The 68,129-nt window shown below is 43.8% G+C and overlaps 1 protein-coding gene across 1 annotated transcript; it reads right to left on the bottom strand.

Annotated features, from left to right (window-relative positions):
* Positions 1–8,044: 8,044 nt before the first annotated feature.
* emilin3b (elastin microfibril interfacer 3b) lies at positions 8,045–21,877 on the bottom strand. Its single transcript, XM_071534035.1, has 6 exons — positions 21,693–21,877; positions 12,920–13,042; positions 11,314–11,636; positions 10,741–11,087; positions 10,214–10,564; positions 8,045–9,724 (listed from the first exon to the last, which is right to left on the bottom strand). The coding sequence occupies exons 1-6, from the start codon at positions 21,875–21,877 to the stop codon at positions 8,579–8,581; spliced, it is 2,475 nt and encodes an 824-aa protein (XP_071390136.1). The 3' UTR covers positions 8,045–8,578.
* Between the last annotated feature and the right edge of the window lie 46,252 nt (positions 21,878–68,129).

The raw sequence follows: 68,129 nt of genomic DNA, 5'->3' as shown, positions 1-68,129 counted from the left end.
TTTATCTTAATTTTAGAGTATATTAGTACCTTAACCGACTCTTAACAACTATATTTTGTCCTGTATGCATACCATTTTAAAACGGCTGTGATGCTTGTGTTGCATAGTTGTATTGGATGTTCTGGCTGCTTGGGAATGGCTGTATGTTGGAGAGCAACACTCATAACATTAGCAATAAGCTGTAATATCAGACAGCAGAACTTAGACACGACTTCCTCACTATACAGATGCAGTAGCATGGGTGCTAGCATACCCTGATTGGAGTGCGGAGAAGGAGTGACTTTAGTAAGTGTTGCTCTGTATGCAAACCTCACAATCGACACACCTTTGCCTAAGCAAACATGCCACCCAGTCAGAAACTATGTGCGTGTCTGTGTCTGTGTGTATACAAGTGAGGGAGAGCTATGCAAATGGCCATGTAGGTATCCTGTTGTCAGTGCTGGGTCTTCAAGGTGACCGCCCGGAGACTTCACCCCTGAAACTGTGACAGACTGACTTTAGACCTCACCTTGTGTTTGATATGTAAGTCTAAGGCCAGAGAGAGATAAACATTTGTCCGTTTTTTTTTTGTTTTTTTTTATATATTTTGGATCCCACATCCTACATTAATGTTTACTTACCTTCATTTTTATGAGAGAGAATCGGAGGTAGAGAATACTTATTTGCTATCACTGTCATTGGTGTTTACAGCAGCTTTTGCGATGTTATTTTCAGATCGACAAGTGTTTGTGCTACCGCTTGCCAGCCCTCCCTCTATGCAGCTGCTGTGAAAACATTATCTCTTCAACAACTGATCTAAGGCTGCCTTTATGTTTAACTGACACTTTCATGTCTAGACTTGGATAGGGGAAAACAGATCTGAATGCATCTCTAAGAGGTCATATAATAAGCCACTGTTTTGCTTAGTTAGCATGTGGCCATGCTTTGGCCAGTGAGCACTGTAGGTGATTCAGAGGTGCTGCTTTGTGGTGTCAGTCTCACTAGTGCTTTTGTTAGGTGGGGTGATCTAACACTGCACATTGAAACAGGCTGGCAGCACACTGGCAGTACACAGCAGTTGCTAAAATTTCCCTCTCTTATTTGTGTGTTTGACAGTGTTGATTTTGAGTGATATGTCCCATTACTGTAAATCTAGTCGCTCTTAGAAACATTTATACATACACGCTCACCTCACTATGTCTGCCCTCTAGTCATACAGCTACTTCATTTCACACAAATCGCCTTGTATGCATTTCTTAAGATGTATCTCTTGGGGGGAAAATGTGGATGGTTGACTAACTGTTGTGTTCCTGCGATGAAATACGAAGTTAAGAGGCTGGACCTCATTTTATTTATTTGATCTTTTATTTTCTGTGATTGTTTTAGTTTTTATTTTTCTTGCGGTTGATGTGATGATTTAGTAGGTGACATAAGACAGACTGTGTTAGATGCACTGAAACTTGTAGTTATGTATATTTGTGTGGGATTGCGAGGTTCAGGCCTGTGTGAACAGGGGCCGCTCCATTTCATTCAGTCACAAAGTGATTTCTTCGTTAGAAGTTACAATTGAATAACTGGTCTTATGAAATGGAATGGGACCCACAGCCTGGTGTGTATTAATCTGCTGAACAGACACTGTCGGAGGGGAGCCATTTTGTTTGACAACCACAGGAAAAGAGAGACACCTAATCAGGAAGTGCTGGTAGTCACTGCCTTTCACTAAGCACCTCCCATATCCTAATTGATAATCAATGGTGCTGACCTTCCAGAGCTCCCTTTGATGGAGTCGCTCACTACGTGCTTACTGGAACCAATCCCAACATCATAAAGGCTACTATGGATCGGTAAAACATCCCTCTACTTTCATACAGCACTTTCATTTAACTGCAACCTGCGTACAAAGCGGGTCACATTTTTTATTTTTATGCATCCAGTTGTAAACCCGCTGCCTTTCCATCCTGCCAGGTGAAACTAATCAGTGTGCTTGTTGTACTGGTTCATGATCACAACCAGAAGCACGTGTTTACCTCCTAGCCAATCACTCTGGAGGTGTCTAGTGGAAGTCATGAACAACAGCAGCATGTGTGTTCATACGTTTTCTTTTCCAAGTGTGTTTGAGTGAAATGGCTGAACCTGTCAGTGCAGACGTCTATTGTCCTCCATACACATTTGAGTTTTTTTGTTGTTTTTTTTCCTTTGTTTTCCAGCACTGATAAGAGATTCATTTATAGTGACCTGGTTGAGAAGAACTTGCAGGTTCTTTTCTAACTCTTGACACTCATATGATACACTGTATATTACCTTTTTTTGTTTTTCATTGCTTGAAATTAAAAGCTAGGTGGACATGTAGTAAAAGCCAAATGAGTTTAGTTTGAGTATTGAATTGAAGAAGCAAGAATCTGACACCGAGGTGACCTTTGAGGAGGCCCTCTGGATGTCATAGCTATACTTAGTCAGTATTGGGCTCTGTACTCCACAATGTAGAACCAGTGGCTTGGCGAGCAAACACATTCAAAACGATGGGTTTTTCATGTCCACTAGATAACTTTAGTAACGGGGGTAAACAAGTCTGCATTCCCATGCTTTTATCTGAAACAGGAAATGGGGCTATGTTTTCAATTGGTGATAAGAGCCGCAGTAGCTGGCAAGTCTCAGTCCGTTACGTGCATGGCCTCAACCCAGACCCAGGCCTGCTGCTCCCTATATAGGCTCCATCCCACCATAATCTCACCTATTCTGATCCATTGTGCCAGTCTAAATGATGGGACCACTCCATGGACACCTGACAAGACTGGCAGCCTTAAAGCTTGTTAATTTATTGCAGTGTTTTTCACTCGAGTTTTTATTTTTTTTATAAGCAAAATCTATTTAAATTGAAAAAAGTGCATATCAAGATAATTACCATTGTAAATATTGTTGTGTGTAGTGTTTTAGAAATTCTATAAGGTCTTAAATCACTACAGATGCTAGCGTAATGAACAAGGCTTTGGAGTGGTTTGGCTGGGGATCTACCTGGTGCCATTTAAGTGCTAGTGAAGCTCACACAGCTACATCAATGTTTTTACATCACTGCTTCCCAGCACAGCCTTTTTTTATTAGGAACATCCTCATATTAGTCCATCAATTTTAGATTCCTCTCGCAATCTGAAGTGTTCTGCATTCCAGAAGCTTCCCCCGTACTTCATATGCTGTAGCGATTGTGGAGACATTTTGCGGGAGACGTGGGCATCGATCTTCAGATGAAATTGAACGGCCTCGTTTCTGTGTGCGATGTCTCTTTGATAGTGACAGCTGTTGGGGGAAGGTGTAGGTCAAAGTAAAGCACTGTAGGATATAGAGAGCAAAATGTTAGCCAAAAAACACCATATGCTTATAATGCTTAGAATGAAACACGGGCACCCAAACCAGCGACACAATCCACTCCAAAATCTACACTGAGTTTTTTTGTATGAAAGCTAACTTAAAAAAAAATAGGTAAATTAAAATTTAAAATATATCTTCTCTGATTGTAAGGAGGAACATTCTCCTTGAACTGAAGCCATTTGAAGCCACTTGTCAAAACTTGATGTCAGCCTTATGTGTATCCGTTTGTGTATCGGCATATTATCTTTTGATTATCGAAATTTGTATGATGGAGATTTTCTTTTATACCATCATTGTTATTGTCAAAGTACACCAATAAAATGAAACTTGAAAAGATACATATTTTTGCCTGTACGGTTTGTTCTTTGTCCCAGCTACAGCCCCACCTGCCTTTGATGTGGTCGGTGTCTCTATTTGAAATGTTCAGAGGAAAAAAACGGTTTACAGAATACTGCCGCTGTGTAATGCTGTGTGTGTAAACATACGCACACTTCCTCTTAAGAGAGTTTTAGTTTAGACTTCATTACAGTGACAAAACGCAGAGCACAAACTGGCCACAGTCACTGAGCTGCTAGTGAAACAGCTCCACTGGGAGTATTATAATTCCTAATGATTAATGCTCACAGAAGCTCACTGCTGTCGGAGCTTTATCCTGCACGGACTCTCAGAAGTGGTGATAAAAGGTGGAGTCTGGAGATGCACAATTGTCTTTGAGAGAGTCCCAGAGAGACCTCAGCACAAACGCAAAATAATATTAGTGTTTACTAGTTATGCAATGACAGAATCTATTTGTTTGAGGTTCCTTGGAAAAATGCCCTTCTACGAGGGGGTCCTTGGCTAAATATCCTGCTAATCTCAAGTCCTTGACACAGCAAAAATTAAGAAGCCCTGCAATACAATACAGTAGATACCTCTGCTGCAGACTGAAGGCCTGCTTGAGCACTGAGGAGTACAACAGAAATTGGCTCCATCTGCACTGTAAGCGGGGATATAGATAGCATCACGTCCCCTCTTAAACACTCTCTCCCTAACAGAGCGTTCTTGTCTGTGTTTTTGGCTCGGACGCAATGGTCTATGGCTCTTGTGATCCACAGATAGTAACAAAATCCCATCGTCTCGGGACCAGAGCCTTCCTTTTTACCAGACTTCTTTTTATAATCCCCCATGCCATTCTGTCATGCAGACTGCTCAGTTGACAGCTGAGTATTGTGGGTATGAATGTGTGTGAGCATGTACACATCCTGAGCCCGGGACAAAGATGCTGCTTGTTGGGATGTCCAGCCACTGACATCCAGAGAGGCAGCATGGAAAATGGGGAGCAGAATGAGATGCTTTGACGAGAGGTCACTTAAGATGCAATGAATCAGAGCAGCTCCAGCCCTGTGGCATTTAGCACATTAACAGCGCATCTTTGCTAGTTAACAGGACTGACAGCTGATAATTTAATTATGGGCTTGAAGAAGCAAATGTTAAGTGGCAGCGATGGGACATCTAGCTGTGAGTTCATACGCATTGCAAGGAATTTGTGGAAACAAAGTGTATATAGTTTTCTATGTTTCCCTCCGCAGTAAATGAGGAAAAAAAGCAATGACTATTTAACTTTCACAGATGCATTATTAATACGATGTACTGCAATTATATATAAAATGTGTAAAAACATCCATTTATCCTCACCACAAATGCTCCAGCTTCTCTTCTGCATTGTAACAGTAGTTGCAGTGTGTGTGTGTGAGTGTGTGTGTGAGATGCTTGGCAGAGGCATAGAGTAAAAGCCCGGCTGGAGTAGCCACATCTTAATGGAGTCTGTGAAACACAAGGCTTTGGTATGCTAACACCACTGTCACTTAGCTGTCAGACACACACAGAGGGCAGCTCTTAAGATCTTAAGAGTAGTCCTGGCACGCATGTACAGCACACACCAACACACACACAGTGTTCTTGTGCACATCCTTTATTAATTCATCCACATCCACACCCTCGTCCTGCCACTCAAAGGCTTTGATGCCAGCATCAGTGGCGCCTTTGCTTCTGTGTACTGTTTGTGTGTGTATCAGTGTGTGTGCGTGTGTGTGTGTGTCTTTGTTTCAGTGCCTCGCTCCAGCTGAGAGTGTCTTAATCTGGAATCTGTCACAAAATAGTTGATTCCCTGAATGTGGCCTTCAGTGGTGCAGAATGGTATCACACTCTTCATTCGCACTTCCTATGTGTGCCTTTGTGTGTGTGTGTGTGTGTGTGTGCGTGTGTGTGTGCATGGGTGTATATGTATGTGTGTGTAGGCTGCACTGTCAGCCATGACCCCCTCCAAACACAGTATCCGCACTGAGAGACAATCAGAGACATGCCCTTTAGCTTTACACAATTTTTAGCTTTGTGTGTATGTTCTATATGCTGTATATATGTTGACATTGTTTGTTAAAGGGTCCATGCTATCATGTCTGGTTAAGTCAGATGTTTGAGTAATGGAGAACAACAGTGCCTTACGGGATACTATGTGTGTATGTGTGTGCACGTCATGCATGTGTGAAAGAAAGAGAGAGAGAAAGAGAGGAACGGTACCCACGTGTGGATGTCATATGAATTCATGCTTGTAATATCACTATTACATAACCGCTTGTCATGGTCTTAGGTGTGAGTATTACCCAGCATTACAGCATTACTCAACCTGCTCCCTCTGTCTCGCTCATGCTATTTTCTGTCCGCATGCGTCCTCCCACTCCCATATCCTCCCCCTGTGTGCTGTGTTTCCTCCAGGTCGCCGATGGGACGGCCCTCTGTGTCTTGCAGCCTCCCCAGGGAGGGTGAGGGTAAAGTGGGATGGGAGAGGGTACCCAGCTGCTGCCTCCCTGCCCCTGGGGTTTAAACTCACGCTGCCGCTGTTTGCCCATTTGTACTGTTTGTGTGTTAGTGTGCTTGTGCGTGTGTGTGTGTGTGTGTATGTATACGTGTGTGTGTATTTTCCCTTGCTAAGACCTCCAAGAGCCTTGTTGTGACTCCTGCCTGCTCTCCTGCCAGGGAGACGAGTGACGCAACCGAGGGACGAGCAGAGCGCCAACCGATCTGCTCCTCATCCCTCCGCTTCCTCCTCTTCTCGCTTTCTTGTTCTTCATTGACACTATCGCTCCCTCCATCTGACTGTCCATCTTCTGCTCTCCTACCCTCGTCATATCCCCCTCCATCAGCTTGAGGTTTCTTCCTCAGCAAGCCGCGCTCGTCCTCTCAGCTCCCCTCCTCCCTCATCTGACTGTCACCGCCATCCATTGCCTCTCCTCATCTTTTTCTCTTTGATACCATCTCACCATAGTTTTTCATCTCTCATTACATCCATTCTGCTCTATCCGTTTCCCGTCTCTCGTGCTCACGATTATCTCACCATCGTTGCTCCCATTCCCTCCTCCTCCTCTCCAAGCCTGTCCTGTCTTCCCATATATCCATCCTCCCTTTTCCTGTGACCTCCACCCTCTCCATCCGCTCCGTACATATAGCTCCTCCAGCATTTTTATTTTTATATCTAACCTCTGCTTTTCATTACGCTGTGATCGCTTCATCCTGTTCTGGTTAGTGAGAGATGTTGTCTTTAAAAGGCATGTGCTGATGCGGTACAGAGGACCTGCTGACGGTGCTTCAGTGGTGGGAGGTCAACCAATTTTCGCAGCTCATTTCACTCTGCCCCATTCATTATCTCCGAGCCTCACCTAACCTCTGACTCGACACACACTTTAATATCCGGTGCACTTTCACCTCATGACCCTTGGACACTTGACCTCACCCCAACAACTTGACCGCCACCTCCACCTCCTCCTCCATGTGACCACCATGTCTTGTTGCTACAGATGTGTTATTGGCACTAGTTCTTATGAGATGAAAAAGAAACTCAAGGTGATGTGGTTTGCAAGCGTAAAAAGATGTGCTCATTTGCCATTTCAGTGAAGTTGATATCAAATGAGCACTGTTTACTCTATGTATCAATTTGGTGATGTCAGGGTTTTTGAACAAAAACTTATTCCTCTTCAAAAACTGCTTACTCTGTGCAGTCACACCTCAAATTCCTCCAGCCAATATGCTGTAAGCAGCATGGAATAATGATACATTTCTGGTCCCCATTACAAGCTGTCAGCCAGCTTTAATCAATGAGGGATGTTGCTGTCCTAAACTATGTGCTGATGCTCTGTGAAACCTGCAGACGGTGCAACCTGACTATAGGCTTAGTCATAACTCAAAAGCTGTTTACTGCCTTGATTCTGGATGGCAAAACAGCCCTCATGATAACAAATATGAGGGAAATAAATGTGACATGCCTTTAACTTCTTTCAGTAGTTCAGCATTTTAAGGTCAACTGTGTGATGTCATTTGTCATGTGGACATCAAGAGCAAAACCTTGTAGTTTTGAACCTTCAACCATTTAGCCTTCAATTTTCTTATTTATAATATGACTGCTCCTGTGTGTTTTGAAAAAGGACTAGCCTACATTAAACAACTGCTGAAAATACTGTCATTCTAAGCAAAGCATTGGAGCATTTTGGATTTTATTGCTCTTCCATCTACCCTGCCATTTAATGTATTTTTACTGTCCCCTGATGGTGAATTGTGGAACTTCGCTGAAACTAGAGCAACGCAGCAGGAAATGAACACAACACTCAATGGAGAAATACATTTCATTTTTACACTTATGTAAAACAAAAGTTTACAAAAACGTATAGCACCAAGTTGACGTACAGTATTTTTAAAGGATCAGACAAGAGTCCACACAGAGGTTGTTGAGTGTGCTTGTCAGTAGAAACCCGTAGCAGCGTATTAGTCCCATATCATTCACTTTGTTTTGTTATCGTTTTTTACACAAACACCTCTAATACAAACAGCTTAACATCATAACAATGCAGTCACTTCATATAAGTTAAAAAAGTTAAAATGTGAAAACAAAACAATCATGATCGAGAAAAAAACAAATGCCCTATAGAATAAAATCTCAAGGGAAAATATTGCCCAGCTATACAACCATAGGTGTGTCTCACTACTCTAATGTTTGTGTCTGCATCTCCTCTACTCACTTCACTGAGCTGAAAACCCAGGACAGCTGGAGGCTCTAGGCTGGGGGCTTATGGGAAATTGCTTTCACTGGTTCAGTTAATTTGCATGTGCGCAGATGGGGGGTTGAAAGAGAGAGGAGAGAAGCAGAGGAAGTCACTTGAGCCTAATGAGATGCACACACAAGTTTCATTTTTGTTCTGTAGCTCAGATGCTACTGGTCTCCATTCTGGTTGGTTGCTCCCTTGGCCACACAGTCTTTGATCTCTCCCTTCAGCTCAGCTAGCTGGTTTGAATGGTTGGCCAGCGTGCCGTTCACCTGGGCCAGGTAGGAGTCTGAGTGTCTCTCCAGCTCGGCCCTGATGCTCTCCAGGTGCTCCGCCAGCTCCCCCAGGCTGCTGCACTGGCCCTCCACCTGGCTCACCCTGCTGTCCACCTCCTTCACCTCCTTCTGTACTCCCAGCGCCGTGCTCCGGCAGCCCTGGAGCTCCCCGGACAGCCTCCTCTTTAAGGCCACTAGCTCTCCCTTCAGCTGGGCCAGCCGCCTGTCCCCGGCGCCCAGGAGGGAGGCTTGGTGGCCCACTAGCTTGGTGATGCCATGCACCTGGCTGGCTAGCTGGTTCTCTCTCTGCTCCCAGCTGGCGTTAGCATGGCCCACTTCCTTAGCGATGAAGCTAACAGAGTCCCTCAGGCCCTTCAGGGTCCGGTTCACGGAGTTGATGTTGACCTTGAGCAGGGTGATCTCTCCCTGGACGGCGCCCTCTGATTCCTCCTGGGCGATACGGAAAAGCAGGTTCTGCAGGGTGCTGTTGAGACGGTCCAGCTGGTCAGCGTGGGTGTCCAGGCGGCCAGTCATCTTCTTCTCCATCCCCACACACTCTTCTTCCACTTCGGCTACACTCACACCCCCTGCTGGTGGGGTGGAGGGCGAGCAAGAGGAGGTGCAGAGGAGCTCCAGGTCGATTAGCTGTTTCTGGATGCCGTCCAGGTCTCCCTCCACTCTCCTTCTCACCGACTCAATCTCTGTCTCCAAGGCCGGGACCACCTGGCCCTCCAGGAGCGCCGGGGCGGTGGCGTTGCTCAGCTCCTCCACGGCCACAAACACTCTCTCCTCCAGGGTTTTCAGCTTGTCCTCCAGCATGGTCTTGAAGCCATCCAGACCGCCAGGGAGCCCCGGCGCTCCGTCCAGCCCTCCCTCGGTGGCGTTGAGACGGCCCTCCATGTCCACCAGGCGGGTCTCAATCAGTGTCTCCACGTGGATGCTCTGGTCAGTGAGGGCCGTCTGGAGCTGTCTCTGAGACTCTGTCAGACCTTTGACTGACTCCTCCAGCAACAGCACCCGCTGGGACAGGCTGTTCACCTGTAATAGTCAGGAAATTGTTAGTTCATTAGTAATACAATGAAAATGTCAATCATATGAAAATCAAAGGTTTAATCATAGTCAAAACGCTGGCATGTCATTTTATACTTCAAGTCATTAATGATTACAGTGTAGTGATGTAGCCCACTCAGCTGTTTAAAGAAACAGTCTGAAATGTACTTAGCTAAATGTTTTGTTTAAAGTTTGAGTATATTCACACTGTGTTCTTAAAGAGTTTGCCTTTTCAGCTTATCAATATGTTACCCTAATTGTTAAAAACATTACAAATACATGTAAAACTCATGTTTAGTTGCCACATAAAGTCCGCCCTTACATCAAAGGCCTAAGCAATAAATTAAATTGAGCATTGTGTGTTTCAGTAGAATTGACAATTTGAGTGCATTGTCATGAGTTTTTACTGCATCCTGATTGTATTACAGTACAGTAATGCCTAGTGTAGTTTCACATGCATGTGAGTGTTATAGCTACCTGTCCACAGCAGCTCTCAGTGAGAGTGAGGCCCTGGATCTGAGCCTGTAGAGAGCCCAACTCCTCCCTGATCCCGGTCTCTCTTCCATCCAGAGACTGCTGCATCTGCTCCTGGCCATCCATGTGCTCCCTGTGGCACTGCCTCTGCACCTCCCCGATCCTCTCCTCACAGTGGCTCTCTAGGCCTGTCAGACGGCGCTCGAACCCATCCAGGATCTCAGCCCGCACCCCGGCCAGCTTGGCATCCAGGAGTTCCTCCAGGAGAGTAGTGGGGCTGGAGCCAGGAATGGGCCTGCCACTGGCTGCTTCTATTAGCCTCTTCAGCTGGCCATCATGACCCAGGACCATTCCCTAGAGAGAGGGAAACAGAAACACAGATGAAGAGGAGGAGGAAAAAGTAGCAAGTAAGAAAAAGAGACAGAGAGAGAAAGAGATAAAGGTAAATCAGGCCTGATTTGCTCAAGCTCAACACGATCAAGCTACCATTTAATTCAGTTGATCTCAGTATAAGCAGTGTAGCACAGTACCTGAATCTCCTCCAACATGTGAGTCTTGGCCCGCAGCTCATCCTTCACTTCTGTTACCCTTCCTGCTAAGTCTCCAAAGCCAGTGAAGCCCTCTCCTCCCTCCAGCCCATCAGGCGTCCCGTCTGGGATCACCCCAAAGCCCACCGTGGAGTCAACCAGTCGGGGAGCGCTGGGGAGCAGGGAGCCCAGGATCTTGTTGGTATCCTCGCGGAGGGAGGTGCGCAGACGCTCCTCCAGGCCGGCCACCACCCCGTTCAGAGTGTCTAGACCCTGAGTGAGGCGACGCAGGTCCTCCTCCATACGGTCCAAACGCTCGCCAGTCACTCCTGAAACCCCAAACTTATTTCCTGCACAAGAATCATACAGAGAGTAGATAATATGGATAAATAGTGGAATATATAAAGATGTAGCCATTGTAAGCTTTCAAGAGGATTTTTTGGGATAGATACAGTACTACAGTACTGGATGCAGTACTAAACCAATGTTAGGTTGAAAGGAGAGATGAGGAGAGATAATGTATGACTTTCTATACTTTCTAGTCATTATTATAAAACCATTGGGATCTGTTCTCACCATAATTGGGTTTGCCACTCCCAGCAGGCAGCTGTCCAGTGGGAATGGGTCTATGGTCAGGCAGGCTGGGGAAGGGCTTGCCTGGCTCCAGGTGGCCTGTTCCGGGCTTGTGGTCCAGGGGGGGTCTGGGGCCATGGGGGAAGCCCTTCATCCCTGGGCGGTGGGGCAGACCTCCACCCTTGAAAGGGGGCATCATGATGTCAGGCAGGGAGGTGGGTCCGTCGTAGCAGTTCTCTCCAGAGTAGCCGGGACAACACTTCCACTCCAGCTCCGTCACTGTCTTAAAGCCCATCTTGTACCTGGGCTTGTAGAAGGTCCTGTACCTGGAGGTAACATTATAGAAAGCATGGGTGCGATCAGAGGTGAAGAGTGCTTTACAATTGTCATAGTGACATCATATCAGATCCTATCAGATGTGCTGCATTTGTGTGTACGAATTAGGGGCATGGAGCCAAGACATAGCATAGGAAGATGGGAGGTGCAATAAAGAGATAAAGGGATAAAGTTGTTCTCTATGGGATTAAGCATGGATTATAGAGAGATTAGGAGATTAAGATAAAGTGTAGTGTAAATGATGTGGCATCAGAGGACTGGGCTGGGGTCAGCACTGCACTTCAGAGTGTTATCTTGTTTGAGCTGAATTTCCTTTTGATTTAGAATCAAAGTATAACTCTCCCTTTTCCTCTCCCTCGCTTCTCTCTCTCTCTCTCTCTCCCTCTCTCTCTCTCTCTCACACACACACACACACACACACACACACACACACACACACACACACAGTGACTCATCTGTCTTTTTTGAAGTGAAAATCCACTCTCCTTTAATTTCCCCTGTGTGGCATGTTACTCTGGGAGGCTTTTGAAAGGCATATCACAGAGAATCTCAAAATCACATATCTTCAAGAGCATGTCTGCATGCATATACAGTATGTACACATGCACACACATGCACTCATGCACATGCACGCTTGCACCTGTGCACACATATAAGGCCTGAGTATTGCTTGAGAAATCAATTTTTTTTTATCATGATACAGAAACAATGCTACTATTCTGATAATTTGGTTTTGATTGAATTTTATAATTTCAGACCTTGAGGACAAGAATCAGTAAACAAGCAAATGTGACCACATCTCTAAACAAGAATAATCATTCAATTCCTGAAGCTTTGAAGCATTTTGAATGTGTAGAGAGTCAGAAACAGTACACACAGTAGCTAATATCCTTCGTCCATACGTTATTCAGTTAGAGAAACAATCCAATTATTATCAAAACTGGGAACATTAACACCATTCTCCCCCAGCGGCTTCTCTCTGCAGAGAATCACTGACTACAAACACAGATGTGCACGCAGCTGTGGACACACAGATGAACAGTACATTATATGAACACTAGAGGGCAGCACCGATACATACTCTACTTTATGTACTCCACACTTCAGTTTTTGAATGGAAAGTGATGATAACAAATTATTGATTACAGATTTTGCAAATTCAGAGCCAAACTACTGAGTAGTCAAACTGTAATGTACTAGGCCTGAGGCGGAACTTTAACCTTATCTAACCTTTTGTTATAAGAGCTGTTGTTGTGGTTGTCTGAAAACTTACATAACAACGGGACACTTCTGGCCCCAGATGCACTTGGTGGTGTACTCAGCCTTCACATAGGTAGCCACTCCATCCTGCATCGTACATGTAATATTCTTCTGGACCACATAGGCGCAGTGGTTTCTGTGGGAACAAGAGAGGGAGATCAGAGTTAAATACCTTTTTCCACCAGTGATATATCAATACTACTTGTATTGAATTAGAATGAGTTAGAATGTGAAAAAATGAATAGAGAAAACAGCACTTGTTTTGCTACATTCCCATCAAACTCAATGTCTTGAAAACGTGTCTGTCCAGGTAAAATGAACTGCACTCTCTTAACCAAACGCACAGCTGCTCAGCTGAGTGACAAGAACTCAGATAACACTCCGTCCCATTCAGTGAAATTTCTCTTTAAAGCACTGGTGCTACACCACCTCCTGCTGGGTGATGGCAAAATCTGAGACACCTATTCCTTCCTGAAAAGAATTTGATTCGAATATGAAACCTTACCTCGGCTCAGTCTGTTTCAGTGGAAAATGTGAACGGTTTCCTTATCTGAACTGAAGCAAGTCTAGAATGGTGATAAAATGGTGATAGAGGCGATGATAGGAAAGGGATGGTATAGTTTTGACAATGTTCTGACCTGATCAAAACCTTAATCACTCAGTTCTGCAACAACAGATTAGTTCATACAGGCCTTGAACAATATAGATTGAGGTTTAAGCTTCTAAAGGATGTTGAATTTGTTGTTTTTGTTTGCCAGCCTCCAAGAGATGTTTATTTGGGCATGTTGACACTCTTTAATGATAATCTTTGTGCTCAATGAATCTTGCTACAAACAAGATGTTTTCCATGATAATGGATGCCTCTGGAGATGTATTAATTTTAAACTGCATTTTTCGGTTTGCAACCTAGAAAGCAGATCTTGGAGGCTTTGGAGGGCTTTTCACAGAGGAGCTTAATATATTGCTAAATAATGAGGGACGTTTCAATACTTCCACTACTTATAAACCACAACTTTAGGTTCACCATTGTGGCTCAGGATGATGACAGAGGGTATTCACTCTGCCGCAAGACCAATTTCTAGTTGAGGTTGCTTTCTGATTCCTCTTTTTTTTCCCTCGTTTTTTGCAGCCTCCTATTTAAATACTTCAACACCTGCACCACCAACTGAAAACAACTTGAAGAAACGCCTTGTTGATAAGCTCAGTGCTACAGAATTATGTACATTGAGCAAGAATAATATATGATATGACATGCAATAAGGAAAGAGACAATAAATATCACTGAGACATGGCCAACGTTGCTTTGAAGCCTGGAAGTGTTATGTGTCCAGATTCCAACACATAATAACTTCACTATAAAATCTCTGAACAGTTGTTGCATCATGCTGGACTTTCTCTCTCTCTCTCTCTCTCTCTCTATCTCTCCCTCTCTCTTCATTGCCAATGCAGCTATAGCAACTACTAAATGTTCCCTGGCCCCTGCACAACACAGGAAACGATGATCTGTGCTCTTTAGACTCACACGTGAAGCATTTCTCCCGTTCAGAGGGGAGCATTCAGTAACACATGCAATACTTAACGGTGCTCCGCAGCTGTTTCAGGACAAATAGAAGTGTTTTGGGGGAGCAGGGAGGGAGACGGGGGCTGAGCAGTGTCTATATGCCAAGTTAACAGGTTCAGAGGGTTAACAGAGAGGACAGCCTGTCACAATCTGTGAGAAACCACTACACCATAACACCGCTGGTTTCTGCAACTGCTGACTGTGTCGACAGAGTGTGTGTGTGTGTGTGTGTGTGTGTGTCATCACCCTCCCCGTGTTGACATATGTTAATAGTGGTGGAAGGAAAAGGGCAGGAGTTAGAATGACAGAGCTCCTTTCATACCAGCCTGACAACCTATTGCCAGGTCATGCGTTGTTAAGGAAGTGGTTAGCCACGGTATGACCTGACCTGATGTGGTATTATGGGACGTCTTTAAGCACTTGCAACTCACATAGCCGCTGTACTGAATCACTACAGATGAACTTCAGTAAAAAAAAAAAACACTTAGGAAATTGGTTTGGCAAGATTGTTATTATTCATCAGATGTGCTGAGATATATATATTCATTATTTCTGTTCATATTATGACCAAATTCACATGACAATGGAGCGTAGTAATGGAGTGAAGCAAAGGTAGTTTTACCCAGATAATCTCTGTTAAAGTAGAGGCACTATAGTGAGTGGTTTAAGAATTATACTGTAAAATCTAAATGGGATTTAACGGTTATAGTTTCCTCCTCATAAATGGCAGATTTATTGACAGCGAAAAGATACTTTATCACTTGTTGTCTGTGTACTGAGCGAGAGTGGGAAAAACCTGCTATATGCATACAGGGATGTCTGACAGCTGATGGAGAGCAGACTGTCTGTGTGTGTATGTGTGTGTGTGTGCGCGCGCATGCAGTAACTGTGTGACCCTTCTCACGTTACGCACAGGGCTGATCAGAGGAGTGAAAACTGACCACGCTCCCCGATTTGTTTGTCAGGTGCACATCTGGGGCGAGCCAGCGACCTTCAGACTCACACACAACGGCCGTAAGCGCAGGAATCCAGATGCACACAAGGAAAAAAGAAAGAAAAACTCTCCTCTCTTTCTCTGTCTCTCCAGTCCAGTCTTTACCTATTTTCACGGGTCTGTCAATGTCATTTGGGCCTGTGTGTGATATTTTATCCTAGCAGGTGTCTCTCAGACAGAGGAGTTGTGGCTTTGTGAGAATCAAAGCAGAGTGCTCAGATAAAGCCTCTCCCTCTGCGCTGCAGTGTTGGCTCAGATCAACAGCGGGTCACCTCCTCCACTGTGGACCGCTGTGTGTATCGGGTAAATGAGAAACAGACAAACGGATTTTTATTGGAGGTATGTTGAGTTTCAACCTGAGAGATAGTGACGCACACACACACACATGCATACATATTATATGTTCACACAGGAGAGGAATGGCGCTCTTGGTCCTTTTATCTCACGTCCAGGGAGACCACACAGCTCGGGGGTAGAGGGATTACATGAGCTTTATAGCCAGAAATACAAGCCCATGGTGTGGATGTGTTTAAGTGGTCACATGTGAGAAAGAGAGAAGGGGGTGGAGATATGGATAACGTGAAGATAAAGTGTCTGTTTTCTGTGTGTGTGTGTGTGTGTTATTGTCTCAGCCGGGCTCAGCTGCTGTAGCGTATAGGTGAGAAGTTTGTTTGCGCTGGTTGTGTGTGGGAGGCTCTCCAGCCCGGAAAAAGGCAGCGCTAATCTCGACACTGGGGAAAAAGGATGAGAAGGCCTGATCCAGTATGATCTGAGATCAGAGGAAGGAGTAGAGAGAGGCAGGAGAACAGAAACTCCACTCTGAGCTATTTTCACACCTCGCCTCTCAACCGCTGTGGCACAAGGGGACCCGGGTTAAATAGTGTTTGCAAATAGTTTTTGTGGTTTGTTTTAGCATTCTTGGGTGACAGATGGGTGGGGTTGGCCACATAGGACGATGCAGTGAGTGCCAGAAAGTTCAGACGATCACAATTCAATTATCAATTTACTATGCTTTTCAACCAACCATTTCGGTATTTCATGCAGTTTAAAACAAAATTAGGCTTATTTGACAATAGAATTATTTGCTATTTATACTATTTGACCCAGGCCTGGTCAACTTGTCTATCCTTTCCTCCTTATTCCAATAAACCCTGTAGTGCCTAGAAGACAGACTCTTTTAGACTACCCATCCATGTTTTTTCTGAGCCAAAAATGCAAATTGTCTTCCCAAGCGTTGCTATACAACCATTGGAAACTCTATTTTAGAAATGTCTGATATTTTAGATATTTCTGTCCCATGTGCCATGTGTGAAAATAACACAGAGCTTTCTTTGTGTCACACTTACAAGTTGTCCCACTGTAAACAAGAAAAGTCCCAAAGTGTGAAAAATAAATGTCTCCAGTTGATCCATACCCTTAATGAACCTCCCAACTCAGATTTACTCTATGCACAAAGCTGATTCAAAGTAATCAGTGTAAAAAAAAACCCTAACCTGACCTTACTCTCTTCATCCCCAATTAATATCAAAACACTGTCTTCACCTCCTTTAGCCTTGACAGAAAAGCAACATTTCTCCATTTCTCCTGCCTCACTTGTCCCTCTGTCTCCCCCCACACACTTTTCCCTCTTAACGTCAAAATTTTGTCTTTTTTCTGTCATTGGAGCATGTCATTTTTTGACTGCCAGTCTGGTCCCACTGTAAATATTTCCAGTATAGCATTACAGTTCTTAAATCCCCTCACAGCCTCCCTGGGGGAAAGCAGAATTCCCATCTCAGATTCTCATGTGGAGCGCTTTGGCAAATATTATTGCTGCTAGACCTCCACCCTCTGCTGGGCCCAAAACAACTCACCTTTCTATCCCTTTTTCTCATGCACTTACTTTCTTTTTCACTTTTTCTTCTGCCGTAGCTGTAATCTTCCAGCAATCTTTGTTTAATTATCTAAGCAGTGCCAGTCATGCTCTCCTCTATATTCCTCATATCATCCTTTTTCTCCACCACATTTTCTCACGAAGCCCCTCTGTGTTGCCCCCTGACATCTCTGGCCTTCTAACCGGCCACTCTCTCCTCCACTGCCTTGGTTGTTTTGACACTGTGGGACTAAAGGGCTGACCCTCCTTATTACTAACCAGCATCTCACCTGCAGGGTTCCTGACTGTTTGAACCCAGACCAATACTCCTGCCTCTGACAGATTTATGATTGGGGTGGGCCAGATAGAGAACCATGCAATCTTTAATAGGACCTTTAACAACCGTTTCTATGGGGTAACAAATCTCCTCCAGGACCCATCTCTTCCCTCTATATGCTCTTAATGAAACCTATTTCTGGCCAACTGGCAGGTCTTGAAGGCCCCATGGTGCAGGGTTGATTGACGCTGCTCTTGTGGCTGCTGATTAGGGTTAAAGGGAGGCAGTGATACTCCCAGCTCTAAGACCAAGGGGATCACTCCGTCATTCATAGACAAGGTCAGCTCCAAGCCAGCTCTAGTTATTATGCCTTAAAGGCAGAGCATTACTTTTACATATGTTCAATTTTTGGCTATTAGCCTCTAATCCTTGCTACAAATTGGATATGGAAATTGTTTTAAAATTCAATTTGTTATAATTTTTGTGGTTAAAATATGACAAATTAAACCCTTTTCCACGCATAACTTTCCATAAGTTGCTTCATTCAACACAGTCATATCTCTGTTGCTGTGTTTTCTTTTGGAAGCAGAGTAAGAGGCTCAAAGACCGGTAGTGCAAAACTATACAACAACTTTGCTTATCCTCTGGCATTTCCCAAAGCACATAATCTCCTTTGGTTAACAAATGGTCTCCGTATGTTTTTTATTTTTGTGTGTGTGTGTGTGTGTGTTTTTAAACAGAATAGCTTCATATTATAGTTCAACTGTATATACATTGGGAGTGAAATCCATGCCAATGTGATGCTTCACTTGGATGTGGCGGCTGTTGAATAAACCAAGAGAATACAGTTCTAGACAGGTAACATTATCAGGTATATCATTGCAAAATGAGTGCTAAAAAGCTAGAAAGCTTGAAACTCTATTATGATTATATATCAGGGATGTAGAGTCAGTACTAGTGTGTCAGGATGCCAAAATCCAGGTTCAAGCTTCACCATGTGTCTACATAAGAATCCCAAACATCTCAGCGGAAAGGTCAGTGAAGGCAGTAGGTTAGATGGATATGCATTGGTAGGGAGCTTGGGAGTTTACTGCCCAGCCTCTCTGACCCTTAGCAGGAGACTGGCTCCATTCTTGTCCTCCACTGGACACTCAACACAAACTTACAACACAAACTCATGAACCCTGACCTCTACCAACTCAGTGACCTTTCCCCCCCTGACCTCTGTCCAATACATCATCAAAAACCCTTCAGATATCTCTAATCTGATCAGTGAAGTCATGTGGCATCTGCTCGGATCCTAATTGATTTATACAAATGCCTGATGAAGGGGATTTGAACCTATGAATACCTTTCACCTGTTATTAGTGTGACAGGGTGACAGATGTTTGTGAGATGCTGGCTATGACTTAAGGTTTGCACTGCTCCATGGGACTTCTTGTATAAAATTATCTTAGGAATGTGCTGTAGTGTATATTTAAGAAGCCAGAGAGATAGTATGTAAGAGATTCCTATGTATCATTTAACATGAGATTACTTAACAAATTATAACAAATAAAGTACATTTTTACTCTTTTTTATTGCCTCTTTTTATTGATCGATAATAAAGAATGCATGGGGGAGTCAAATCACATTAAAGGAACTCCAGTGAACTCTCTCTGCCTCTACTCTGCACTTTATTGCCATTCCACTCATGTGACTATATCAATTCCATGCAGTCAATCCGTGACTAGTATTATAATTGTCTGAGATGTCACAGTCAATGGCTGGAGGGACATATTTTCTCACAGCAGCAGAGAGGTTGCACCGAATGACCGGACGACTGTGAAATCACATGCTTCACTGCCAAAACACAGATAACAATTTAATATGAAGAAAAGAATCTGCGGTGCACCGACAGCTGAGAATTTTTTAGATATCCCAGTGGAAACGAGCGTGTTTTGTCCTGATGACTGTATGGTCAGTAAAAGACACGGTTAAGTGTAAGTACATGAGTGAAATCCTTCTCAGAAATACACAAAAACAAACATATAAACATGCATGCACACACACAAACACACACACACTCAGACGCACTTTCACACACAAGCACGTCAGAGCACATGTTATTTTTAAGTCTCTATTTCCACTGACCAGGCAGGCCGACAACAACTGAGCTCATATATCTGTGGTGGTGGTCTGACCCTGACGCATCCCCAGGGCCCACTGTGTCCACAAACACTCCAGCTGGACTTATAGACACATCTGGGAGAACATTACTAGCTACCAGCTACAAGCAAGTACCGGTCATCTATCATTATTGAACTGTTAGTTTTGAATAGAAAGATCCATAATGTCTGCTTAGCCTGAGCCTCCTATCAATGTCCTTGGGATTCAGGCCTGTAAATGAGCGCGTCCGGGAATCTGAGATAAATCGGTTCACTATTGTGGAGTGTGTGTCTATAAATAAACCTATTGGCGCCGCTGTCACAAAGTACACTCTCTCATGCCAGAAGCCACTGTCACATGTCACCAACATGCATTAGGCAGAGTTGTGGCGGGTGCAATATCATGACAAGCTGAGTTCAAAATAAGACATCTGATGAAAGATAAGATGCATGACAGATAGTAAAGTACTGACAGCAGTAGGGATGATACTGATAGGAGTGTGGTAGCAAAAATCTGGGCAAGAGTGAGAATGATTTACAGAGGGAGAAACATTTAAGATGAGAAGAAGAGCTGGGAGAGTAAAAACTGGGTAAGTTAATACAATGGAAAAAAAGACATGTTGATTGACAGGGAAGATGGGAGTCAAGGTGTGACGAAGAGAAGGCTCAAAAGTGAGAATCTGGTTAAAGATTTTTAGGTGGAAAAGAGAAAGCATAGCATGATAAGGAGATTAAATTAGGTGAAGTTTGAGGAGGATATGGTCAAGTGAGGATGAGCAGGGGGGATGAAAGATGGCCAGATATAAAGTTGACAGTGGATGAGACTGAAAGTGGGGGTGTGAGTCAGGTCGAGAGATAGAGGGAAATAGAGCCCAGGGGTGAGGGATGCTGAGGGGAATCTGCTCCTTGGAGGTGAGGGTGCATGGCAGACTAAGCAGGGCTGGGTCATCAGCAGTACGCTGAGGCAGTTTGAGTGAAGCAGCAGGTAGCTGGGGAGCTGTCCAAAGATATACAGCTCTCAGGGGAAGCCAAGCAAAAGAGACGGGGGAAGGAGAAAAACCAAAAAGCCCCGCAGGCCAAACATCAACCATCTCTATCCAGGCAAAATATATCCACAAGGCTCTGTTTCATCGCACAGCTTCATGACTTTCAAATGGATAACATGGGATTGTTATTCTTCTTTGCTCATGTGGTTTGACTGTCCTGACAATATCTGTCCAATGTATTTACATATGGCCTAGTTCCATGATAAAACGGGAGAATATGGATTTACCCCACCACACGTTGTTGTTACTGGATGAAACCAGAATTAAGCAGACGCAAGCTTTCGATAGTGATCTCAATGCAAAGTGAGTTGAGACCTCTGTATTATTGCTTTAGTATTGACTGGGGATTAGTTGTACCACTCCCTTCTGGCTGTGGGTACCCAGCTGTACTGTAAGTCTGCTTCTAATTGAGCCCCCCTTCCACTTCACACACACACACACACACACACACACACACACGCATGCACACACACACACAAACACACTCACACCCTGTCTCAGATCAATACCCTTGTCATCAGCTCAGCACTCCCCTCCGCTGTACCATAAAGACCATAATGAAGGCTTTGTTTTCATAATGCAGCATGTCATTGTTTCTCCCTAATGTTTATCCTCAGCCACAGATGGTTTAAAGTGTGAACCACAGAAAAGGGTTGATGGCAAGTAACAGAGAAACAGAGAGTCAATTCAAGGCTCTGTTACTGAGACGATACCCTAACTAAAACCATATTTCTCTAACTCGCCGGTGACATGTGTTACTCAGGGGAAATACAGTATGAGGTGGGTCCTACTTGCAATATCAAGCTCTCCAACTACTTGGAATGCTGTTTAAACCCAATACTCTGCAGTGTGGTAAGGCAAATAAAAGCTGCATTAGCTCCTGTGAGATGTCTAAAAAGGAGAACTTACTTGTGACGGGTCATGGGCTTGTTTGGGGTGTAGTGAGGGTTGACTCCACCCTTGTACAGGTTGTATCTGTTTCCATAGAAGGGGTTGACATGGCCTCCATAGAAGGTTCCTTTACCGTCCACCACAGACAGCAACACTCCTAAGAGATAGGACTGTGCCACCAGCTGACACAACTTGGTCCTCATTGTTTTTTTTCGTTTTTTTTCTGGGAAGTCTGAAAAAGCTCTAAAGATTAGTTCCAGAGAGTCTTGAAAATACCACTGGCTGGTGCAGAAAATGAGAAAAAAATTGATGGTTGTAGATTCCTCAGGGCGTAGTGTTGAAGTTTCCCTGGTGCGCGTGCTGTCTTGTCTTCAGCGGGCCCTGAAGGAGACATGCAGCCCAAACAGCTGTAGCATCAGCAGCATCTCGCCCCTATACGCCTTCAGCTCCCACCACTCACCACGCTCTGAGCACACAGACAAGTAGAGCAGGAGAAAAGTAGTGAGGGAGAAGAGGGAGGGGAGAGGAAGAGGGGCAAGGAAAACAACACAAAGGTGTGCTGGAGGAGGGGAGAGAGGAGCAAGAGAGGCAGAGAGGAGAGCAAGTGAAAGAGGGAGGAAAAGAGAGAGAAGGAGACAGGGAGAGAGTGTGTGAGCGCGTCTCTAGGAAAGGCTCAGCTCCGCACACGCACACATGCATGTGTGTGTGTGAGACCTGCTGACTAGGCTAGACCCTCTTAAGTCCTCTGCACTGTGCATGAGTGTGTGTGTGTGTGTGAGAGAGAGAAGTAGCGTGCTACTCTACTGCCTCCGAAGGGGCAGGCAGACAGACAGCCTGCATTTGCATATCCCACCCCAACTCTCTGCTCCAGACAAGGGGGGATGACCACTAGTATAACTCTCTCTCTCTCTCTCTCTCTCTCTCTCTCTCTCTCTCTCTCTCTCTCTCTCTCTCTCTCTCTCTCTCTCTCTCTCTCTCTCTCACTCACACACACACACACACACACACACACAAACATACACACACAAACACACCCTCTCTCTGACAATCAGATTCAAAAGAAGGAAAATGCTACCAGTTATGCCCGACAGCCTCAAGCCCATGCAACAGTACCATGCTTCTTTCCAATCTCTCTTCACCTCTTCTGTGTCTCTCTCTTTTTCTTCCTCTCTCTCTCTCTACCCATCATCCCCTCTCCCTGTCTTCCCCTTTCTCCCCTATCTTTTAGAATCAGAGTTTGTCTCTTTAATCCTCTCTAACATACTTTTATTTCTCTTCCCCTCTCTCTCTCTCTCTCTCTCCATCTGTTCTGGGAGCAGCTGTGCATCAAAGGGCAGTCCCAGTGTGCGGTGCCATGTGCACGGCTGTGGCTGTAGCCGGCTAAGACGCTGCAGATCTGGACACAATGGACCTCCTCCTTGCCTCACTGCGGTCAGTCATTATAAATCCAAGCCACAGCTCCAGTCTCTATCTGTGCCCGCACCCCTAACCCCCCCACACCCCCACACCCCTCCTTACCTCTCACCGCACTTCCATGTAGTTCATGTATTCATGCATAACTGCCTCCTGTGTCTTTCAGACTGCTTGCACGGTGAATTACTCAAATAAGTTCAGAGGGCATCAATGTTTTTAGTCTGAATAATGTTTGTTATGTCCTCAAATTTACCAAAAAAAACAACCTTTATCACTAGAAAAGCCAAGCTGCTGTCAATTGATGGCTGTGTTGATTTTTGGAGCTGAAAAAGTCTCTCCATGACTTTTCCCAGACTTACTTTTTGTAAGTCTTAACAGTAGATATAATAATGTTTACCCCCTTTACCATTTCTCTCAGACCCCCAAAATCCATTGGCTTCTCTAGTGTTAGGAAGTGGGTCCAGAATAAACATTGTGAAACATCATCTGGATCATTATCTTTTCCAGATCGCATGCTATCAATAAGAAAACAATGACTATTTGGCCAGTCGTAGCATAACTCATCAGTGAGTGTGACTGTTGATTTTGAGAATGGTGGGGGAAAAGGCAGGTGTCTGAAATGGCCCCTTTGTTTGGATGGCTGGCTTGGGATCTCCTTCTCACCTCTGTGTGGACTACGCACCATTTGCCCCGCTCTATTTGCCCCGCTCTATTTGCTCTTCATTACCCGGTCATTGTGAAAGGAAAACACACAGCCTTAGCAAAGAGACACGCATCACTTAGGTGGAAGAGATCCCAAATATCTTCCAGACCCAAGAGAGCTTACTGCGTCTCAAACGCACATGGAGATGGCAGATCTATCAAATACTGTGCATTCTGCTGGATAAAAGAATGAACAAATCTTCAAAAGAACTTCAGAAGACTTCAAAACCCTGCAAAGCATTTTTGGGTTACAGTAATTCATATCCTTCCGTCTTTATTCGGCGGATTCAAGATGTACTATAGTGGGGAATTGTGTTTACCCTGTTTGATACCTCAAGCCCATTTGCAGTCCCCTTCATCAGTTTGATCTACACCTCGCACAGGTTCAGAGATATAGTGTGCGTGGCTGCTGAAGTGCTTAGCATAGCGTCCTGCTGAAGATTCACCCTGTCGCCCCAGAAACTGTCACCTCGCAAATGGATGGAGACAGTAAAAAGGAAACTATTTCAAAATATTTGTCTATTCTGGCAGACAGCACTCCGTTGAGAGGCCATCTTTCTCAAAAATGACTGGCACAGTTTGTAGCAGCTGTCTGTCCAGACACACAAGTCCAGATGCTAAAGACTCCTTTTTCACAGAGATACTGCGGGAGATTAATCTCTCTGCTACGTTTAATGCCCTTGCTGATTTCTGAGGAGTTAAGTCAATATATACTTCCAGAGAAAAAGTATTAATTTAACTCTGAGAGGGTAAAAATAAACACCATGTCAGTGTTTATTAGTTAATTTAACACGTTTAGATAGTGTTGAATACCCACATGAAGCCATATCAGCACATCAACACGTCAACTCCAAATAATTGTCACTGAAAAATCAACACTTAATAAATTTGCTGTGTGTGTGACCCAACATGGAAAAATAGGCACATTGTGAGGTATAGTAGATTTTTGTTTGTTGGTTTTTCATTGATTATTGGTCTTTTATGTTGGAATTATAAAATTATTGAATTTTGATCAAACTTTTACAGATGAGTCTGGGTTCATTCCATTTCACATATTCTTTTTTTTCATTTCCTTTGGTTTTTATGTAGAGTAGATGACCATTCTGCCAATATTGGTCTTTACTTCTTTAGTGCAACATCTGTGAGTCGTTTCAGATAAGCATCCTTATCTGCTCTCCAAGATTGATTCCATACACTGAATGGAAATTTGAGAGAAAATGCAACATATTTCTAAAACGGTTAGCCTCTTGAGCTTCAGCTAATATTACACTTTATACTTAATAAAAGTCAGTGACAGTGAACAAAAATATTATACTGAACTGTATGTAATTTCCCGATCTTTATATAGTTTGGAGTCAGGATGATGTATCGTGTTCCCAGTGACATACAGTCTGTGTCCAGTCTCCCATTGAGCCCCGGGTGCCTGATATGAGCCATCAGTTCAGTATATGAGTCTCTGAGCTCAGTCCTGTAGTGATGAGAGACAAAGTTAATGAAACCACTTTAGCGAAACAGGACACCACTCAATTAGTTTCATTGCTCTAACCCCTACATGACCCATCCCTGTCGTTTGCTATCAGTCTTCTCCAGGATTTTTACAGGACATACTTTTATTAGATTTAGTCACATGGGGCATAGCCATAGTGAGGGAGAAGGAGAGAAAATGGATGGATTCCAGTTTGGTGACATCACCTACTTAGCAGTGAGACGGACACTTGATCCATTCTTACAGTAGTGACCTGGGAAGTGACCCAATCTTCATAAAGTAGCAAAGAGAAGGAGAGTAGCTGTCATTTATTTCCCCGTTCCCGAGGTGAGAGAGCCAGAGGTGGTGTACACATGTACACAATCATTCCTAATGATAAACTGAAGTTTCTGCTGAAGAACATGCACTAGTCAATTTGACTCCAAGCTCTGTAAACCAAACAACTTTGTGTGAGTGTTTTCAAGAATTACAATATGAAAAATGTTCATCAAAACACACACGCAAAAAAAAAACCTACTAAAAGAAATTTACTTTCAATTAAGCCACTTGGTGTGTTAACTCCTAGGTGGTGTGACCCTCCATCACTTCCACCATAAACTCTGCTCGTTAACATCTGACACCAGCAGTAAAATCAGACCTCCATCTACAACAGTTCACGATGTATGGTGATAAATTACCCCCCCCACTCTCCACAGGGCTTGTATTAAAGACCCACCAGTGGTTTCCACCCAGAGAGAGAGGAAATACTGTGTATTGGCTTGGGATGTTAAGTCAGGAACTCCACTATCACGGGGAAAGATGTGGCACATGATGAAATTAATTTCCACTCAAAGGAAAAATTGTAACTTACTTGACCTTTGTGATATCCATGAAAGACGGCTTAGATCTTGGATTAAGGGCTATTTTGGAAAATCAGATAATTCTATCAGCATCTTTCCAAAGAGCATTTTTGAGATCGCTTAAGTGTGGCCTATTCAAACAATAGACCAAAGAGCAACCATTGTGGACTGACCCATTACAGGCCCTCAAATAGGGGGGACAAACGCAGAATTTTCACTGGGGTCAAAGGGGCCTTCCTGTGATGGAAACAGCCCTTTTTCCACAATAGGACCAGGAGGATATGAACTCATAAAGATGTAGGTGTGGGAATGGAATGGCATTTCAGAGTGTACACTCCAATGCACAATACTCACTTTTTCCTCTCCTCTTTGCTCCATTCATGCACATAGTCCCAAAGCGCTCCTCGATGTCACTGTGACAGGTATGCGCCAGTGTTTACCCTCTGTCTTCAAAATGAGAGAGTATGGGGGTGAAGGGGCACGGAGGGAAAAGGGATATGTTGTCACAAAATGGTGGATAGGGCCCGAGACAGAGAGGCACCTCTCTGTGACTGTGACGGCAGCAGCATCCTCGCTCTGGGTGAGAATGTGACAACTGCTGCTGCTGAGACACAGTCCCAGTGTGAGCTGGAGATGGACTGTGAAATCCCTAGAGTCCTCCTCCTGAGAGAAATGAGAGAGCTTGTTATGATCCAACAATCTCTGTGGCTCCTTGTTTGAACTTTAGATCTTTATTTACTCTTTGTGACACTGAGTAGCATACAGTAACACATGCCAGTATATGTTCAGTTCTGAAAGGACAGCACAGTTGGGGCAGATGGTGTGTGTTATTTATGTGGATGCATACTCACAAGCATAAAGAATTGATGAGCTAATGAAAAACTCCCAGAACGGTTTATGACAAGACTGTTTTGACTTTCTCCTCTGCCACAATTCTTACATTTGTTCATAACGTCAACCAGACCAGAAATAGCATTAAGTTTTTCACTGATTAAATTAGTCTGTGATCAAAAATGCAGCTCCCCCTTTATAGATAGAAGACATGATTAACACAGCTCTTCTTTTTTCATAACTATCCCACTTCAAATATCCCATGCTTGTTCCTATTGATTCCATGGATTGGAAACATCTGACTGCTTGAATGAATGTATTCTTTCCCTTCCAATTGTGTTTCTGAGTCAGGATGTGTCAATTTGGGTTTTTCCATATCACAGGGCTCTTGGCACACACTCACACACACACATACATAACCATACACACAGGGACTGACTGTTACCAAAATGCTTTATCAGATCAACACAATGTACTGTCCAGGGCAGATAGGTTGATTAGATTTTGCTCATTTAGAAGTCCTGCGCAGAACTTCAGCCCATACATAATAGTTCGTCTTGTTATGAAATTGCACAGCGCATTTCAAATATATCCACTCAACACCGGTGGCCTTGCTGCCGAAAGTGGTTTTAAAATAAATCCCATCACCATTATCCCATCATAATCCCTACATCAATTGAAATATGATACATATAAAGAGGTCTACAGGTTAAATAGATTAAATCAGCGTGTACTGACACAGTTTATCCAAGAGGGCTTTTAAAAGACCATAATAACAAATCCATAACATCGGTGTTCTCCAACCGCTGAGCTCTGTGACAGTAGTGGCTATATGCAGTCGATATGATTTATGGGTCATTCATATGAGGCATGAGCTCATTCTCGCTATGGCACGGCATCCACCCTCTGCCAAATGTGGTTGGTGCAACGCAAAATTACACTGGATTTTCTAATCAATGCTGGCGCTCCACATGCACCAACATACACACACACGCACACAGACCTCCTTCTCTCTCCAGTGGGTACGATAGTCTGCATCCACTCCACATCTGGTTTACATCATAGCCAGACCACCACCACCACCACCACCCGGCCCAGATCTATCATGAGGCACGTGCACACACACACACACACACACACACACACGCAAATCCATCTCACCCATTTTTCATACCTCATCATGCAGCCCTCTCAGGGTGAAACACAGAGGCACAATGTTGTCCTTTATCCTCAGCAAGCAAGCTGACTTCACATGAATCCCCCCCACGCTAAAACACTGTGAGATACAGTATCTTGACTTGCCGTTGGAATACATCAGCATACATAAGTAGCAGCACACGTGTTAGAGTGTTTGCATGTGAGCGTGCATGCAAACACTTTAATTGCTATAGCTTTGTGTTTTATTGTAAATGCTGGAGAGCTGGTGGGGGTCAGTGGTCTGCAGAAAATATGAGGTGTGTTGAGATGAACACGCACTCACAATGAGCCCCTTGTTTCCTCAGCAATGTGTTCTCAGTTGCAAAGCAATTAAAGGCTAGTTTACTGGCCAGGACTGCGCTTTTCTCTGCCTCTGACGCAATCCTCCAGGTTTGCCCTGCTCAAGGCTGAGTGATGGGCACACACACACACCGGCATGCTCAAACACAGGCACGCACAGGCAGACATAAACAGGCACACGTGAACACACACACACACACACACACACACACCATTTACCCCTGGCCAGGGTTGGCAGAGGGAAAACACACTACGTTATTACAGCGCAAGGCATGAGGCCCGTACTCTGCCCACCTTACAATGATAATAATTCTAGCTACTCAACTGTGTGACACAAAGATTGGAGTGAAGTCAGAATCATGAATGAGTTGACTCAACAGTAGATTCATTGAATACAGCTCAGCGTTAACCTTTAATTTAACCACTACTGAAGCAGCAAAAGGTATAAATGCAAGGGTGCAGTAGTTCACAGTGATGACTGACGCTGCTTTTATGGGCAACTTCCACCTGTTTTACACCAGCCAGTAGATAAGGAGAAGAGAGGAAATAGGACTGTGCTTACCAAGGCGAAATTCTCCCCAAGACTTTCTCTGTCTCTGTTTTCTCTGCAGTTTTGCCTGAATGAGCTGACTGTTCTCAATATTCTGTCCTCATTTCACTCAGCCCTGTGAGATACAAACTGTACTTGAGTTTCCCCTTCTTCATTCAGAGTAAAAAGACAGCCGATGTTAGCATTGGCAATGCTCAATTTTAATATGGATTAGGCCATAAAGTACTGTTGATCCAATTTTGCAAAGTGCAGTATAAACTATAAGGTGTTCCTTTTTATTATACCTTACAGTAACTGGTTATGCACTGACGCCTATGCAGGTTTTGGATGCCCAGATATTTTTTTTACTTGGATAAAATTGCAGCAAATAGAATTATTAAAAATGCCCCAACAGTTCACAAATAAATCACCGCTGATCATTTCATTACCAGCCTTAAGCAAGAAAAGATTAAATGCTACTCCCTGCTACAGCACAAGCAAATATATGAAATTAATATATTCTGAGGCTAAATATTATTGGTCCTCAGCCGGCTGGTATCCAGGGCTCAGACTGGTATGTACAGGTTGTGTGTGTTTGCTGAGAGAATACCACCCCGAGCTGATTTGTCTTATGATAGCACTGCAGGCTGTGTGAACGGGCATAACTTTCTCCATGTGTGTGAGATGTGGTCTTTACCTCACTCTCTCTCCGCTCTCTCTGAATTCTCTCCAGCAGCAAAACAGACACACATGATAAAGAAGGATCAGTGTTATTTGGACAGACTTGAAACAGGGTTCCACAGCATTTGGCCCGCTCCAGGTCAACGGGTTTAGGATTCTTGCAGTGGTTTAAGTGGGTGATAGGGTGGAAGAAGGCTAAGCCATAACTCAGAGAATAGGTGTCTCACACTTTTTTTTTGTCTTTACTTCCAGTGTGCACCAGGAAGGGCAACTAAAAACTCACACATCGATGTTAGCTCAAGTCCCTCAAATCAATTCAGATTAGGTTATCACACTCTGGGGGGAAATAAATCAAGCAGACTTGAGTTTTATTACTGATAACCACTGGTGTTATCCTTCCCTTATCTATGGTGGAGACTGGAACACACAATGACAGCCTTGTATTCTTGTGTTTGCTCTCTTTACTGCGGTTTGAGGTCAAACAACAGGAATGGGCCTATCACTCTAACAAGTTTGTGTGTGGTGTGTGTGCGTGTATGTGTGTGTGTCCTTACTTGTGTGTGTTTGAGTGTGTGCTTTTCCCACACACATTGCGGGTGGGGGGGTGGGGGGGGTTGTCTATGGTTCACGTGAGGTCAACACTTAAGTGCGTCATAAATTCACAATACTAAACCCATCATTGCCTTTCCTTGCCCATATCCTTGAACATCACTCATCTGGCCAAAAGCTCCTCGGTCCTCATTGCTCAGTCCCCTCCACCCCACCCGTCACCCAATTTCTCTCCATCCCGGCCCACAGACGCCCACCTACACCCCCCCACCCCGCCCCTTCCTCCTTCATCACTCCATCATAATAGAGGGATTTAATTCTTTAGGCTGACCAGTGTAGCTCCGCAGCCCCGGCTTGGCTCGCTCTCTAAGCTGATTCTGTAGTGTGTTAACTGTGAACGGTACCAGTGTCACCGCCCTCTGAAACACTCGGACACAGTCCAAACCCCACGCTTTACAATGAGACCTGGCACCAAGAGTCACAATAAGCTTTCACTAGTCCACAGACGACTGGTGCCAACAGGTTTCCTCTGGCCTGTCTATAGAGAGCCTTCAGCTGAAAAGCCTTTTAGAGCTTTGGTCCACAAACAAAACTCCAACCACCCAGCCACTCACTTCTGGTCTCCACAAACAGAAAGCGCTCAAATCAAAGGTTCTTCGTCAATGCTGTCTCAATGCAGAGAGAGAAAGAGAGGGATTCCCAGATAGAAAACAGAAATAGCTGATCTATAGATACTAAAATAGCCATTCTAAGAAGTGAACCTGAATGAGGGAGGTGAGGTTTGGCTGCCAAGGTCCAAACCTCATCAGTAAGCCCTGGAACCATCCCACAACTGAATGGGCCCGTGGGAATGAATGGGGAAGCTTTCACAAAGTCATTTAGTCAGCCTAAAGGTTTTCCGACTTTATTCTGTTTTCAAATACCCAACAATACAAATTGTAGCCTATATAGCTGAATGGCACTTCATTTATGCATTTACATTCTCAATGTCATGGACATTTGGTGCATTTACACTTAGCAATGAAGTCAAAGATGTGTCCTCATGAAATAAATAAAGCTATAAAAATCTTCTGGCGTCTAGACCACAATTTCGATAGGAATTCAAAAAATCTGATCTGCGTTTGGCGATCTTCTCACACCAATGTCCATGATTTAAATTTATAGCCCTTAATCACAGTTACAGACTCAAAGGGCTTCACAACTCCCACAATATAAAACAATAAATTAAAACGATAAATGAAAACAACACTCCCCCCAACCTTAGAGCCTCAGTGAGAACGAGGAAAAACTCCCACAAAAACTTAATTGGGGGAAAAATGTAAGAAACCCTGGGAAAAGCTTCACAGAGAGGGATCCCCCTTCCAGGACGGTCAGGCGTTCAGAGTGAGCAAGCAAAGATTAAATACTGACAACAAAATTGAACATAAACAAAATACACAGAATAAACACAGTAAGAACGCTTGGGGGAATGTCCGGATCTGTCACAGAGCATCAACACCAACTCGGTCACCATCGTCATTGTTGTCATCAAGGTCATCATCATAGGAAGGACACGCGGTGCAGGGTGTCAATGCCTCCTCGGTCAACATGGACAACAACTACCACCGGAGGCAAGGGGGGAGGAAGAGTCAGGCACCATGAAGGACACCGACTCTGCCCAGCTGCAGCCACAATCTGAAATGAAAAGAGATAGGAGGCACACCCATACACACAGCAGACAAGCTCATTCACTTACTCCCACTCACACAAACAGACTCAGACCAACATGAATGAACAGGTGCACACAGACCCTGAAAACACGACACACAAACTAAATTCCCATTGTCAGGAACCTGAACTAGTGCTAACTAACTAGTCTAACCTTACTGTATGAAGAGAGGGAGTCTCTCAGTAATTGTGCAAAGCTTAATCAGCCAAATTATAGTGAAAAAAATGGTTTTAAGCCTTGACTTCAAGACATTGATAGATTTTGCTCTCTCTTGGCAGCAGGGAGACCATTCCAAAGAAAAGCACGGTAAGTAAAAGCTCTGCTACCTGCAGTTTTCTTTTTGACTGCTGATAGATAAGTATACAAGGTGTAAAAGAGGAAGGAGCTGAAAAGGCTGAAAAAGAATAGAAAAACAAAAGTGAGCTTCTTTCCTTTCAAAATAAAGGACAGAACAATGTTTTGACAAAGTGGGCCATTACTTTAAATTTTAAAATCATGTGTATTCTTTATGTTACATACAGTATAATATGACAAACATCTGTGTTACATATGATCTTTCCCATGTAATACAAAAAGGACAAGAGGATAGTGTTTAAATTACATTATTTTAATTGGAAATAACCTCTTACAAAATAAAATGCATCGACAAAGTAACTCAGCACAACAGTTTAAGGATGTGTTCATGGAGCTTTCTGTACAGACCATCTCTCTTTTCATCACTAACATCCTCAGTGTTTTCAGAACTGCAGATCTCAACAGGCCAAGGCCATGGGTGAGGGCCGGGAGCTGCTGTGGATTTGATGACATTCACGGGCTTTCCCTAACCCATTCATCGTATCCCTCACTCACCAACTCCATCTTCCCCTTACCCGTTCACTTTCCCGCTCTCATCAACCACCCAAGGGAAACCCCAGCCAGCCTCAGTCATCCAGAAAAGGTTGCTGTGGGAAAAGTTAAAAGTTAGGAGAGCGTGTGGCAGTCCACATAAGGGTAAAAACAGAATAACAAAAATTACGGGTGCATGTCAAAATATGGTTTTGGTCAGTTATGCGTTGTGCTGTGGAGAAGCATGACTCTCTCCTCCCACAACTTTGACTAGTGTTTACTCTACAATGCACTTTTGATATTGCATGTTTTGGAGACTATTTTGAGCATTTGAAAAATATTCTTTTATGTCATTATTTTATTTGATTAAAAACAACTGAAAATGCATATTCCCTTCATTCAGTAACATTAACATTGTAGTTTCTATTGCTATTAGCTTTCCAACAAGCTAGCAAACCAACAATTTTGCAGTTGGATGGGTGGCTTTTTAGCTATATTGTGCTTCCATTTAAGCAGTTACAGTTAGTCAACTTAACATTAGGCTACATTAACATTTGATGCAAGTGCAAGTTGCATTGGCCAGTTTCTGATCCAAAATTTAAAATTTAGTAAAATTATTGATTTAAAAAATACTTAAAATTACACTAACAAGAATAAATATAATTTGTTACTTCCACAGACACGCATGGAAGCACACACAGACACAGACACAGACACAAACACACACACACACAAAGATGCACAGGGAGCATTGTGAATGCCTGTCTGTGGAGCTCAGCGCTCCTCCTAGTCTGCCTGTGTGTTGAGTTTATGATTTATAAACACTACTGACAGAGGAGAAGAACAAAGAAGAGAAGAAGAAGAGGATTTGGCAGGAGCTGGGGGCCGAGGGGGAGCCTTTACCACGCTGTGATCTAGGACCGCGTTGAAGGCTTTTATCACTCCGGTGGAAATAACATTGCTGCTTGTCATCTGTCTTTCTGTCTGTCCCCCCACCACCCACTCAGGACTCCCAAAACACACACACACACACACACACACACACACACACACACACACACACACACACACACACACACAGACAAACATTTTCTACCATTCCTATCCCTGAAAATACTTCTGCAGCCTGCTGTCAGTGACGTTTATGAGCTAGATTCATGAGTTTCTGAGCATTTACAGGACAAATGGGATGCTGAGTGATCTGTGAGTAGCACAAGTCATCACTTCACTTCACTCCTCATCAAGTAAGTAGAATGGGACGGAATGGAATGGGATAATTAACACTTTCCCCCATTTCTCATTCAACTTCTACTGGAGAACCCAGTCAACTGAGTTCACATACAGTAAACTTCAAATCAAAATAGTCAAATCATGTCTCTGAGTTTGAGCCCTGATTCTTTTCTCTTTTTTTTTTTTTTCAATTTCCTGTGAGTGCAGGGAGGGAGGCAGACATGTAGTAAAGTGGGTCTCATCTGGGCTGCAGTCTGAAGCTGCGATTGCCAAGAATCCCTGGCCTGCATACCTGAGGGAGCTGAGACAGGATGGAGGAGGCATGAGGAGCAGCATCAAACACGCCGCACTTCAGTTCAAACGCCGCACCAGGCTGAGGCTCACCAGCCTCCGGTGTCACAATTAGGCTGTTCATGTGAAACAGCAGCACAGGTCAGATCAGTAAATTGGTGACACTGTCTTTTGTGAAAATACTGCATGTCCAGTTGGTCAGTCTGTTGGTCTATTGGTCTGTCTGTGAACAAAGAGGGGGGGGCTCTCTCTTCCTGACAATGACAAACAGGACAGCTAGGGGTTTAACTTCAGGTCACTCGTACAGGAAACAAGGAAACAAGGAAACAGGGAGGACAAATGGAGGGTAATGGACATATGGAGGAATAAGGATGTCCACTTTCCGAGAGCGACAGTCCAACCACTGAAAGGAGTTTCAAAGAACTGACTCAGCAGCACACATGCACACAGGGCTGAAAGTGTAATTTGGCAGATAACGAAGCCTTGCTGGTGGTTGCTTTGACATCTATGTGGGGGATGCAGGTGCGTGTGTGTGTGTGTGTGTGTGTGTATCTGTGTGTTTGTGAGTAGAATGAACCATTGTAGTGTTTCTTGTGTATCTCTTCTCTTCTCTTCTCTTCTCTTCTCTTCTCTTCTCTTCTCTTCTCTTCTCTTCTCCTCTCCTCTCCTCTCCTCTCCTCTCTTCTCTTCTCTTCTCTTCTCTTCTCTTCTCTTCTCTTCTCTTCTCTTCTCACACATACACACACACACACACACACACACACACACACACACACACACACACACACACGGGACAACCTGCTCTCCACACCTGAATGAATTATCCCAGTATGCCTAATGGATCCCACGTGCCACAGTCTGTATTGGCACTAGGTCCAGCCACTCTCCACTCCCTGGGGCCAGGTCTAGTAAAAAGGCTTCTATAAATAAGGCCCACTATTTCCCTGGAGCTCATAAATCTTAGAGAGCTGGATTTCTCTCCCTTGTGGCATCTGGCGTCATTTGTCACATATGTGGTGAGCAATTAGGTATAAAAGAAAACCAGGAAACCCAGCAAAGGCCGCACTGGCTGGTGCCAGCAGCCATTGCTATGTTAAACCTCACCGCAAAGAGACCGCGATCCGGAGACTCCAGCGGAGTGGGAAAGAAAAACGAATAAAAAACTAGTATTGGGTCTGTGAAATGACATCATTGTTTTCCAGTGAATGATGCAGCTTAAGTTACTGCATCCTTGTTTATGTCCACCAGAGGCTAACAAGCGCTCAGGCTCAGCATAGATTGCAATCACAGTCCTTAATCTTGGGATGTTAACCTTAGATCTGCACACTCAAACAAATGGACAGATACAGTGTAATTGCAGGCAGACATACGCAAGTACAAACACATGCACACACACGAGCGCATGTATGCCACTGACACCATACACATACACACCATGAATCATGGACTTTTAAAGTTGGCATTAATATGACGCATCCCACTGACGTGCATTACAGATTAGAGACTGTGCGGTATAAATGTCCATTCTATAGAGTCATTGTGGACTGTTTCCTGACTCCTGGTGTTTGGGTATTTCTGTCCTCTTATTCAAACAGCACCATCGGACACAGACCAAGACCTAAAATAGGGCTTCCTGAGTCACGCCCAATCACGTCCTGGTGCCAGTCACCATGCTGCAAGAGACCCAAACTGAGAGGTTTCAGGCTACATTTCAAGACTTGTGAAGAACAAAGCCTGAGTACCAAAAATACTACCCTGCTAGAAGGAAAACTGAATTTAAAAAGCTGTTATGTGATTTTGATTACAGCCCAGCTCATGTATTGCACGTTTTAATGGGGCTTTTCGAGCTGCCATTGCAGAGATCCCAGCCTGGCTCCCGGACTCTTCCTCTACCTAAACCCAACAGGAGTGTAATTGCTGCATCTGTTTCCCTTCACTCTTAAACCGCAATTAGGAGGTTTCACAGTATGGGGGTCAAACAGCAGAGCTACTGTCTGAGCAGAAACACTATTGGACACACTAATGACTGTGGAGAGAACACGACACAACTGCTGTTACCGCTGTTGGTAAGGGAACTGTACTCCATAGCTATTGATAGAAATGTCTGGAGTCATAAACTTATGTTCAAATTTTTACTGTCAGAATAAGTCCAATATGTTGATTAGCCATGGATATTAAAACCACTTGTAGATTCCATCTGGTGTATGTAAAACATACACCTCCACCTTTCTCTGGTCCTCGGCTTCTCTTTCATCAAGACCCCTCCTATTTCTCCTGACTTCCTGGTCTGGTATCTTCAAAGTCCTGGACTGTACTGGAGCATGCACCTGTGCCAATAAACACCAGAGCATAACATCAGCAGATGTGTGTGCATATGCGAGCACATGCACGTGCACACTCGGACACAAACACACAAACCCACACATAAGCGTAATTAGCCGGCCATAAGTACTTTGTGTTTTAAACATATAAATTGTGCTAAATTTAAATGATACCCCAAACATTAACGTATTTATTTTCTTTAACTGTTACACCATAAAGTTTAAGGAAGACACTCCACAGTCCCTAAGATCCTGGCAAATACAAATTGTGTCACTGCTTCTTGAGTTTTGGTTGGAACCTTGTATCTTTTCTCAATAAAATAGATTTGCGATATATATATATATATATATATATATATATATATATGTCAGAATATCATAATTCTTCACTACTTCTCTCTCTCTATTTCCAGAATGAGCCTAATTAACTTGATTATATAGTGCCATTATATGCTGAAATAGAAAGTACTAACTTGCCAGATCGACACACAAATTGACTCGGTCTAGACGCGTTTCAAAGCCTCAGTGCAGATAGGCAGATAGTGAGTGTGTGTGTTAGTATTGACAGCTCGAGTGGGAACTATCTGAGCCTGAATTGGTAGAGAGGAAGACCGCTGAAGCAAGTCCCCATTCTCTCTATTGCCAAGCTGCCCTCTCCACTTACTATCCCCACAACAAACACAATATAGCAACAAAATACTCTCTTAATGGGGCTTTGACCTACCCAGTGGGAAAGTGCTGCTGAATGCCAGAGTGAGAAAGGAGGGGGAGGAGAGTGTGTATGGACTGGGAGAGGACTGGGATCACTGATGCACATCAAGCTATCAGACCCAAACCCTTCAACCCTTCAACTGCTCAGCCTCATTCCTCCCCCAACCCTCCCTCCCTCTCCTCCGCTCCCTCCACCATCCCCGTCTAGGACATTCTTTCCCCCCCCCTCTACCCCATTCTTTTCTTCTCCCTCCCTCTCTCTTTCTATACCTCTTTCATTTACTCTTTCTCATTCCCCTCCTCTCTCTTTCATGGGGGCAGAGAGAGTAGCAGATTTCAGTGGGTTCATTGACAGACAGAGGAATGCCATTCAAAACCTCTTCCTATGGTTCAAGGGTAAGTGTGGCATTTTTTACATACTAAAAACCCGACTGAAAATACAGAGCTTTGACTCAGATCTCTCATAACTATGGCTTTGTTTGGGTCCTGTATGTCCTCATGGCCTATGATAGCATTCAGTAGAAGTATAACCTTTTTTTGTTTCAAGTCAAATGTCTACCCCACGACTTTTGACAATGGCTACTCTAGACCAAACCTCTAAGTTCATGTCATACACTCCTGTTAAGAGACTACAGCACTGACCTTTGACTCCTGTCTGTTAGACTGAGGGTGTGGCAGCAAGTTCAAAGAGTTACAGGACATACCGGAGACATTACTGACATTGCTACTACTATGAGGGGATACTGTCTGTGTGTGTGTGCGTGTGTGTGTGTGTGTGTGTGTGTGTGTGTGTGTGTGTGTGTGTGTGTGTGTACTACCTTGCATGCAGATATGACACTGTGATGGTAACAATTCAGTGAGCATTGCGAGCCAACGCTTGCAGCCCCTGGGTCACAAAAGAGAACAAAATGCACCCAAATTAGACAAAGCACAATGCAGCTTCTGTTGTTACAGTGAAACTAGCCCCCCTCTGTCCCCAACACACATCTGCAAAATCATTAACAGATGTCTAAAGAGCCTCCCTCAGCCAGCTATCGCAAACACACTCTCTCTACCTCGCTATATTATTCCATTTTCTCTGTCACTGTGTCTGGCTCCACTCTTCTGCATTTCCTCAATTCCATCCCCACTGCGCACATACTAATGCACTCATGCCACGAACACACACACACACACACACACACACACACACACACACACACACACACCTCTTTGCTCAGCTCCTTCCTCCAGTGTGAGGCTTATCCTACTCCAACAAAACCATGATCACCAGTACAACCATTAAACTCTGTTAACAACTCAACACATCTGTCTTTTTCCTGCGCTTTCTTGTGGCAGATCTCCAGAACCACATCATATGCTGAAGTTGTGACAGCACCACTTCCTATAGTACAATTCTCTGTCCCATTTCTATTTAACCCTCCACTCCATCAAATCTTCATATTTCTGAAGAGGAAAATACCTGCTTATCTCATTTCTACTTTGTGGCAAAATCATATAAAAGATGCTCAGTAGTCTTTTTGTTGACTTGCTGCTGTGTCACATTGAACCACATTGAACCTCTGACATGGAAACACATGGCTTGGTGGGGAAGACAGACAACACTAGTACACCACTCATCAGCTCTACACTCAATAATTACCACCTCATAATTAGTAGTGCAGGTTTCACAAGCCAAACAGAGAGTGTAAAAGGTGTGCCAGGGCAAGTGCTTGCCAGGCAGTTAAGTTGGGAGAGGGAGGGGTTTGGTGGGGTGAAGAGAAAACTGGATAGAGCGCATTGTGAGACACAAGGCTTTCAGGAATTTACAGTTGGTCTCATAAAGCCAATGAAAAGCAGAGCTTAAAAACAGCAGGCACAGCCATCTAACGGAAAACACTGGGAGAAAGAAAGGCAAGATCCAGTTAAAAGTTCTGAATGGGCAACAACAGGCACAGAGCTCAGAAGAGTGGAGTAAGAGAGAGAGACAGAACGCTGAGAGAAAGACAGAGAGAGACAGACAGAGGAAATGGAGAACCTCACAGTATGTTGTTAAATTATCATTAGTAATGAACAATTACTTGGTTAACACCTGTAGACTTGTACTTGTCTCGTAATTAATTGCACCATGAAAAGAAATACATGCATACTGAATGTCTCTGCTCTTAAACAGACCGCTACTTGGCTGTAGGATCAGAGCAGCCGGGTTTAATTAAATGGAGTGTGCCTTTCAGTTTAAAGTGATAATATCTATTAGAGCTTACAGGATTAGTCTCGGTTACAGGAGAACACTGGAATGTAGAAAGAGTGTGGTTACTCCAGTCGATCAGTGAAAATCCACAAGGCATTAGTCAGGTCACAGCTCCAGAGGTTAGTGAACCAATGTTGCTTGTCGAGGCTGGAACACAGTGACCCTCGCTGGGCCAAAGCTAATGGAGTCCTGCCACAGACTACCTCATAACCAGGATTTGGCTTGGTTGGGCTGGCACTGGTGAGTGTGTATGTGTGTGTGTGTGTGTGTCATCAGTGTTGTGTGGGTGAGATGGTTGGCACTGTCCTTCAGCAAGAATACAGGCAAAGGCAAAGCCATAGACTCTTAACCACCATAGCAGCTGCTGATGCTGAACTCATGGAACCACATACCCATCGGTGTGTGTGTGTGTGTGTGTTTATGTGTGTGTGTGTGTGTGTTTTGGGAGTCCTTTCGAGGGTATAAACGGGCAGAAAGGAAAGCCATGGGTTCATGTCCAAATAGCTCCCAAAGCTCTCAGAAATAAATGAAAGAGGGGAAAAAAAAACGTACATGGACAAGAAAATGGAATGGTTTGGAGCCAAATGATCCCGAACGAATATGTAAACAAAGCTGAGTTGGATTTCCATCAGACATCTGAATGAACTCTGGGTTGCTGCTGGTGCTGGCCTCTCACTTCATGTTCCGATGTTATATTAGTACATTAACCACTGAGGCTTTCCAGAGGACATGAGGAGATAGAGTGAAGGAGAAAGAGAGAGAGAGAGGCTCATTACAGAGACACTATAGTTTTGCTTTTGTTTGTTTGGCATTTGGCTGGTGTTTACCATTAGCGCGTAGGGTCAACATTCAGACCCTGGCCGTTAGGCTTTCTCACAGGGCAGCGCCCAACAAAGGCAGGAGTCTGCTAGTCTGCACAGAGAGGCCCCTAGCCATGCCAAACAGGGGCCCGGGGTCACCTCATCCATGCCCTCTGCCCATGTGTGACCAGTGGGGACAAGGCAGGACAGCAAACCTAATGAGAGTCTATGGATACACGATTGGATAGTGGCCGAGTGTGTGCAGGATGACTTTGTGTGTTGGTGGAAAGATAATTAAAGACAATCAGCAACAATAACAACATACATGATGGGAACATTCTTGCTCTACAGCTCTCAGTCTGATTCTCTCTCTGATGTGTCGTCAATGACGGACAAACAACTTTGGATGGTTTCACAGAATATCACTGAACTTTCTCTTCCGTAATTGTAGAGAAACCACACTTATCATACATTTCCTACTCCAAATTCACACTTTGACCGAAATCTAGACACTTCCTTGCTACTTACACAACTCATACTCAGATGGTTCACTGAGGAGTGCTTAGTTCCAACACAAACTTTTGGGAACTATCAGTGTCAATAGATTACCTTTATTTTATGCCGCATGCTTCTCAAATTAAGATTTGGAATAGCATGTTATCGCTGAAAGCCTTTTCCTGTTTTTGATTTTGATTAGGTCCATAGCCATGCTGTGATCACAGGGAGGGAGCCATATCCACAGAGAATACATAGCCTGAATGCCAGAACTAGCGCTTAGTCTAAACATCCTCATATATCAAAGAGCATCAAAAAGGACACTTCTTCTCTCACTCCTCAGGGCCAGGTATGGAGTCGAACAGTCAAGTCAGTGATACATCTAACCCGCTCGGTCGCTGGAGGAGGTGATTATAGAAAGTTAAGGATTTGGGAAGTGGCTCAGCTTTTGTATCCAAGTATGAAACAACAATTGGAGTGATGGCTGGGAACTTGGAGCGAGCGATTTCCGTGAGGTTTTGAAGTGGAAAACTCCTTGTCTTGATGGGCTGTTGATGATGGTGAGTGGGTTGGTGTAATCCGGGTGGTCAAGGATCCCAGCTGTCCCACTTCCCTCAGCCATGCCAGCTGGATGCAGCGGGGCCCTGGGAGCCACTGGGACCACAGGGACACCAGCCAGAGAGAGAGAGAGAGAGCAGATTTAGTGGTATAATCGGTAGAATTAGTAGCAGAAGAGGCATGGTTCTGAACATCCATAGGATTAGTGACATCTTTGATAACGAGGACTGAAGACAAAGCCAGCGGTAACAGAATACTTTGGCACTGTTCTCAATTGTGGAACGAAAACAGAGGGAGACGATACAGAGTGAGATTAATGAGGGGATATGAAGTTCAATGGAAGCCATGGAGAATACACAGAGAATTGGCTCGAGAGTGACAGCCTTTATAATACTTCAGCGCTCTCAGTTTGGATTCTAACCCAAAGTTCTGCGTCAGTATCGCCGAATGCCTCTACAAATTACCTCAATTACTGCAGAATGTCCCATCTGGCGCCTCCAAAGGCCCCCAAAGCCCACCACCGACTGTCTGTCAGTGAGTGCATGCGTGTGTGTGTATGTTTGTCACGTTTCGCATATCTAGTGCTGTGTGGCTGTATGGTCATGTCAATCACATCTCTTTCTCTTTCTTTCTCTCTCTCTCTCTGTAATACGCTCTTGTGTACTTCCCCATTATCTACATGTTTGTCTATTAGTATCATCGCACTAATATTATCTCCATGGATGCTGAAGGGTCCATTTAAGCCAAGAACAGGAGCTTAAGTCATCAGCCATCATTCTGCCTCAGAGGGGACAGAGCTGGACTGGGAGACGCCAGACGGCCAATCTTCAATTTAGAACTTAACTCTTTTGTCATTACGGCCATCTGGAGGTAGTGAGACACATTTTTCCAGATTAGAGGACCTCAGACTATATTTACTATATATTCACTCATTGTTTTCTCCCTTTTATCACATTCAAACCCCTCTCCTCTCCTCTCCTCTCCTCTCCTCTCCTCTCCTCTCAACCAAACTTTGTATAATCGTAATGAAATGCAGTATTCCTCCAGAGGGTTCACATGGTCACATTCTCCAGGAGGGCCATCATGGTCAAACGGGGACACAGATAGAGCCAGGACAATACTATCGGACCCTGATACAATTATCTAGTTAGGTCTGTATTTACTCCCTGCGCTCTTTTAGGTTCACAGGCATCCATCACACAGCTTTAAAGATGAGATAACTCCTCAACAGTCACTAGTCACATCTGTGGACCAGATACGCACACACATACACACGCACACACACAGAAAATCTAGAAGAAAGGAAGGTTGACACGTTTACATTTCCTGATGCAATAACAAGGAGAGGAAAGGACAGTGAAAGTGAGAGAGAGTATCTTGGTGTCTGCCGGGTTTCATTATGATGATCTTGCATCATATACTGGAAATAAACACAGCAGAAATCAGCAACTTCCAGTCAACCATGAATTATCCCATTGCACAAAGCTCTGAAAATCAACAATGTGGTTGATTGGACACAGACACAGTAGTCAGTTGCTTCTTCAGCTGATAATACACAATGTAAAGACAAGTAAGGATTTTGCCATCGTTGTTGTTGCTGATAACAGTTATGTTGTTGTTGTTGTCTTCAATGATATGCTTTTCATTCAGAGATAGGGTAGGGTGTGAATGTTCCGCTTTTACCTTTATATCTGTAAGTCACATGCACACACCCACACACCCACACACACACACACACACACACACACACACAAACAGTCTCATGCATTCGTCTTCATCTTATCCAATTTGTAGCCATGTGAGAGCTGAAGCCAGTGTTAGTAAACAGATCCGACTTGTCATTTCTCATTGGAGGAAAGTGTGTATGTGTGTGTCTCTGTGTGTGTGTGTGGATCATGATTGTTTGAGCTCCATTGGGGCTACACAGAGAAGGGGGGGGGGGGGGTTGATACGTGCTGCTGTATCAGGCCATCTCTTGGATGACAAAGCTTATTTTTCCTCCTCTGACTGTCTCTGTGGGCCTCACAACTTTATCACTTCCAGGCAGTTAGCTGGCCACCTGGGAGCTCCGGCTGTTGAGTGGTGTTTGTGGGTGTGTCTGTCTGTGTGTGTGCGCGTGTGTGTGTTTGTGTTTGTGGTTCAGCATGTGAGGAACAAGGAGATAAAGAGATCTGTGACTCTGTGATTGATACACGAGAGAAAATTGAGTCCTGCAAAGAGCCAACATCATGTGACCTTTCCTTCTTTTAACCAAACACTCAGTGGAAACTCCTCAGCACAGTGGAAAGAACATACAAACACACACACACACACACACACACACACACACACACACAGAGTGGATGAAGTGGAAAGTGCTAGTGTTTCCCAGTTTGGGAGAGGTGAGTAATCAAGCCTTGGGATCGGGAGCAGTGTTACATGTCTGTATCCTCACTGATAAGCCAGAGCCTGTCTCCATCGACACATTGTTGTGCTCTGACCTCTTGGTTCCCAAAGTGTTTTAGGTGGTGTCAGTAACCCTCTTGAATTTTTTTGCAGCTTTCTTAAAAAAAACAACAACTTGTAACGTCAAACCTCAACTATGTACGTATCTGTTTATTTACTTGTTTGTTTGGGGATGCTATAGTTCCAAGTATTTCATTGATTTAGTCTCATTGTTATTCACATAAATAAAGCAGAAATGTCCTGCAACATTTTGAGTGCACATCATTTAGCTGTGCATAATACACCCTGATTAGGTTTGACATCGCAATAGAAGCAGATGCTCCACTTGAAAAGATCGGAAGAGAGAGAATAATGAGATCTGGGTCTTATTAAAATGCCAGAAACCGATACAGACAACAAATTGGATTGAAGCACTGGAGTGAGGGATCAGAGAGGGAGCAGCACCTTGTATGCATCTGTCAGAACTGCCTCCTTTCTCAAAGTGCTAATGATAAGGAATCTTACTAATCTGTTTAACTTTATAGACATTTGAAGGACACATTTGGTATCTTTGCTACCATAAGATAACCTTCTGCTTGTTCATCTTCACTAACGCACACATGGACACCCGTATACAGTAGACACATCGGAACACAAAGGGTCAATCACACTGCTATGCAGACAGACGCACACATGCACAAACACACACCAGGCACCTTGGTGAAAGTCGACGGCTGCAGCCACTACAGTGTGTTTGTTTTTGTGCGGATGGCCAATTCAGATGGGCGGACTTTCAAAGCCGTCTCTAATCCATTTGATTAGCTGAACCCAGGAACCTGGGCTGCAGACAAAGAGCTCTTTCACACATGTAGCCGCTGCTTACAGCTACATGTGATCCCAGGAATCTGTACATCACAAAACATTCTCCCGCATTCCACCTCCTACTCTCTGCTTCTTACTGTTTCCATTTCCCTTTTTTTGCCTCAGCTGATAAGCAATTGAAACTTAAATTATTTCTAACTTGATATACTGTAGCAATATGGATTATTTGTGTTTTTCTTTTTGTGTACTCTGCGGTTTTCAAGCTTGATTAAAATGTTTTAACATTTCTGCTAAATCACTACCCATGATCAAGAAATGCATTTCCTCCACTGAGATACGACTACTGATTGCTTGTCAGTGTGAGAGGTTAAGAGGGAGCGATTGTGATTTAGAGATAGAGTAGAAAGAGTGCTGTGAAAAAGCTCCAACTGATTGATATCATAAGTAAATAATTTGGCTCTAGGCAAAAGATGAATGATTCTCTGTGTTGGTCCTGTCCTTGATTATTGCCCAACGGAATGGGAAAACTTTATAATTGACATTTTAAAAGAGGTTTAAGAAACTCTTCCCATTGTCAGGATTCCTTACGATAATTGACTTAAACCTATAAGCAAACAAAAGCCATTGAAATGTGATCATTCATAAAGTATGCCAAAATGTGGCTGTAAACAAATCTGTTTTTGGAATAACGGCAGCAGAAATGCATTCCTCTTCATTACTTTTATGTCAACATGTCATTAGCAACTTCCACGTGTTGCCATCTCTGGTCCTGAAGTTGATTTGGGAAAAGTAATTGAAGGGCCATCTGTTTTGACAGGGCCTCTGACATCAAATGTCTCCTGTTAAAAGACCATATGAGCTCCCAGGGAGGACCGACATGGTTCAGTCAGTCACGTGAATACCACCATCTCCTCAGTGCCCAAACACATGATCCAACGAGGGAAGTATGCATTGTTGTAAAACGGTGGTGATCAGAAATCCTCGGAAGAACCTTAAAAGCTGTGGTGTGAATAGCTGGGAGAGAGTATTTCCCCTTTACTGCTGTTGCACCAACACTGGATCAAAGTTTTAACTGGTCCCCTGAGCTCTCCACTCCATGCGTTCTCACTGCCATTAAATATGTCAACTTTTAGATTACAAACAGGAGAAACAGCAGGATGGAGGGAGCAGTTTATATTTTGTTTTCATGGCTTCCTGCAGAAGCCTATGAACATTTTACATTTTGGTTGTGTTCAGAACTTTGGAAACCAAAACTGTATTCCTTCTCTCTCTGAGTGGCTGTTTACTGGACTTTACTGGCAGACACTTATGCTGTTTAGGGCCAAGCTTATTAGTTTTGACACTATGCATCCCCGACTCCTGCACCCACATGTTATTGCGTGATCATACATATACACATACACACACATCTGCATGCCTTCTCTAATGGAAAATGTTGTCTGACGAGAACTTCCTTATGACTGGTGCAATAAATAAAACAACAACATGTCAAAACATTCAATGAAATGCGCATTAGGTATCATTGCCAAGAGACCAATTTAAAGGTGTGTTCCACAATTTAATAGACTGTTCCAGGCAAAAGCACATGGGACAGAGGCTGACTAAAAGCCTGCTTTCCTGCCTGACTCTATGTGTGTGTGTGTGTGTGTGTGTGTGTGTGTGTGTATGTGTGTAGGTGAGTGGGTGTGCAGGTTATGCAGCACATGTAGGAGTTTTATGCGACACAGAGGAGAAGCGGTTTTGGGTTAGTGAGGGAGTGCCGGTGTGACAGGACTCTGGAAGCAGGCAACTGCTGGCTCTCAGGTCCCTCTCTGCTCTGCTTGCTGGAGAAACCATGGCAGTAACAGCTAATGAAATGTTTTCCCAAGGACAATGATAGCAACCACTAAAACATAATTACCTACTCTACTGTATTGGGAAATAAAGCAAGTGAAAGAACAGCAACAAGGGGAAAGCAACAGTGATGGGCAGGGGAAGAAACAGAATCCCATGTTGGTGTGTGTGTGTGTGTGTGTGTGTGTGTGTGTGTGTGTGCATGTACGAGTGTGTGCGCACGTCTATGGGTTACATGTGGCAATAACCATGACGGATTCCTATCTCATAACACAGAGTAGTTATACAGTATTGTGTACACTATATTCTTTGTTCGTGAAAGATGTTTGGCACTGGGAAGTATACAACAATCACTGCTGCTTATCTGCCAGAGTGTCTACAATAGTGTATTTTGTATTTCATCTGCTTCTAAAATAGATAGCTATTTAGTGTAGAATATGACAGACAGTCTAAGCTATCTAGTCTTGGATTCTTTCACTCTCTCTTCCTCTGTCTCTCCCTCTCTCTCTGTCTCTCCCTCTGCTCCTAGCCAGCTGCGAGTCTGTCCAGCCAGGCAGCAGGAGACATCTGGGACGCATTGGACCCAGGAGAAAGGAGAAAGGGGGGGGCAGCTGGAACCCATCAGGCCCCAGCAGATCAGGAGATGTGGTCCGTGGATGGGATCCGACCGGTCCTGAGCTCTAAACTCATCCACAGTGCCCACATATAGGAATGAGGACAAGGTAGGAGTGGGATGATATTGCCCTTTAGAAACTGATCCAGGTTGTGTGTTTTGGGGTTTGAGAGGATTATACCAGTTGTTTGATCTATGGGTCCATCTAAGCCAGAATGAAGGTGAAGGAGGGGAGCAATAGGCAACTATGAAAACACAACCTGAGTGCCAGCGTCAGAGAATTGTTGTCATAGGCTAAAGGAGAGAGATGTGGTGCTGTGTGTATGTTTGCTGAGAGTAATGTGGGTTTGAGCTTAAGGCCTTGAGTGTGTATGTGCATCAGTGGTGCTGTGTTTGACTACAAAACAGAATATCTTTGTTCAATACAGTACCCCGTAGTGCAATACAACACTTCCAGTATGTATTAGCTAATTATTTTCCCATGCTTGTCTCTGCTTTTGTGCAAAGGAGGTTGTAAATGAGGAATAGGCCCAATCACTCATGGAGAGAGAGGCAAGAATCTTACACAACTTCAGTACTCTAAATAATATAATAATAATAATATGCTTGAATTCCTCGAGGCACCTGCAAACACTAGCAGTAATTAACGAGTCGAGGGTTTGGTGATTATTTTTTTTAAAGGCTCGCTCTTGATAAAGTTAATTGTAATTTGTATACATGCATAAATCACAGTTCAAAGAGCAGCCACTTAGCAAACACTTTTTCCTCATAATTTCCTCAGACAGTAGCTTGAGGATACTAGAAAATGGAATCAAACATTGGGACTCAGCCAATGAATAAGTTCAATCCCACTTTTCAGCAGCCTTCAGCAGTCCTCCTCTCCTCCCTCTCCCAAACAGAGTAGACATCTGTGGACAGGTTAAGCCAGGTGTGGCCTGACCTGGGCCTGGGAAGCCTGGGGTTAGATTTGGAGCTTAATGCAGGGGGACAGATGTGTTTGGTGGGGGGCGCTGATATTAACTTGGCCTGACACCTGGAGCCTATGGTGATGATGGGGATATTTGGACATGTCTGTACCCTGTAATCCCTTTACGCTTGGCCTTTTCAGATGAGAAGCGAAATGAGTAAAAAATGTGTTAGAAAATCACCTGACAAGCATTTCTGAATGTCTGCCCTCTGGCTTGTTTATGCTATTGAACTCCAAACACACCTGCCTCAGGGCACCTGGCACCTGCTATGGCTGAAACTCCAAACTGCCACCAAATGTCAAAATGGATAATGTCATTGTTAAGCCATGTCACTGAACATTTGTTTTGCAGGGAAAGAGTTTCAAATGGTGCTGACTTTGCCCATAATTTGATTAAAATCTTTTGCAATGCTAATGTTATTATTTTTGCTCTGGAATCTCAAAGGTGTTCTGTGCCAACAGGTTGCACTGTGAAAGGGAGAGGACAACGATGAATGTCAGCTATATGTGATATTAAAGAGATGGGGTGTGTGTGGACATTTATGTATTCTTTCAAAGGACAGAGGTTTAAGCTGTGGGCAGCCAGAGATTCTGATGTTGCTCCTTTTCTTCTTTTTTTTTCTAATCAAGAGAACAATATTCATCATCCCTGCCAGAAATCAGGACCCACCCTGGGAAAACTGAGCAAAACACCCTGTTTCTCCAGTACATGGTCTCTCTCTCTCTCTCTCTCTCTCTCTCTCTCTCTCTCTCACACAGACACACACACACACACACACACACACACACGCACATACACACACACCCTCCCCCCTAACCACACATACATACTCCCACACGCACACAGAGTTGAATCAAGCTGTATGAAGTCTGATACACATTTTTTGCTGTTGTATGTAATGTAATACATCACACCAGTGTGCTTGCAAACCTCATGTATAAAACCCAGTCAAATGCCTTGTTGGTACCTATAGCAGGGTCATGTGTGAAATATGAACAACTATTGCATCTGAGGGTGTCCAAGCCTGACTATATACACCTTTTACAACCAGCAAACTGCACTCTGAATTTACAGTTTGATTAGTGTTTCAAATTTCATCCCTCCCTTTGCATCTGTCTCATGTCTGGCCAACAAACTGAAAACGTTTCTTTCACATACTGCTTCCATATGTTTGAAATGTTGGTATTGTGGGGCACCTGCTCAACTCAAGATTTGTAGTACATATGCACTGTTTGATTTTCCTCACTACAAACAAGAGAGAGGTCGATTTTGCAACTTTACGACAGCAAACCTATATTTGCAGCATTCCTTTTGTTCACGGTTACTCATGGAGCTGTTTCCTGATCAATAGCATGTAATGGGAAATAGGGAATGAGAACATTGGAACATAGAGGCAATCAGAACAATGCACCAGTACCTTTTTCCCAGAGGAGCTAGGAAAACAGTTGTGTTTGTTTTTGTGCTGACCCCTTTCTGCCCTTTCACTCCCAGCGGTTCCCAAACTGCTTTGTGCTCTGGCCTGCCTTCCAGTTTTGCAGCTTTCCCTTGGTCATGGTCCATTAATGTCATGTGTCATTCTCAAATTGCAGTTTTGTATGAGCAGTGTGTGTGTGTGAGTATGTGTGTACATCTGTCTGTCTGCCTGACTGCCTGTGTTTATGGACACACCAGCATGAGTATGTTTTCCAAAAAATCAGAAATCAGTCAGACTGGATGTTGTCCAATAATGACTCATTGCTTTGAGAGAGTAAACAGCGTGCTGGAAGTGCATATAAGTTACTTGTGACAATGACAAAGCTACAGCCATCCCTTTGCATGTTTATGGTCCTGTTGAAGCAGGCCTTTGTCTGCTTAGCTGTCACTCACAAGACCACCCAACACAATGGCAGCCTCGCTAAAAAAAACCCTGGGTGATTTTTCAAACTGTGACAAACCCTCATTAGAGAGAGAGAGACACGGAGACACAGAGGGAAACAGACAGAGATCAACTGCTCAAGTTGGATGGAGGACAGAAACAAAGATGAGAGAAGGATATAAACTGTGCAGAGAATAAAACAGCCAGAGTTTCCAGACACAAATCACTTTCCCCCTTTCTGTAGAGGCACATCCTCTCAGGAAGCCGGCTTTGCACCGTCCTGTCACTTCCAGACGACCTGATCCCTGCTCCCAGGTCCCAGGCCGCTGTGGGAAGCCTGGAATCTTGGAATTCCAGAATTCCAAAGTGGTTCCTGTACGGTGACAGCGAGCTCCCCAAACCCCAGCCCCACTTCCTTCCCTTCTGCCTCCCTTTCCTTCCTAGAAATCTCCATTTCGGTGTCTCTTTACTAGCCTCTTTGTCTCTGTCTCTCGTGTTTGCCTGGAGTTTGGTCAGAGTTGTCCTCCGCTTTTGAAACCATCCAGTTCCAAGTCGCAGGTGGAGGTCTGTCCCGCAGTGGGGCTGTTAGACTCACTGTCACACAGCTCACTGACTCACAAACAGCTCGTGACCCATTCAGCTAAACATTTTTTTTCTCCTGCCAGCCACTCCTTTCCTCATCAATGGGTCCATATACATGCAAAACAAATTTTCTGAATTATGCACTAATGCAAAGTGACACATTAGATTCCCTTACAAATACAACTGGCCTCTCATGACCGCCTCATCTCTGTTTTGGACCACCAAGGTCCTGTCAGTGATTTGACCTTTGACCTGATTATTGACTGTTAGTTTAGCCACTGGTCTCTCTCTCTCTCTGTCCCTGGGGTTTACACATCCGTCTTTGTCTGCATTATGTCTTTCCCACACTGTGACTTACTCTCAGGCCGTGCAATTCCTCAGTTCCTCCCTCTTTCAATCGCTTATCCTCTCCCTTCACCACCTGTGGTATTCAACGCTATAAACCTTTTCTTTTGTCTTTCCTTTGTATCGCTTTCTTTGGTCTTCATTTTCAATGTATCTCTCTTTCATTCTCGATCACCTTTCTCTCTCTTTCCCATCTATCGTCATATGCTTTGTTAGAGGCCATCCATTGTAACTCGCCTTGTTGACGGATAATTGAGCGCCACTCCTCTGTTGTGTTCCATAAAGCTCCTCCAGTTGCTATGGTGTAACAGTGACCGCCTGGCTGAGCACGGCTCTCTCCCATCTCTGTTTTTGGTGTCCAAGGTTAAGTTGATCCATCAAGGCGGAGGCAATGAAATGAGGAATAATGATCCAGTATTCCTGGCTCTATATGGCCTCTTGCCAAGAGAAATTTCCAATTATCCAAGCAGGTATTCCCAAGATCTCAGTGCAATCGGGAACAGCTTGAGCATATGTGTGTGTGTGCATGAGTGTGTGTGTGTTTGGGGAGGAGGGCTGCATGTGCACGTGTGTAGATGGAGAGGCTGCGAGCCTGTTAGTGTGTTTAGAGTCACAGTCACTAGAGTGGTGTCTACCCCAGGGTAATGGAGGTCTTACTGAGTGCACACACACTGTAAATCTCCTTGTCTCACAAAGGAGGGAGGGAGCACATTGGCAAGGTTATGATGAGAAATGCTGGCCATACATCTGGTTTGTCTCTGTATGGAGGTAAGGGCAGGTTTCATTGTTGTGTTGGGTTTCGGGGCAACACTGACGTGGAGTCAGATATATGGGCAACAAATAATAGTTAGTGAGGCCTTTTTTCAGGTTGAGCCCCAGTTTATCATTGGTTAATTTGACAGAGTGGGCTGACCTTGTTTTCAGTTGGTGTGATGAAAGGATCAGTTGCAGAGCTGAGTTCATAGAGGGGTGTGAGGGCAAAGCTGACATAACTCTAGGTGAGAACCTAAATCTGCAGCCTATTTCACAACTGGACTGTGACTATTGTTACAAACATTTGAGGGTGTTGGGCTTAGTCAATTGCAGTATCCACTGGAGAGATTTCTACTCATATTTATCAAGCAGTTTGGCTAACAAATGTTTGAATGACACATTCTCTCACTAGATGGCACTCAGTAGAGCGCATACCTCCGCCAACGCTATGCAACTTGCAAGATATACCAGTTCCACATGTCGGATTGTCACCAAAAGTTAATTTCTTCCATGCCCCGTTACTAACTTGTTTCATTTTATCAGGAGGTGCACACATTTTCCTGACTGGACCTGAAATGGGACTTCTTGCCACTTAATAATTTTAGCTGATTATCACAACACCACATGGCCAATCAGCTCTATATTCCTTCAGTAGTCATTAGGACTGCCCTTCTACCATTGTGCCAAGTTTTGGAAAAATTGGCAGTGCAGTTATGTCTAAACCGGAAATTAGCTCTCTGGTGCCCCCATGTTGTTTGATTGGGCCACTAATGGGGGTTTGTCTCTTCTTATGTCTGCTGATAGGCACGCAAATTTCCATGGTGTTACGTGAATCAATTCAGAAGTTATATGTCTTTTAGTGAGAAGCTACGCCCACCACCATGCCCCCCTGTGGCAAATTGGTATGACAAGTTAAACAGCTCTTCCTTGCCCCATGACCAACCTTTCCACAAAGTTCCATGCAAATCCATTCATAACTTTCTGAGATATCCTTCTAACAGACAAACAAACAGAACGGGGTGAAAACATAGCCCCCGTCCAACTCCGCTGGCAGGGTAACAAAGACTGATAGCTGTTTTAAATAAAGACTCACATCTATTGACACAGCTGGCTGTTTAGAAGGGCAATAGAGAGGTAAACTTTGAACTAAACAATCAAACAGAGGTACTATGGGTCTGAGATACAGGCTGGCTCTATGGCCTGGTGGTCAAACAAGAGCCAGATGCTGTCCTGGCTTCCCCATAATAGATTAACCTCACTCAAGGCCTGTGCCAAGGAAGTTCTACTTTCCACCAGCGCGTTGCATCCAGTCCATCATCAGCCAATCACCCTCCTCGCCAATCCCATCACTTTAGGTTTTTGCAACTTTGGGCCTATCTGATGGAGATGGAAGCCCATTGAAATGAAGCCCACCTATCAATGATGGCTCCAAATAGTGCTAGAAAACAGTCAAGCGCCATTTAGGCTCTGTAATGCCCCTCTGTGTGCTGTTCAGAGTGACTTCAGCTGTGCTTGCAATTCCAAGGACATCGCTGTCCTGTTGCTGCTGATGTAACAGCAGCCACTGGCCAGGCTGTTACATAAGCTCTGGAGCCACATGAAAAAGGCAGCCTGGAAATGAAAATCACTGAAAATCTCTGGTCACTTCCACAGAACCACACAACTCCTCCTCACAGGGGCTACTGGCCAAGCACATCATAACAGCCCTGCAGTATCCCTCTCTCCCTCCCAGTCAATATGACTGCCGTATGCAGGATCCACAAATCAAAAGCTGAAGAATGAGGGGGCGTGTGTGTGCGCAAACCATTAACGTGGTCATATGTGTTGTGATATCTGCTGAATGTGTGTGCATCCAACTGGCACATGCAGCGTGTTACGTAGGTTTAGATCTTCTCCAAATGGGCTTGGTAATGGCTTCATTCTGTAATACTGTTTGCACTCTCTCTCGTACATGAAAAGATACACACAAGTCATTAACATACCTGCATGCAAACAACAGTGAGAATATAAAAGTACCATTGTTGGAATTCTACCACAGTGACTGAATGCTCCACAACAAATTATTCCCAAATGGAAAGTCAAAGTGCCCGTTGGGCCAAGCTGATGTCGCACACAACAATATGTTTATGGTTCTGATTGTAACAATGAAAGCCATCGCTCCTGGAGAGCACTCAAGAATTCGAAACATGTTCAATCCAGTGAGTCAGGGCGCTCAGCATCGTGCACTCATTCACCCTTCTTACTCTACTCTCCAAACTGTGAGATCGACGGGAACCTTCTGTGCTTTAAACTGTGTGTAAGGTATCAAGGGACCAAATAAAATAACTTTTTTTTTTTTTTTTTCTCCTAGTACAGAGTTTATGTGCTCACAGAGCTCCAGTTGTCCTCTAAGATTTGCTGCTCTGTGTCTCTTTCATCACTCAAGCACATTGGACTAAAGGCAGCAGTAACATAGCTTGTCCTTGCCATAAATGTTGTTATCGTGACACATCTCCTCACAATCTCTTCACAATCCTTTTAGTTCCAGTATTAATATCATAATCCTGCTTTCATAAACCTGATTAACTAGATGGATAATATCCCTCTGACCAGAAACACACTATTGAATGTTCTGTGTGAAAATAAAGCATGGCAAACAACATAATCACTGATGAAATCTCACACAGCGTTGTTGGAGGGGCCAGTTTCTCTTCAAACCGCCAAATGGATGGGAATCTACTCTCAGTTAAGAGCACACACACACACACTGTATGCCGCTTTAAATTCCCAAAGCATGGATTGCAAAATTCTCCGACCGTAATGACGCCCATTCGGCATTAAAATAAAAGAACTATAGTGGAGGGCAGAATCCATTTCGGAGCCAGGCACTGTAACCACAAACAGATGGGTGTTCTACCATTGAACTTAATTGATGGAGGAATGGAAATAATTTCACCCTGACCAATCAGAGGTAATAGAGGCTAGTCCTCCCCTGACACCCCTGCTCTAATTAAACGGTCCTGGCTGTGTACAGTATAACTCCTTGGTTGGTTCATTGCACTGGGGGTTAAGACTTCTTGACTTGGTCTTGCCTCTGCATTGGACCACATGACCTGACCCTGTAATTGTACAGTGCATGCTGTAATTGTACATTAAATTGTTGTGTTTTTCCACTAGGGTAAAGTAATCAAGGTAAGGAGCTCATTCTTGTATATCAGGGCAGGATCTCTGTCTCATTGTATAATTGGTATGACTTTGATGTCTGTAAAACTTGGAAATAAAATGGTTCTCAATCCCTTGTTACCTCATTCACTTTTTGTCCCTGTATATATGAATGCATCCACTAACATACAGGCTACAATTCACACTCTACAAAGGCTATGTTCTTTGTTCAGGGAAGGGCATGCAGACCTGAGGTAGCATGAAATAATAACAATAAGTTTACCATTCATACATAGAAATATAGAAAGATAAAACAGATTGATTAAAACAATAAATAGATTAAAAACAGTAAATGAATTAAAACCATTTCATTACATTAAAATTACATTAAAGGTCCCATATCGTGTAAAACAGGAATTCCCTTGCCTCTTTGATTATAAAGGAGTTGGATGTGCTATTCAAACATCGTGAAAGTATCAAAACGCACGGTTGCCAACTAAATCCACACAATCCATATTAGAAAATCGAGCCTCTAAACGAACTGTTTGGACTTCTGTAACTTTGTGGCGTAATTTTTGTAAGAAATAATAGGCTAACAACATGTTTTTTTCAAAGCGGTTGAGCGGTTGTCATTGTTTATTACCGGAGAGTTTTCCCTACCTGTAGCTGCCGGGCTGTGGTGTCTCACGTTTCACTCTTGAAACGGTTAGCCAATCAGAACAGAGGGTCTTTAATATTAATGAGCCCTAAAGACACACCAACAGAAACAGCCCGTTCTTGGTAAAGCTCAGAGAGATGCTGGAAAATGAATGTGTAAAAACGGATTGAGAGTGTTTTTGGTACATGACACCACACAAACTTACACAAATTGTAAAATATTGGACCTTTAAACTTTCAAAATCAAAAATAGTCCAGCATAGGAATGACCCTCTATGCCAATGACAACAGCAATTGATCGACTCATAAAATGACAAGCAAACAATAGAACAAAAGAATAAAAAACACTGTAAAGGGTAAAAGGCAGTGTTAATTACAAGCTAAGTTAAAAAGATTAAAGGTTTTGAGTTGGCGTTTGAAGGAGCTCAGTGAATAGAGACAGCATGTGGAACTGGTGATACACTCCTGATCCAGCCAGACAGAGAGCCAGAAGGGCCAGGAACAGTCATTTCCCCAGGAAAGAGCTCCCGTGGCCCAGGTTGGCATGCTCCTTTTGCCCCTTGGCATTCCCCCACTGCTAGGAATTAAACCTCTGCACAGGGATTTAATGTTAAACTGGGACACTTGTGTTTTTTCTTTTGACTGTCTACCCCACTTTGCTGTGTATTGTTATTGGCTGAAATTGTTAAAATTATCTGAGAAGCAAACTGGATGAAGAAGTATAGAGACTTTATGATAAATCTGTGACTTAAGTTCTGGAGGCACATTCACTGCTTCACATGCTAATAGGATGCAGTAAAGAAAAGTTGGAAATACAAAGTTGGAAATGCAAGACATTTGAAATGAATCAAGTGCATTCCGTTCAGGCATTCGGGGAAGGGGACTGGAGAGAGGAGGGGAGGGAGGCTTCAGTTTGTTGGATGCTGGTCAGGAGATGAAGACAAGGCTGTGCAGCAAATTGAGTACTCACCAGAGGCGAGTTTGTAGAAGTCTGGACTCCACTCCTTTCTGTTTATAATGCCTGAGTCAGCTCCACAACAGTAAACACTGAGAGAGCTGCAATCAATCAGCATGTTAGGCAGTAAACAGCCCAAATTGCCACTGGAGGCTTTGGGGTTGTGAATGTGTGTGTACAGCCAACGTGATCACCTCATCATTTATGTCCAGCCCACAATAAAATACAGTACTATAATTTCAGTTTAGTACAGCACTGCAGCATAGTGCAGTAAAATACAGTGTGGTACAGTTCATTGTAGCAGTATTTCCTTAAGAGGGTCCCCCCTGGGGGCTTTGAAGAGATCCAAAAAAAATAGTAATAGTTAAATTTAACTAATATTTAATTCACTTGCACTCAGTTTTATGGTAGAGATATAATTCTAAACTAAATCATATCTAACATCAAAACTTGGTAAGACTTTATTTGGATAGTCCAATATTGATACTGAACTGATAAAAAGTAGGTGTTCAATAAAGTGTCACTTGCCTATCTGATGTATCTCATCTACAGACTATGTAACCCTAACCCTAATTTCAACCCTAAACCCACCCCTAGGATTAACCTTAACCCAGACATTGAAAATCTACACTTACTATTCACACTTTTATATAATCTGAAACTCAGTAGACTTTTTATTTACATTATAGTCACTTGAGAGAAGGTTGAGTATCAGCACTGGACAAATAAAGTGTGCCTGCAAACTCTTTTCAAGTGGGGGTCCCAGGGATTAAACTCCATCACATGGGCATATGTGGACTAATGTGTTTCTGTTTGTGGGTTGTAGACATGAAAAAAGTTTGCAAAACCCTTCATATAGAAAAGCACAACAGAACATTACAATGAAGTGCATTGTACACTGTGCATCAATGGGGAGTGTGGAGGGGAGTGGAGGACGAACAGAGAGAGAGGCTTGTGTAGACACAATCTGTGCTGAAGAAAAGGAGAGAAACACAGATATTTTGATGACATTAAAGAGAGAAAGGGCAAAAAATGATCAGTAAAGAAATAAATAATGAAACGAGAAATGCACTAAAGTAAAATATACGGTGAAAAGTCTCTTTTCTTGGTCATTCATCGCCGTCCTATTGTTCCAGAAACTCAATACCTCTATCATCAGCTGTAGTGCATATGGCGGTCAAACAGCCAGTGAGCTGAGAAGAGAGAGATGCCTTTCATTAAAACATCAAAGAGTGTGTATCATTCCCCTCAACCTGAGCGCTTCACTGAGCCACTTGGTGCATTGCATGCCTTATTAGATGAGTTCAAGCTAATCCAACTGTAACCAATTGTGCGTTATTGTTCACGCTAATTACTCCGTCAGAGGAGGCCAATCTCTACTGAGCTCGCCTGAGCCTCACATCAGGAAGTTAGAGGTCACAGTAGACCAGGGTTGCACCCTCTTGCTCAAATAGCCCCCACCCCCTCCCACCCTCCTCCCCCCCAGCAGCTCAACCCATATCCCTACCTTCCAGAGCCTGGGAAAGATTAATCCGCAATAACGGGAAAATGGGGTTGTCATTGGAGATTTGAGTTAATACGCATACATCCGCTCCCTGTTGTGGCCCTGTGCCCCGTGCATGTGCCCCCGTCAGGTCTGGGGCCGTCAGAGCGGAGGTATGCAGGGAATGCCATCTCAGCAGAGTCAGACAGACGTGGCGGAGGGCTGCAAGCGAGAGGAAGAATTGCAGGTTAGGAGGTGAGGATCACACTTCACGCCCGGATGAATGTTTGTTCAAGCTGGGATCATTTATGAAAGCAGCCCAAGTCCGAGAACGCTGTTACACCTCGTCTGTATGGGATGCACCCGTGGTGCTCCGCGTGGTCAAAGCAAGCACACTCTCTCCACCTGCCTGAGCCTTTTCCCCCTTCAGGAGGGATACAATGATGTGTATGTAATGATGTGTAGGAGTTTAGTCCTGTATTCCACTCTCCTGTGCAGCGCTACCCTCCAGCTATCGCTCACCTCCATCTATCGTCTGTCTTTAACCCTGATTTGTCCTGCCTGGCCCATGGTAAGAAGGGAGCAGGGCCCTCATTTCACACATAATAATCTCCTTTCACAGCCTCTGCCCCAGGGTCAAAACAGAGGAAGAGTAGGGAGAGATCTGGAGGGTGGAGGTACACTCACATGGTGCCATTGTGTGTGTGTGTGTGTGCGTGTGCGTGTGCGTGTGTGCGTGTGTGCGTGTGTGCGTGTGCATGTGTGTTAGGGGCCTCTCCTCTGTTAAGGTATTGGGCCACGGGATATCTAGGTTCCCCTGTAATGAAATACAGGGTAGCATTCAAGACTGGTAGGTTTGTGTGTGTGTATGTGTGTGTGTGTGTACACTTGTGTGTTTTGAGAGCATGACAGCATGAGAACATAACATAGCCATTGAGCTGGCGAGCTTGGAGAAGTAAGAGGCTCTCAGGGTCAACTGTTGCACTTAGAGATCAGAGGGAACATCCATACAGCAACCTTTCGCACATACTCTCTTGACAAGTCTGAGACATGAACAGTCTCTCTCTCTCTCTCTCACACACACACACACACACACGCATTTGCACACAGCTGGGGCCGACTATTGCACTTGGAAAGCTTGAAGTGCGTGGTAATATGGAATTTCTTTTTTTTACTCTTACACACTTACATACACACACTCACACACACACACACACACACACACACACTCCTCACAGTCTTGAATGCTACCCTGTATTTGATTACAGGGAAACCCAGATATCCCATGGCCCTATACCTTAACAGAGGCCTTTGAACACAACACAACGGTAGTCATGTGTGAAAACAAGTAGTTTGACTTCATATTAATCATGCCCATGCACTCAAATCACCGCCAACTTCGAGGCAGCTTGGCAGGCCTATTAGAGAGGCCACCTAGGGCATGAATACCTACCCCCCATGCATAAGCCCTGCTCCAAGCATGGGTATTGAAAACTAGCTAACATTAGTTAAATACTGTGAAACAACACAATGTGCATTCGCTTGTGCATCGGCAGTATGTCATTGTGTTTGTATCTCTCCTTCTAAGAATGAAATCGCACAAATGCACACATACACACTCACTAATTATAGTGTCGGAAGCCCCACAGTGACCTCTACCCCTCAAATTTGCCCTGAGTCTCTTGCTGTCAGTCCTGAAAAGTGTTTTGATGACACAGCGAAGGTTACATACCACCCCAGTGCATGGATCACATACCAAACACACAACAGCTGCTGCCAGTGCCTCTAGTCTCTACATACCCTATGGGCATTTCACCACACTCGGGATAAATCCTATGCATGCACGAGCACACACGTGTATGCATACACGGCTTTACATGGAGCCTCCAAGTCTCTCACTCGGCTTTGAAAAAAGGGCAAAAGGACTGTTGCCATAATATTGTACGGAATGTAATCATGCCTGATGGGTGAATCAATGTCAATAAATCAATAATGTACAGTACAGTCTAAGCATGGGAGCTAGAGCATGTTGGTTTAAAGGAGAGCTATAGGCCCAGGGAGGTTTAGACAGACTCTTTTGTCTAGCAGAGTAATCCTTCATATGACACAGTACTAGCCAAACAAATCTCACATTAATAAAGACAGGAATTCCTCCCAGGACAAGAAGACCAAGCCTGGATTGGGTGTGATCCTCGAGGGAATAGACACACACATATTGTAAAAGTATTGCTTTAGAATATGGAAGGCTATAGCATGGGTTTCACATGGGTCATGGGGAAAGATTGTCCTAATAACTGTCACCTCTGACATTGTGCCATACCATAGTGCCACTAACATCTAGCTGTGCATTCACACTATGAGCAACATGATCAACACGTCAATGGAAGCCTATTTATTTCCTGAGAGAACAGAAAAACTCAGCCAATGTGTGGACAGTCAACAAGCTTGTTGGCAGAGAAAAGTTGGCAACAGCTGGACTCAACAAGTTCCCTTATTGATGTGATTTAGTTTCATGAACAGCAGTTCCGCCTGACAAATGTTGATTATAGCCATTAAAAGCTTCCCAGTTCTCTACAACTTTTAAGACTGCAGACTGAAACACTTCTAGTAGTTGACTTGATACAACCTTCTCCAGGATAAAACAGTGTTACGTTATGAAAGGCAATACCAAAGTAGCAAAAAATACATGATTGGCCTGTTCAAAACTTAATTGCTGCACAGGACCACTATATATGAATCAGGGCCTCTCACACCAACCACAATTCTTCAGAAGAGAGCAACCCATCAACCAAGTTTCTCGCAGTATGAATGCATGGAAAATCCTTGATGCCCATGCCCTTGTCCTTGACCCAGTCCCAGCTCCATTGACCTAAAGCCCTGATCTATCATCCATAAAAAATACCTTCATGCTTATTCCATGGGCTCCCTCAAGCTTTTTACCAGAGGCACACAGTACTAATGTATTTACTCTCCAGTGCAGTCCTCTTCAGTATTTCTCTTCCTATTTGATCCCAGGTCTCTGCTTTAGTGCAACCCCACTGTCATTACCTTGGATAGAGCTTCTACTCAGCGATGGACCCTGGACACATAGCACACCCAAGCCAGTAAGTTGATTTATATTAAACTACTGGTTTTTATTAGTCCCTGTGTAGCTTTCTAGGTGGTGGTGCTTTTCAAAGCCTACTATTTCCCATAGTAGTAAACGGAGAACTTCAATTTTGGACGGGATTGTTTCAGAGTTTGTCACTCAGCAGCTTTAAGAAAAAGTATGTCAAGTTTGCCTTTTTTTGGGGAGCTGATGCATTTGAGCTAAAAGGTAGAGTGAGCAAATCTTTTGATTCATCTCATACAATCACCCAATGCTCTCTTTTGAAAGGTCATGAATGTGACTGTGTTTTTAATTCCAAACAATGCCTGCTTATATGCTGGTTTCTTGCAGTACTTTGTTAAGATTTGTTCAATTTTATTTGTTCAATCCCTCATTCATAAATCACAGAGGAATTGCTATTATAACAGACTATTTCAGCTATCTACAGGAACCTGGACCATGCAGAGAAGATTATGAACAAAAAGATACAGAATCTCTGTTCATCTATCTATCTATCTATCTATCTACCTATCTATCTATCTATCTATCTATCTATCTATCTATCTATCTATCACATTTGCAATGATTTGACAGAAAATGAGTTTTTCCTCTGAGTGTTTTCCCTCTCCCCATAGAGCGGCTTTGAGTAGGGTTACTCTGCCTGCCCCAGAGATGTTTTCTTTTAATAAAGAAAAAAGTCATTAGCCCCCCACAGCACTGACAGTATGGATTTAGCCCCTCACCCAGCTCTATGAAAAACCCCCAAATCTCTGCCCTTTATAGGGCAGGATATGAAGGATGTCTGCCATAGCAATCACAGAACATGTGCCAGCCTAACACGTGTATATGTGTGTGTTTATGTGTGTGTGTGTGTGTGTAAGCACATTTGTGTGGTTTGGATTAAGAAACCCCCACATGCTGATCTACAGACCGTCTTGTGTTTTCTCAGCCTATTGGTTATTAAGGTAAGGATTTGTGCTTTGGTGACCCTAGATATGTATCTTAAGGCAAACTGTATCCACTTAGCACCCCAGCACTGCTGCTGAAACCAAGGCACGGTGAAGAATGGAACAATTCCCAGTCGGACCAGTTAGGAACTTAGCTCTGAATCCCCCTAAAGCATTTGGGCATCAGAAGTATTTCCCAAAGGAAAAGGGTTTTCACTGCTTTGTATGGTATGTCTCCGTTTGATATGTTGCTTCTCACTAGCCATTTCTCAATCACCAACCCCCTTGACATATAAAGAGTAGGGGTCTTTTCTCCTTAACCTCAAAACACAAACAAACACATTTGCAATACACTCCCATGTCTTTGCTGGAGACAGAGGTCTCTCCCGGGCGTGTGAAATAATTGTGTGAAAAGCTGGACTCCAAATTGGGTGGGTGTGACGACCGCCGATTTGCCAATCATTCCATTGCTTTTATGGGACTGACAGGGCTGCCAAGAGAAAAGGAGAGAGAAATACAGCCTTTGAAATAAAAAGAGAGTAAAACAAACAGATCGAGGGATACAAAAATAAAAAAAAAAAACAGCGTGACAAGAGACTGAGAAAATGAACACTTAATTCAGGGAGCGTATGGAAGAAAGAAAGAAAGAAAGAAAGAAAGAAAGAAAGAAAGAAAGAAAAATAGCAGATAATTTTGCTTCAGTCTCCAGTCTATAATAAAAATCAATTAATTTTCCATCCTTTATTACTACACACTTTACTACACAAATTATCCAAGTGTAGCAGTCAGCCCCAGCTGTGTGCAAGTGTATGTGTGTGTGTGTGTGTGTGTGTGTGTGTGTGTGTGTGTGTGTATGTGTGTTTCTTTCTTTCATAATGGAAAGGCAAACAGAGAAAACACATGCTTGCTTTACAGAAGCAGAGTAGAGACTTCAACTGATAAATTCCCACATCTTATCGTCTGTGTCAGAGGTTATCCCTCATTTTTTGATAACAGCCTGTAAATACTCTCTGTTACTGCCAGTGGATGTGAAAGCCAAGCGTTTAGCCACATGGCTTATTCCCCTGTCTGTCTTTTGCACATAAGAAGATACCCTGTCTCTCCTGAAAACGGTAGCAGCATGATCTGAATACCATTCAGAGATACGAGGACCGCTCTCAGCTGTTGACTGGCACTTCCATACATGAAACAGCAGCATACCTGAGAGAACTGAGAGCCGAGGAACAATAACAATCATTCTCTCTCCCTCTCCCTCTCCCTCTCCTCTCTCTCTCTCTCTCTCTCTCTCTCTCTCTCTCTCTCTCTCTCTAGGTACTAGGTATTTACACTATTCAAGGATCACTCTTGTAAGTATAGGATACACCGATATATTGTTTATTGATATATGATCTGTATGCCTTAGTTTCCAAGAAAATTACAAGGTATTTCTCAGTAATACACTGATGTATGCATGGTAACCATTCAGCAGCAGCATTATTGATATAATTGTCACAACTTACAGACGTCACACCTTAAACTTGGGCTATTCCTAGTATAAACCTTCAGTATCTACAAGACTGTTCCTTGATGGAGAAGATGTTTCTCAGAAGGGGCAGTCTAACTCTCTGGAAATGATGTCATTCACTCACTGTTACCAGCTTAAACCTGTGACAACTATTGTGTATTCAACAGTAGCACTAAAGGTGTTTTTGAAGTAATTCAGCTGTGATTTCTAAGCACTTACCTGTAGTTACAGAAGTAATATTGTCTGTAATTACTTGGTTTTTACTAGTTATTTACATGGTAAATACCTAGTGCTTAGGGTGCCTGTAAAATCGTTAACTCTTTTTCTTTTTGTTTATGAAAGAGGAAAGATTTTAAATAAAAAATAGCATACATCACCCTGATTTCCATTACAACCTCAACTATACGGTAAAATCATCATGACTACTAATGGCACCCTTAGATAGAGTAAAGTAAAGCTGAGGTCCAGGTTAACAGTCTGTGTTTCGCTCAGATGTGGGCGTGACAGTCAGCATCAATCTGCTGAATAAAAACATCCCTTCCATTCCCCTCACTGACCATTACAGGAGACCAGATCGCCGCACGCGTTTCCGTCTTCGTCTTTGTTTGTCTACCCGAGGATCCTGGCAGCCCCGGTGCTGGCTGTGCAGGAAGGGATGCAGACTGGAAGCTGTGAGAGTAGAATATCATTAGCTATAAGGCGGATCTTCACTCTGCATCCTCGTATGAAAACTCAACATATGGCCAAAGCCCTCCAGAGAGCCAGCTGCCTGTGACTGAGTGAGCCTTCAGATCAAATGTTTGGTTTGGATGGGACGTCTTTCCTTAAGAAACTATAAGAACAAGACACCCTAAATCTGCATAGAGCTGCATAGAACTGACGAGTCTTGACACCCCACCTGGCAAAACAGATGAAACTCTGCATGTGCGTTTGTGTGTGTGGGCGCACACTGAAGAACGTGTTCAAATGCATACACATTTATAATGGTAATATAATACAGTGGGTAGACTGTTTTACACTATATTCGCTAATTCAGGGGGAAAAAAATCTATGAACTGCTCCATTGCTGAGATGAAGAACAGCAGTCCAGCTGTAGACAGAACCATGGTTAGAGATATAGAGCTGGATATAACTGAATACTAATGTCAATAACACTTTAGATTAGGGGACACATATTAACTATTAACTATAGGTTTTCCCTCAATAGTTTAATAATATCCCTCAATAATATGTGATACTAGCACCCTATACAGAGCAAAGCATACTAAGAGCCCAATACAACTTCCTTACTGACTGCTATAAACCCTAATTAGGAGGGAAAAGACATAGTTAATGGGCTATACTTGTAGAATACAATAGTGCAGTATAAGATGCAAATAAGTGGTTTGCAACTAATACACTACTAATATGCATGTTAAAAAGCAACTTATTAATAGTTAATATGTGCTCCCTAATGTAGTGGTAGTGTCTTGTTTTTTGCTGTATAAACAAGTGAGCTAATGGGCTGACTATCACATAAGCAAATAGAGATGGTATTTTAAACAAATAAAATAATTTCCCTGATGCTCCTGTACTCCACCTGGTCTTAATTTTTTATATAGTAGTGTTACTAGAAAAATCACTGGTAAGTCCACAGTAGTAGTCCATGACTCCTCTCAGGACACCGGTAGTCTTTATGCAGCCGTTCTGTGGGCAGTGGGTCTGACTTTCATTAGCCAGCTGTGGTTCAGTGGTAATGTGGATATGGAGAAGGCCCAGAGCAGAAACATGGAGCCGCTCCAGACCAGGACCTGGGCCAACGTCTGTTTACTGGCCAGGCACAATGGGACAGAGGTAAACATTACCAGCAGCACCAGACACAGCCGCAAAACAGAGAGATTGACAGCGGGAGAGGGGGAGAGAGAGAGAGAGAAGAGAGAGGAAAACACATGGCAAGAGAAAGGGAAAGAGAAAGAGAGAGAAGTATTCATGTTGATCATCTAAATTATGCTCCTGGGTTTGCTGCAGAGAGAGGGAGGTGGCCGCAGTCTTCAGAGTATAAAACCGCCCTGCCTGAAGTTGCGCAACAACCACTCTTAGTGACATCACTGCGGTGGATGAGCAGATTCTACAAGTTGATCATTGGTTTGAGTTTGGTGACTTAGGCCCCTTGATTATCCTTAACTCTACGCACCACAATTATACCACAGCTAAAGCTTCGCTGGATTGCTGCTGAAACCAGTGGGATTTTTCTATTTAGATGATTTAATGTTTTCAGTTGTCTCAAGTCTTGTTTGTATTAATGAAATGTATGACCCCAGGCTATCTAAACCTCTCCCATGTTAGCTTAAAGACCCAACCTACTCATCAGAGACCTGATAAATTCTCAGCTAGAGCTTATCTCAAACTCACAGCTGCATAAGCCTTCAGCCATCAGACCGCATATCTCAGACCCGCGGTCAAATTTAAAAACCGTTGACTCTCTTCAATGTTTCCAACCGTATCAGTAACATCTTGGAGTAAATTCAAACCACTTTGGCTATATCTGTGTACTAGCTTTGGCCGTGTTTCAAACCAACAGGCCAAATGTCCCATCCCTGGTTATATCTAACGTCTTTGGATGTGTCTATTGCCAAGCCTTTGGCCGTGTATCAAACCATGCATTGTGTGCATCACAAGGCTGTGTTTATTGCCTGCGGTTTACCATTGATAGAAAAATGGCCTCCCGTGAGCCAAACACGTGGCCACCTGGCTCCAGTAAGGCTGGCCACAGCACGGACACAGACACACACACGCACACACACACACACACACACTGACAGAAGCCTGTCCAATTAGACAGATTTAATTGCAGTGGTGACAGCAGCAGCACAGGACAGGAGACAGCGCTCAGATTAGGAATGATCAGCTGAGATGAGTCTGGGATTCTGGCCAGCAGCACAGAGATTTAGAGGGAGGGAGCGAGTTAGAGCTGGAGAGAAGGAGGGAAAGAGTTTAAAGCAAAGAGTAATTAGGAGTTATTTACTTAATATCCCTAATAAACATACCCTGATGAGAATTGATGTTTCTTTTGGGTCTGCTAATGATTAAGAGCCAGTTTTGTGGAGCTGAGCTGGCCTGGCCAGATGAATGGAGAGCAAGAAGAGAGCAAAATTTAAAAAAATACTGATAATAGATCAAACCCAGTTTTCCTGCCCCACTACCCGGATGATAGTCCCATAACTCAGCTGGGCCTCGGACTGCAGCAGAAGCAGAGGGATGGAGGGAGTGGAGTAGAGACGGAAAGAGGGAGATGGGTGAGACGTGAAAGAGAGGAGACGACAGGAAGAGGGAGATTTACTGTTATATTAAAGAGATAGGGGAGTAAAAGAAGGGAGATGGAGATTTTTCCTGCGGCTTTTTAAAAGCGCCCTGTGTCACTGAATAAATCCCAGGCCTTTCAAAATGAGCCACGGCTTGATTAATGAGGGAGAACTACACACACCTGCACTGCCCTCCTCAGAGTGGGGGGGGGGCTGAAGAAGTGACAGGGGAGAGAGAGAGAGAGAGAGAGAGAGAGAGAGAGAGAGAGAGAGAGAGAGAGAAAGAGACAGAGACAGAGACAGAGAGAGTGTGGTGTCTCCATGGTGCTTCTGGTTGCATACACCCTCATTGCCTCGAGAGGATACTGGGCTCCATGTCTAACGCCAAAATGACTTTTACCCAAACTCAATGGAGCAATAGATGCACATGTGCACATGCAGTACATTCTCATGCTCTTGAAATCATAACACCAGACGCACATAGCTCTAACCTGCTCCGCATTTACCTTGGGGATAAAATAATCTATTAAAGGGCTATTTAACTCATAGGAAAATACCACGGTATATTTTTGTAATTACAGGTATTTCCTTCACACCAAATCTTTCGCTCCATGTTGGAAATACTTACACCTGCTGACATCATATTCCAGCCCTCGTGTGTTGGGAGGAGGGGTGGTGTAGAGAGAGAGAAGGGGGTATCAGTGGGGGCGCAGACAAAGGAGGGCTTTCCATATTTTATCAGCAAGCAAAAAAATCAAAGCATGTCTGACAATAGCGGCGTGGGCATGAGAAAAGAGAAACAGAACTTAGAAGAAGTCTGAATAATAAATCATAAATCTCTGAATTATTCAAGGGGTGGAGAGTGTGAGCGTCTGACAGAGGGAGGGTGAAGAGAAGGTGACAAACTACAGAAAATTGATAGAAAGCAGAAAATGGACAACATGAAGAGAACTAGTGATGGATGTAAAAGGAATCAGAAATTGGGGGAAAGTGGAGGCATCATTTTAATACCCAGTAGAAAACAGTGACTGATGAATGTTTTGATCCTCGTCAGACTCCCATCTGAAAGGCCCAGTCAGCCCAGGGTTTCCCTCCTGCCCTTCCTCTCCATCCTGTCACCGCACACTGGGATCTCCCTTGGGTGTGGGGCTGCCAGGAGGGGTCTGCTTTCACAAAGCACTCACACACACACACACACACACACAGATAGCTTTTTCCTTTCCTTGAAAAAATATTCTTTCATAAACTGATCAAGACAAAGGTGGAGGAAGCGAGAGAGAGAGAGAGAGAGAGTGTGTGTGTGTGTGTGTGTGTGTGTGTGTGTGTGTACGTGTGTTGGGGTGTGGGGGGGAGGGGGTGTTCAAATCCTTTCTACTGTGACAAGGTCTGCCAGAGTTCATTCTCTGTGTCCCACAGCCAAAGGCAACACACACAAACACACACACACACACACACACACACACACTAAAAATGGAACACCGGGATCTCTCATCTGACGGACAGGTGGG

Source organism: Centroberyx affinis, unplaced genomic scaffold (genome assembly GCF_046629955.1).
Source record: "Centroberyx affinis isolate AG114_WGS23_722 - 3 ecotype Tasmania unplaced genomic scaffold, CSIRO-AGI_Caff_v1 ptg002477l_1, whole genome shotgun sequence".
NCBI classification, from domain to species: Eukaryota; Metazoa; Chordata; class Actinopteri; order Beryciformes; family Berycidae; genus Centroberyx; species Centroberyx affinis.
Note: the sequence above shows the minus strand (reverse complement) of the source record. Positions and strands in the feature narration are given on the sequence as shown.

Coding starts and splice junctions, on each gene's coding strand:
- emilin3b (XM_071534035.1), bottom strand. CDS start 21,877: ATGAGGACCAAGTTGTGTCAGCTGGTGGCACAGTCCTATCTCTTAGGA. Junction 11,637..12,919: donor CAGAAGTGTCCCGTTGTTAT/GTAAGTTTTCAG, acceptor TGTTACCTCCAG/GTACAGGACCTTCTACAAGC. Junction 10,565..10,740: donor ACATGTTGGAGGAGATTCAG/GTACTGTGCTAC, acceptor CCCTCTCTCTAG/GGAATGGTCCTGGGTCATGA.